Raw genomic sequence first — 72,089 nt, 5'->3', positions numbered from 1 at the left:
CATGACTTGAGCATTCATGGTCATATTGCTTTGCATGATCGTAAGATAGCTAGCATGATATTTCCATGGCTTGTCTGTTTTTTGATATCTTTGCCACGCTAGATCATTGCACATCCCGGTACACCGCCGGAGGCATCCATATAGAGTCATACTTTGTTCTAGACATTGAGTTGTAAGTAAATAAAAGTGTGATGATCATCATTATTAGAACATTGTCCCATGTGAGGTTATCAAAATAAAAGAGGCCAAAGAAGCCCAAATAAAAAAAAGAGGCCAAAGAAGCCCACCAAAAAAAAGGAAATTTTTTAAAAAAAATGAGAGAAAAAGAGAGAAGGGGCAATGTTACTATCCTTTTACCACACTTGTGCTCCAAAGTAGCACCATGTTCTTCATATAGAGAGTCTCTTGAGATATCACTTTCATATACTAGTGGGAATTTTCATTATAGAACTTGGCTTGTATATTCCAATGATGGGCTTCCTCAAATGCCCGAGGTCTTCATGAGCAAGCAAGTTGGATGCACACCCACTTAGTTTCAGTTTGAGCTTTCATACACTTATAGCTCTTAGTGCATCCGCTGCATGGCAATCCCTACTCCTCGCATTGACATCAATTGATGGGCATCTCCATACCCCATTGATTAGCCGCGTTGATCTGAGACTTTCTCCCTTTTTGTCTTCTCCACACAACCTCCACCATCATATTCTATTCCACCTATAGTGCTATGTCCATGGCTCACGCTCATGTATTGCGTGAAAGTTGAAAAAGTTTGAGAACATCAAAAGTATGAAACAATTGCTTGGCTTATCATCGGGGTTGTGCATGATTTGAATATTTTGTGTGGTGAAGATGGAGCATAGCCAGACTATATGATTTTGTAGGGATAACTTTCTTTGGCCATGTTATTTTGAAAAGACATGATTGCTTTATTAGTAGGCTTGAAGTATTATTGTTTTTATGTCAAATGATAGACTATTGCTTTGAATCACTCGTGTCTTAATATTCATGCCATGATTAGATTATGTGATCAAGATTATGCTAGGTAGCATTCCACATCAAAAATTATCTTTTTTATCATTTACCTACTCGAGGACGAGCAGGAATTAAGCTTAGGGATGCTGATACATCTCCATCGTATCTATAATTTTTTATTGTTCCATGCCAATATTATACAACTTTCATATACTTTTGGCAACTTTTTATATTATTTTTGGGACTAACATATTGATCCAGTGCCCAGTGCTAGTTCCTGTTTGTTGCATGTTTTATGTTTCGCAGAAAACCCATATCAAACGGAGTCCAAACGGGATAAAAACGGATGGAGAATATTTTAGGAATATTTGGAGAATATGGGAAGAAGAATCAACGCGAGACGGTGCCCGAGGGGGGCACAAGGCAGGGGGCGCGCCTGCCTCCCTCGTGGGCCCCCCGTAAGGTGGTTGCTACTCTCCTTTGGCTGCAAGAAAGCTAATTTTCGGAGAAAAATCTCGGCGAAGGTTTCAATCCAATCGGAGTTACGGATCTCCATATATATACAAAACGGTGAAAGGGCAGAACACCAGAGCGCAGAAACAGAGAGAGACAGAGAGACAGATCCAATCTCGGAGGGGCTCTCGCCCCTCCCATGCCATGGAGGCCAAGGAACAGAGGGGAAACCCTTCTCCCATCTAGGGAGGAGGTTCAAGGAAGAAGAAGAAGAAGAAGAAGGGGCCCCTCTCCCCCTCTCTTCCGGTGGCGCCGGAATGCTGCCGTGGCCACCATCATCATCACCGCGGTCTTCACCAACACCTCCGCCATCTTCACCAACATCTCCATCACCTTCCCCCTCTATCTACAGCGGTCCACTCTCCCGCAACCCGCTGTACCCTCTACTTGAACATGGTGCTTTATGCTTCATATTATTATCAAATGATGTGTTGCCATCCTATGATGTCTGAGTAGATTTTCGTTGTCCTATCGGTGGTTGATGAATTGCTATGATTGATTTAATTTGCTTGTGGTTATGTTGTTGTCCTTTGGTGCCCATCATATGAGCGCGTGCGTGGATCACACCATAGGGTTAGTTGTATGTTGATAGGACTATGTATTGGAGGGCAAGAGTGACAGAAGCTTCAACCTAGCATAGAAATTGATGCATACGGGATTGAAGGGGGGCCAATATATCTTAATGCTATGGTTGGGTTTTACCTTAATGAACGTTAGTAGTTGCGGATGTTTGCTAATAGTTCCAATCATAAGTGCATAGAATTCCAAGTCAGGGATGACATGCTAGCAATGGCCTCTCCCACATAATACTTGCTATCGGTCTAGTAAAGTAGTCAATTGCTTAGGGACAATTTCGCATCTCCTACCACCACTTTTCCACACTCGCTATATTTACTTTATTGCTTATTTATCTAAACAGCTCCTACTCTTTATTTACGTCCTCTTTATATTCTTGCAAACCTATCCAACAACACCTACAAAGTACTTCTAGTTTCATACTTGTTCTAGGTAAAGCAAACACTAAGCGTGCGTAGAGTTGTATTGGTGGTCGATAGAACTTGAGGGAATATTTGTTCTACCTTTAGCTCCTCGTTGGGTTCGACACTCCTACTTATCGAAAGAGGCTACAATTGATCCCCTATACTTGTGGGTTATCACGGGTGCAAGCCAGTTTTGCACACGCAGAATACTCGGGTTAAACTTGACGAGCCTAGCATATGCAGATATGGCCTCGGAACACTGAGACCGAAAGGTCGAGCGTGAATCATATAGTAGATATGATCAACATAGTGATGTTCACCATTGAAAACTACTCCATCTCACGTGATGATCGGACATGGTTTAGTTGATATGGATCACGTGATCACTTACATGATTAGAGGGATGTCTATCTAAATGGGAGTTCTTAAGTAATATGATTAATTGAACTTTAATTTATCATGAACTTAGTACCTTATAGTATTTTGCATGTCTATGTTGTTGTAGATAAATGGCCCGTGCTACTGTTCTGTTGAATTTTAATGCGTTCCTAGAGAAAGCTAAGTTGAAAGATAATGGTAGCAACTACACGGACTGGGTCCGTAACTTGAGGATTATCCTCATTGCTGCACAGAAGATTTACGTCCTGGAAGCACCGCTAGGTGCAAGACCCGCTGCAGGAGCAATGCCGGGCGTTATGAACGCCTGGCAGAGCAAAGCTGATGAATACTTGATAGTTCAGTGTGCCATGCGTTACGGCTTAGAACCGGGACTTCAACGATGTTTTGAACGTCATGGAGCATATGAGATGTTCTAGGAGTTGAAGTTAATATTTCAAGCAAATGCCCGGATTGAGAGATATGAAGTCTCCAATAAGTTCTACAGCTGCAAAATGGAGGAGAATAGTTCTATCAGTGAACATATACTCAAAATGTCTGGGTACCACAATCACTTGACTCAACTGGGAGTTAATCTTCGTGTTGATAGTGTCATTGACAGAGTTCTTCAATCACTACCACCAAGCTACAAAAGCTTCGTGATGAACTATAATATGCAAGGGATGGATAAGACAAGTCACGAGCTCTTCGCAATACTAAAGGCCGTGGAGGTAGAAATCAAGAAGGAGCGTCAAGTGTTGATGGTCCACAAGACCACTAGTTTCAAGAAGAAGGGCAAAGGGAAGAAGGGGAACTTCAAGAATAACAGCAAGCAAGTTGCTGCTCAAGTGAAGAAGCCCAAGTCTGGACCTAAAGCTGAGGCTGAGTGCTTCTACTGCAAAGGGACTAGTTACTGGAAGCGGAACTGCCCCAAGTATTTGGCGGATAAGAAGGATGGCAAAGTGAAAGGTATATTTGATATACATGTTATTGATGTGTACCTTACTAATGCTTGTAGTAGCGCCTGGGTATTTGATACTGGTTCTGTTGCTCATATTTGCAACTCAAAACAGGGGCTACGGATTAAGCGAAGATTGGCTAAGGACGAGGAGACGATGCGCGTGGGAAATGTTCCAAAGTCGATGTGATCGCCGTCGGCACGCTACCTCTACATCTACCTTCGGGATTAGTTTTAGACCTGAATAATTGTTATTTGGTGCCAGCGTTAAGCATGAACATTGTATCTAGATCTTGTTTGATGCGAGACGGTTATTCATTTAAATCAAAGAATAATGCTTGTTCTATTTATATGAGTAATATCTATTATGGTCATGCACCCTTGATGAGTGGTCTATTTTTATTGAATCTCGATAGTAGTGATACACATATTCATAGTATTGAAGCCAAAAGATATAAGTTTAATAATGATAGTGCAACTTATTTGTGGCACTGCCGTTTAGGTCATATTGGTGTAAAGCGCATGAAGAAACTCCATGCTGATGGGCTTTTGGAATCACTTGATGCTTGCGAACCATGCCTCATGGGCAAGATGACTACTCTGTTCTCCAGAACAATGGAGCGAGCAACAGACTTGTTGGAAATAATACATACTGATGTGTGCGGTCCGATGAGTGTTGAGGCTCGCGGTGGGTACCGTTATTTTCTGACCTTCACAGATGATTTGAGAAGATATGGGTATATCTGCTTGATGAAACATAAGTCCGAAACATTTGAAAAGTTCAAAGAATTTCATAGTGAAGTGGAAAATCATCGTAACAAGAAAATAAAGTTTCTACGATCTGCTCGTGGAGGTGAATATTTGAGTTACGAGTTTGGTCTTCATTTGAAACAATGCGGAATAGTTTAGCAACTCATGCCGCCCGGAACACCACAGCGTAATGGTGTGTCCGAACGTCATAACCACACTTTATTAGATATGGTGCGATCTATGAGGTCTCTTACTGATTCACCGCTATCGTTTTGGGGTTATGCTTCAGAGACAGCTGCATTCACGTTAAATAGGGCACCATCTAAACCCGTTGAGATGACACCATACGAACTGTGGTTTGGCAAGAAACCAAAGTTGTCATTTCTTAAAGTTTGGGGTTGCGATGCTTATGTGAAAAAGCTTCAACCCGATAAGCTCGAAACCAAATCGGAGAAATGTGTCTTCATAGGATACCCAAAGGAGACTGTTGGGTACACCTTCTATCAGAGATCCGAAGGCAAAATATTCATTGCTAAGAATGGATCCTTTCTAGAGAAGGAGTTTCTCTCAAAAGAAGTGAGTGGGAGGAAAGTAGAACTTGATAAGGTAATTGTACCTGCTCCCTTATTGGAAAGTAGTTCATCACAGAAATCAGTTCCAGTGATTCCTGAACCAATTAGTGAGGAAGCTAATGATGATGATCATGAAGCTTCTAATCAAGTTACTACCAAACCTCATAGGTCAACCAGAGTAAGATCCGCACCAGAGTGGTACAGTAATCCTGTTCTGGACGTCATGTTACTTGACCATGACGAACCTACGAACTATGAGGAAGCGATGATGAGCCCAGATTCCGCAAAAGGGCTTGAGGCCATGAAATCTGAGATGGGATCCATGTATGAGAACAAAGTGTGGACTTTGGTTGACTTGCCCGATGATCGGCAAGCCATAGAAATAAATGGATCTTCAAGAAGAAGACCGACGCTGACGGTAATGTTACTGTCTACATAGCTCAACTTGTTGCAAAAGGTTTTCGACAAGTTCAAGGAGTTGACTACAATGAGACTTTCTCACCCGTAGCGATGCTTAAGTCTGTCTGAATCATGTTAGCACTTGCCGCATTTTATGATTATGAAATTTGGCAAATGGACATCAAAACTGCATTCCTGAATGGATTTCTAGAAGAAGAGTTGTATATGATGCAACTAGAAGGTTTGGTCGATCCAAAGGGTGCTAATAAAGTGTGCAAGCTCCAGCGATCCATTTATGGACTGGTGCAAGCCTCTCGGAGTTGGAATAAATGTTTTGATAGTGTGATCAAAGCATATGGTTTTATACAGACTTTTGGAGAAGCCTGTATTTACAAGAAAGTGAGTGGGAGCTCTATAGAATTTCTAATATTATATGTGGATGACATATTGTTGATTGGAAATGATATATAATTTCTGGATAGCATAAAAGGATACTTGAATAAAAGTTTTTCTATGAAAGACCTCGGTGAAGCTGCTTACATATTGGGCATCAAGATCTATAGAGATAGATCAAGACGCTTAATTGGACTTTCATAAAGCACATACCTTGATAAGATTTTGAAGAAGTTCAAAATGGATCAGTCAAAGAAAGGGTTCTTTCCAATGTTACGAGGTGTGAAGTTGAGTGAGACTCAATGCCCGACCACTGAAGAAGATAGAGAGAAAATGAAAGTCATTCCCTATGCCTCAGCCATAGGTTCTATCATGTATGCAATGCTGTGTACCAGACCTGATGTGTGCCTTGCTATAAGTATAGTAGGAAGGTACCAAAGTAATCTAGGAGTGGATCACTGGACAGCGGTCAAGAACATCCTGAAATACCTGAAAAGGACTAAGGATATGTTTCTCGTTTATGGAGGTGACAAAGAGCTCGCCGTAAATGGTTACGTTGATGCAAGCTTTGACACTGATCCGGATGACTCTAAGTCACAAACCGGATACATATTTATATTGAATGGTGGAGCTGTCAGTTGGTGCAATTCCAAATAGAGCGTCGTGGCAGGATCTACGTGTGAAGCGGAGTACATAGCTGCTTCAGAAGCAGCAAATGAAGGAGTCTAGATGAAGGAGTTCATATCCGATCTAGGTGTCATACCTAGTGCATCAGGTCCAATGAAAATCTTTTGTGACAGTACTGGAGCAATTGCCTTGGCGAAGGAATCTAGATTTCACAGGAGAACCAAGCACATCAAGAGACGCTTCAATTCCATCCGTGATCTAGTCAAGGAGGGTGACATAGAAGTTTGCAAAACACATACAGATCTGAATGTTGCAGACCCGTTGACTAAGCCTCTCTCACGAGCAAAACATGATTAGCACCAAGACTCCATGGGTGCTAGAATCATTACTATGTAATCTAGATTATTGACTCTAGTGCAAGTGGGAGACTGAAGGAAATATGCCCTAGAGGCAATAATAAAGTTGTTATTTATATTTCCTTATATCATGATAAATGTTTATTATTCATGCTAGAATTGTATTAACCAAAAACTTAGTACATGTGTGGATACATAGACAAACAGAGTGTCCCTAGTATGCCTCTACTAGACTAGCTCGTTAATCAAAGATGGTTAAGTTTCCTAGCCATAGACATGTGTTGTCATTTGATGAACGGGATCACATCATTAGAGAATGATGTGATGGACAAGACCCATCCGTTAGCTTAGCACTATGAACGTTTAGTTTATTGCTATTGCTTTCTTCATGACTTATACATGTTCCTATGACTACGAGATTATGCAAGTCCCAAATATCGGAGGAGCACTTAGTGTGCTATCAAACGTCACAACGTAACTGGGTGATTATAAAGATGCTCTACAGGTGTCTCCGATGGTGTTTGTTGAGTTGGCATAGATCGAGATTAGGATTTGTCACTCCGATTGTCGGAGAGGTATCTCTAGGCACTCGATGATGCATATCACTATAAGCCTTGCAAGCAATGTGACTAATGAGTTAGTTGCGGGATGATGCATTACGGAATGAGTAAAGAGACTTGTCGGTAAAGAGATTGAACTAGGTATGGTGATACCGACGATAGAATCTCGGGCAAGTAACATACCAATGACAAAGGGAACAACGTGTGTTGTTATGCTGTTTGACCGATAAAGATCTTCCTAGAATATGTAGGAGCCAATATGAGTATCCAGGTTCCGCTATTGGTTATTGACCGAAGATGTGTCTCAGTCATGTCTACATAGTTCTCGAACCTGTAGGGTCCGCACGCTTAACGTTCGATGACGATTCGTGTTATGAGTTTATGTGATTTGATGTACCGAAGGTTGTTCGGAATCCCGGATGAGATCACGGACATGACGAGGAGTCTCTAAATGGTCGAGACATAAAGATTGATATATTGGAAGCTTATATTCGGACACCGGAATGGTTCCGAAGTGTATCGGGTATTTTCCGGAGTACCGGGGGCTTACCGGAACCCCCCGGGGGGTTAATGGACCTCATGGGCCTAGTGGTGGAAGAGAGGAGGCAGGCCAAGGAGTGGTGCGCACCCCCCTAGCCCAAACCGAATTGGACTAGGGTTGGGGGCGCGACCACCCCCCCCCCCTTTCCTTTCTCTCCTCCTCCTCTTTCCTCCTTCTCCTTGTAGGAATAGGGAAGGGGGGCGAATCCTACTTGGAGTAGGACTCCCCCCTTGGGCGCGCCACCCCTGGCTGGCCTCCTCCTCCCTCCCTCCTTTATATACGTGGGGAGGGGGCACCCTAGAACACACAAGTTGATCTTTTAGCCGTGTGTGGTGCCCCCCTCCACAGGAACACACCTCGGTCATATCGTCGTAGTGCTTAGGCGAAGACCTGCGCCGATAACTTCATCATCACCGTCACCACGCCGTCGTGCTGAGAAAACTCTCCCTCGGCTTCAACTGGATCAAGAGTTCGAGGGACGTCACCGAGTTGAACGTGTGTAGATCGCGGAGGTGCCGTGCGTTCGGTACTTGGATCGGTTGGATCGCAAGGACGTTTGACTACATCAACCGTGTTACTAAATGCTTCCGCTTTCAGTCTACGAGGGTACGTGGACACACTCTCCCCGCTCCTTGCTATGCTTCTCCTAGATAGATCTTGCGTGATCGTCGGCAAATTCTTTGAAATACTATGTTCCCCAACAAAAAGAATCACTCAATTAGGATTAAAAACCTAAAAGATATAAGAAATCTAAAACAGAACTATTTTTTAACTCTACATAAAACACAAAAAATAAAAAATGACTACTGACCGGTCAGGGTGCACTTGGCAGGCACCGAGTGGCCGAGGGGCTGTGTGCGCTAGAGGTTCCTGGAGGACGATCGAACCTTAACGAAAACGGTAGTTGCGGCTAAAAAATCCTGATGACGTGGCACGCAGTGTTTGGTTAGTGGGTGTTTGTTGCGGGGCTAGACGAGCGAACGGTCACAAAATAGAAGATAACGGTTCGAAATAAAAAAAACTAAACCTAGATCTAATCTCAGTGGTCTGTTCCATATCGGACGTATGAGAGGGAGCGACGGCTTACCACGGTGGTGGCATCAATGTCGCCAAAGAACGAGGTCGTGGCGGCTCGGGCGTGGTCGTGGCGGCTCGGGCGTGGTCGTGGCGCCTGCTCTGGTGGTCCTCCGGCGTGGGCGCAAGGTCGGGGAGAAGTGGCGCGAGGTGGCAAAGCCGATGGTGGTGGCGGAGCTCATCTTCAGCGTTGGAATGGCGCGGGGCGAGACGGCAGAGCTGCGGCGGCTCCGGCGAACTTTGGAAGATGTGGGGAGCTAAGTCCCTTGCAGTTCTGCGAGAGAGAAGAGGTCAGGGAGATGCGCTGCATCGAGGCGGAGCCAATAGAGAAGAGGAGGGACTCAGGGAACCTTCGGCGGTGACCAAATCGGTCGGTGACAGAAGCTTTCGGGCGAGAACTCCGGCGAGATCGATCGGGCGCTCTAGGGTATGGGAGCTGGCGGTTTTTTCGAAAATCGACAGAGGAGAGAGAGAGAGCATTATTTATAGGGAGGAGGGTGTGCGCAAGGGGGAAGGATCGGATCGGATCAGGCGAGATTCGATTCGAGGCACAGTTCATGAAGAACATGAAAGGGACAGGGGAGGGAGATGACAAGCGGGTCCCGCATATCGGTGACTGTGAGGGAGAGGCAGAGAGATCGGGCGCCCAAGGGCGAGGGGAGGCTGCTGGGCCAGCCTAGCGCGTAGGTGGGCTGAGAGAGAGAGAGAGAGAGAGAGAGAGAGAGAGAGAGAGAGAGAGAGAGAGAGAGAGAGTTGGGCCTCAGTGGCTTCTCTCCGAAAGGAAAAGAATAAACCAAATAAAATACAAATATCATATAGATATATAATGTATCAGAATGTTCAAAAAAGAAATCCTAAAACATGAACTATTTTACATAGTCAACTAAAATGTCCAAAAATTCAAATAAAGCAAACAGTGCTACTATTGCATTTAAAATTCAAATAAAATCATTTTTAAGATACAAAAATTATTTCAAAATTATTTTCTCCTAGTTTCCATTGAAGGGAATCATTTTACCCTTATTTCCATTTATTTATTTTTAGGAGATAACATATTTTCAATAAAAGCCAAACCACTTCCAAATCATTTCTGTTTTTTCCTCATTCAAAATATATTTCAAATGCCTCTGAATTTTTGAAGTGTCATATTACTTCTCTCGTTTTGATTAACTTTCAGAGAATTTGAATTTTGGAAATTCAAATAACTTCAAAATGACTTTCCAATGATTCTTTGAAACTTCCAACTCTATTTATTCAAATTGAAGAAGTCATTTTATATTTTCTCAGGAAAGTCCTTGAGTGGCATGAAGTTCCTACTTTGAAAATATTTCAAATCAGATTCAAATATTTTCAATCCCCTTTTTATTTCTTTAAATGGAAGAAGTCATATCATCTTCACTCTAGGGTTATATGATGAAACGAATTTGAATTCCATGCGGACCAAAATGCAAGAAAGGAAGTTTGGGAAAGTCCTTTTATTCCCTCTAATTCAACTTTCAAAAAGTTTCAAATTCTACTCAATTTCACATAATCATTCATACAACAAACAAACAAACAAACAATCATAGTTGTTTATTTAGTATAAATTCCAAAATTTAGAATTTTGGGATGTTACAGTGTGTGTTGCCCCTGAAGATCATACATACATGTTTATGCGGAGCATCCTTTGGTCATCCCCATGGACCTACCTACGTCTCCCACGACACCACTTGGACCAATGACAAGTGCTCGAGCAAAGGCTATCGAAGATAAGGTGAACTCGCTCCTCTCCGAACTACCACTTTCTTCATATGAGACATGGCTACTACCTCAAGCGGAAACCCTATGCATGATCAGATACTTAGAGGATAGCCATGGAACAACTACATCCAACGGACAAGATGGCACGGACACCAAGTACAAGGAACAAGAAGAAGAGCTACCAGAAATCTCCAGCCACCGGATAACCGAGACCTGTCGGATGTCCGACGCCTGAAGCTCCAGCCAGCCCAAGTCCAAGCCGGCGAAGTCTACAGCGGCCGCACGTCCGACGCTCACCGGACGATCAACAACCTACAGCGACCGAACGTCTGACCCACCACCGGAAATCCGACATCTGTGGGTCGGAGCCAAAACGTCAGAAGTCCGAGCTCCTCTAGACGACCAGCGCACTCGACGTCCGACCCCGACCGGAAATCTGATGCCCCTCATTAGAACCAAAACACCGGACATCTGACGCCCACTGGACAACCGGACCCTCGCGAGCCACCGGACGTCCGGTAGGTGTCGGACGTCCAACACCTGTGCGCACACCACGTGTTGGTCCGAGGCCCATGTACCCCTTCGTCCACTTAGACTATATATACTCCTCTTCCTCCCTCTTTTTAGGTTTAGCAAAGGATTAGCTCATTTGAGAGATAGAGCTTTGATCATCCACTTGATACCTTCTCCATCGGAGATGACGACCTCTACTGAGAAGATCCCCCAAGTGGATTCAAGACCCCTCACGGGAAGACCCCTCAAGACCTCCTCACGGAGAAGAACTACCACCTCTTGTATCGCCCTTTGTTGCGTTTGGATCTTGTATCGCCCTTTATGTTTATGGATCTAGCACATGTGTGATTGTTCTCGTTGATTTGAGTGTCTTTCTCTCGTGCTTTCCCATCATGTTCTTCGTGTTGTTCGTAGGATCCCCTCCATTTCGTGAAAGATCGGCCCGAGGGTTTCCACCCTACATCATCTTGGTATCATGAGCCTAGGTTGACCACGAATTTGGAGCCCCTACCCTTGTTTTCTAGCCTTGTTTTGTTGTGTTCTTCCCCAAATTCGAAAATTCCCCACCAAAAATAGCCCCAAATTTTTTTGTGATTTGTTGGATTTGATCTATGGATTTCGTGTGTAGCAGGTAGACCTAGCTTTCCCCAATCTTTTCCCCCCTTTCCATCCACAAATTCGCCCAATTTTGCCCAAATTTGACCCTCCACCACAAACCCTAGCAGTTCATCCCGTGCCCGAAATCGCCCAGGCACCTGACGTCCGACAACCACCGGTCGTCTGACCACCACCGGACGTCCGATGAACCCTGATGAAACTGAACTTCGTTCAGTCCAACCGGTCCATTTCCCCTTCCGCATTCGCAACCCTCGATTCCACTACCACTTCTACATACGCACTTCCATACCACCTCCGCTTTCCGCAACCACCACCACTTACCCACTACCAACTCCGACAAATTTTGCCACTTTTGGTCTCTGAGAATTTGAGTTGCAATTTTCATTTCCTAACGTGTTTCGGCTACTTAGGGACGATTCAACATCGACATCACTGCCACTCATCTTCATCATCGACATCGACCACTTCAGCATTTTGACACCTTCACCGTAAGCAAGAACGGTAACCTCTATATCATCTTGATATCGTGGTATCCCTTCATTGTACATTCACTCTTGTTGTTGCATTGATAACCCCATAGCCCATTTTGCGTACCTTTCCTATCGAGACAAGCCTTTGAGTATTGCCAGCAACGTTACTTGTGCACATTATTGATCATAGTTCCCATAACATATATACCATATCATCTTGGTACAAGCATCTTGATATCATATCTTGTGTCACAAGGTTCTCATCGCATATACATAATTGCTATCTTGGTTCGTGACGTTTTGCATAAGAGGCCAAAGAAAGAGCTCAAAAGAGAAAGAGACAAACAAGCTTTTAAGCAAAAGGAAAAGATAAGCAAAGAGCTTTTAAGCAAGAACCATAGCATCATACTACCTTAATATTGTCATACTCGATCATCATGGATCATATCACTGGAACACCATACATATAGCATACTTGGGATAGAAGTCGTTGCATTTTGCTTAGTAGGTTGTGCACAAGTCTCGTATCCGGCTATTGTGCAATTTAGCTAGCGTCACTCTAGCGTTGTGCAACAAGAGCATTTTTGTGGATTCCACATTTTGGCTCATTCCTTGGTTGCACGACCCCATCTATCTATCTGTGTGTGTGTTTCCGTGTGCCTTATTTTGCTATTGTTCTACTTGTTGCATTTGCGAATTTGCGAATCTTTTCCAACACTATTGAGTCTTGCTAAAATTTGCATCAAATTTTATGCCACCATCCTAACCAAGCTCCACCATAGGCTTTATTTGTGTAGGTGTGAGAGATCGACGAGATACAGTACCAATTGTGTTATTTCCTTGTTACATCATCGAGTGATCTTTGATCCATTCTCAACATCGGTCAAGGTACATTTTGTATTGTTCTTCTCTTTCTTCCACTCACACATTTACTCGCAATGATGGATAGACCAACTACTTCTACCAACCCACTCTTCATCTAGCACGACGAGGACCCGAACACCTACATCACCAAGAACCACCTCTTCGGCGCTCAAAGAGCATTGCATCAAGAACAACAAGCATTGAGCGACCGCATCGACAATCTAGCCACCGACTTGCGACATTTCGAGAAACGTACAAGAGACTACTTCGACAACAAGCTTGATGAACAAAAACAAGAGAACAACGCAAGAATGGACGAGATTCGTGCCTTGTTGGTCAACCGCTCTTCTACCTCTTCGTCATATTCAAGACGGAGCCGCTCGAGTCGACACTCCTCCGACACCATCTCCGGCTCAAGTACACCGACATCGAACACTCTTCGACGAGCTGCGCGCCAAGACCGTCAAGCAGACCGCAATACACTACATGGCAATCATACACAAGAGCAACTTGACCAGCAAGAACATAGGCATCGCCAAAATCAAGCTACCTTTGCGCAAGCACAAGAACGGCAACACCTACCCCAACAAGAGGAAGAGCGAGCATGCCAACACCAAGACGAGCAAGACGCTGAAGCTCTCGGTCAACAACAACAATGCCGTGAAACTCAAGCACTTGAGGTTCAACGTGCCCTCCGAGACACAAGTCGTGCCATTTCCGCACGCAACTGGCATACTCGTGAGCAAGAAGAAGCACTTCGCGATGGAGTTCAAGAGAGGAACTATCAGGCACGGTTGCACCGACAAGTTCCACAATATCCTCCACAAGCTAGAAAAGAACCACAAGTTCGTCAAGAGCAACAAGACAATGGGAATCCTCCACGTCAAGGATGTCATCACCCTCGACCCCAACACAATGAAGAGCAACACTACGGCAAACTCAAGTTCACCATGCCCAAGTCTTCCTAAAGCAATGATCCCGAAGAGTACCTTTCATGGGCATTGAAGGTTGACAAGATCTTTCGTTTGCACAACTATGAGGAAGATAATAAGATCGCCATGGAATCCCTTGAGTTCCAAGACTATGTCCTCATTTGCTGGGAGCAAGTCATTGAGTGTCGAGAAGCAAGAGGTGAACCACCAATAACAACTTGGGATCAAATGAAGGATGTCATGAGAGCGTGCTTTGTGCCAACATACTATAACCGCGACCTCTTCAAGCGACTACAACTCCTCAAGCAAGGAACAAAGACCGCTGAAGAGTACTACAAGGAAATGGAGATTGCCATGATATGAGCTAATGTCACGGAAGATGATGAGCAAACTATGGCACGCTTCTTGAATGGACTTAATCACCCTATCAAGAAGATCTCCGACTTCCAACCTTACTCCAACCTCATCGAGCTAGTGCATCAAGCTACAAAAGTAGAGCAACAAGTGCAAGATGACTTCAAATATGCCAAGTACTCTTCCAAGACATTTGGCTCATACAATCAAGCTCCAATGACTACAACACCTCTACCTCAACCAAACCTTCTACAAGCAACGACGACAAGTCAAGTTACAAGAAAACTTCGACAACTTCAAGTCGTCCTCCTACTACAAGCAACTTCAAGCCAAGAGCTTCATCATCTACAACTCCACCGGATGAGACCATCAAGACAAGTTCCATCAAATGCTTCACGTGCGGCGGCCGAGGCCACAAGTCCTTCGAGTGAACCAATAAGCGCACCATGATCGTCAACGATGACATGACTCCATGACTGAAGGAGAAATGGAAGCCCTTGAGCATGTGGCTATGCACCGGCAAGCGAATGAAGATGATCCAGTCTTTCGTGACGAAGATTCAAGCCCCGCTCTAGTTGTCTCCAAGGTCTTGACTCTTCAACATCAACAAGACAAAGACCAAAGATGTCATATCTTCCACACCAAGGCGGGCATCAATGGAAGGTCCGTGAAGGTCATCATCGACGGAGGAAGTTGCCATAACTTGGCAAGTGAAGAACTATGCTCCAAGCTCCAATTGGTCAAGATGAAGCATCCCCACCCCTACAAGGTCCAATGGCTTAGCGACTTCGGCACTATTCAAGTAGAACACATGGTTCAAGTCTCCTTCAAGATCAGAGCATATGAAGACACCTTGGAGTGTGATGTCGTTCCTATGTCCGTTTGCCACCTCCTACTTGGACGACCTTGGCAATTTGACCGCGTGTAGCGACCCGACCTCAGACGGTCAAGTCTCTGTTCTTAAGTGTCATCCCTGGATTGGTATGCTGACACACACAGTACTCGAGGATTTATAACATAGGTAAATCACATGTATAAAGTAACGTGAATACTATTACCTCAATCCATATAGCGGAAGTAACAACAAGGTTGTGGTTTCCCATCAACACCAACGGCAAAGTTGAGTGTAGAAATCATAACCCTAACGTATCACCTACTCGTCGTAAGATTCCTGCAACATGAGACGTTGCAGCCACAAAGGGTCAGTACATTGATTGTACTGGCAAATTCACACCATAGGATAATGATGAACAATAGCTATCACTACATACATATATGGCTGGTGGAGGCTCTAAGTTTAATTTTGCATAAAGCCAATTTTTCCCTACTGCAAAGGTATATATTTTATTTAACTACAAAGTGTGTTGAAAAATATTGAGAAGGTTCCTCCAACTCAATCCCAATTAAAAGTTAACATCCCAACAAATTAATTTAGTAGAGTGATGAGATCAACAGGATAATTCAAGAACCAGATACTCAAGATGTCCATAACCGGGGACACGACTAATCATGATTAGTTTGTAAACTCTATAGAGGTTTGCGCACTTTTCCCCACAAGACTCGATCTCCTCCATTGGATTTCTCGCACTACATGGTGTTTGAGAAACGGATGACCGAGACATAGTCTTTCAGAAGCAATAACTCTAACCTGGATAGACAGTACTAACCTACATCCCCTACATCTGCTAGCCAACCACAGGAAGAGGTCATGCAACATACTCAACTATGCCAGAGCCCATAATGGCTTGTGGCTGCACACGGAAGTTTCTAGCATGAATAGTCTTATGATCCCTTTGAGCCTGGGTGGCATTCCATAGGGTGATCACACGGGTCCTCCGGGATCCCCTTGGGCAAGCACTGGGTTCTCCAGGTGCCCGGGCAGACCACTGGGTGCTCCAGGGTGCCCCTACCATTCCACCCAGATGTGTATTAAAGTACCCACCTTAAGTTAACCATTAAATAATAACTCTCACATCTGTCATGAATCACTCAACCAATCCAAGTCTACGAGCTTAGCAGAGCAATATGACCATAACATAGAAGTAACTCACAGGGTTTGAATGCAGGACAATAGGTTCCTACCTCATCAACTACTTCCCAATACCCACATGTTATCAAGTCCTAACCATGCAGTGTTCGAGGGTTGAAACTAATGCATAAAAACTGGGTATAAAAGGGATATGATCAAAGTGTGAACTTGCCTCGTACTGTTGATGAAGATGATTCGCGCTCATAACTCCTGATAGTTCTACTCGTCACACTCCGGTCAATCTATCGTAAGCAAGCAATAGTAACCACACATAAGCAATCATGCAAAAGAATCGAAGAAAAGATCTCGGAAAACTTCGAAAACAAGCAATTAACTCTTGCAACAGAAAACAATTTCTAACAGTACCAAAATTAGGTGGATTTGGCCTTATCAGAAAAGTTTAGGTCAAGAGATTTAATTTGCAAAAAGAAACAACTCAAACGGAGTTATAAAACTCAAGTTACGATCAAACGAAGTTTAAATACAAATCTGTTTGAATTCAAATTTTAAAACTTTCAAAAATATGTTTAAGTTGTTTTAGTGGATAGAGGGAATCGTAACGAGAAAGTGACCGTTGGTTTCATCTAATTCCTACTAACGAGCAAAAGTAGTGATCGTTTTAAGACTAGGGACTAATCTATAAAAACTTTAATCGTGGATAGGTCCCTGACAAAAAAATAACAGAAAAAGAGGAAAAAAACTAAATACCGAACGTTCGTTACAGAACGCTAACGAACGAATCCGTTCGCTGCAAAGAGTTAAATAGTGAGCGTTTGCTAACTAACAAGATTAAATAAGAAAAACCGGTTTTAAAAAGAAAAACCGAATATGAAAATACACTGGATCGGGGTTATACCGGTTCGGCCGGCTCAGTGAGAAAAACCGACGGCGTCGAACGGCGACAACGGCGAGCTCTGGCGAGGCGACGGTGCGGCGGCGCGGCAGCGGCGTTGGGGCGGCGACGGCAGCGGCGGGGCGGCTACGCGGTGCGAGGCAGCGGCAGCGGCGTCGGCGGCAGATGGCGCGAGCGCGGCGGTGGCGCGGCAATCTGCTGCGGGAGGCGACGGCGGCGCGATCTGCGACGGGGCTACGGTTTCGAGGCGGCGGGGCTGGCGACTTGGGGAAACGGGCCCCGGTGTATGGTATTTATAGGAGCAAGGGCGGCTCGAGGGGGCGGAATCCGGCGGCTACACGGCGGTGGCCGGTGCCGTATGGGGCTCGGTCTCCTGCGGGAGGCGGCGGTGACGACACGGCTGGGATGGGCCTGGCTGGCTAGCTGGGCCGGCCCAGTCGGAGGAAGGTTTTTTTTTAAGCCCAGACAAACGAAAATAATAAACAAAAGAAAAATAAAATATTATATAGGCATATAATATATCAAAAATTTTAGAAAAAGATTTTCTACAACTTGAACTTTTTTCTAACGTCAAATAAAATCCACACAAATTTAAATAAAGCAAAGAGTGCTACTGTTGCAATAAAACCTCATAAAAATCATTTTAAAAATACCAAAATGGTTTCAAATTTATTTATCTCCAATTTTCTATTGTAGGGAATCATTTTACCCTATTTTCCATATATTTTATTTTTGGAGGAAAATACTTTGAATAAAACCCAAATAACTCCAAATTGAAAAATAATTTCAAAGGGACTTTAAATTTGATTTCTTTGAAACTTCCAACTCATATTTCATATGTTTTGAAGAAGTCATTTTATCTTCTCTCATGAAAATCATTGAGTTGCTTAAAGTTCCTGAATTTGAAATATTTTTCAAATGAAACTCAAATCTTTTCAAAAACCCCTTTTCATTTATTTAAATGGAAGAAGTCATGTTATCTTCTCTCTAGGGTTTTGTATTTGAAAAGAATTTGAATTCATGGAGATCATAAATGCAAAATGAAGTTTGGGAAAGTCCTTTTATTCCCTCTCATTTAACTTTCAAAAAGTTTCGAATTTCACTCAATTTCACACAAGCAACCACACCACAATCAAACAATTAATCAAATCATCTATTTAATATAACATTCCAAAATTTAGAATTTTGGGATGTTACAAACCTACCACCCTTAAAATGAATCTCGTCCTCGATATTCAGAGAGGCTAGCAAGAAATAGGTTAGGCTTGGGGGTCTTCTCGAAATCCATCGATCATCACAGGGGTCCGGGGTGCTACCACCCTTAGAAGCATTGTTACGGTTCCATCAAAACTCATATACTCCATCCTTATTGTTGACAGTGTGGGTCTTCTTAGATCTCGGGAAAATTCCTTCTCTGGGCTCTTCCGGTAGTGGCATAACCTTTACCGCAATTCTTCTGTCCTTTCATCTTGGTAAGGTTATTCCGAGACTGGGTCTTCTTATCTGACGGGTCTGGCGCCAGTACTAAACAACTAATCGATATCTCATGGTGGTCAACAATTTATGGTTTCTCCTGCAGGAAATGGGTTTGGGCTTCATTCTCACCGTATGACCTACGGTTGGCAACAGCTGCCTTGTACAAAGGAAAAAAATTGTAATACCATTCTAAGGCTTAAACAAGGTTTTAATCATCGTCTCTCTACTATGGGTAAGTCACTCAGATTTACCATCCCATATAGCAAGCCGAATAATAAGAGTAAGTCGGTATGGTGATCAATCCATCCCGCACCCAAATCATTACCTTGTCTACGGTTTAGCGAATCTCGCATTCTAACACTCGGTCATCCTCACAAGCATAGCAGAATTTCTCTTGTCGGCGAACCAAGTTCGGATAAATCCATTGATTCTGCAAGCCAAACAAACATCTATCGGTCCTTCACAACTCTCAGGTTTTGCGTTACTCCTATAAAATCGTCTGTCGATAAAATCGTAACTTCTTCCAGGGTTTTACCTTCAGCAAGAATGTGCTTGCTTCTTGGCAGGTCCTGGGGCCTGTGGGTTATGGCCCATCTCATCACTTGTAAACCTTGAACTCATCATCGGGGCAACTGATCATTAATCCAACATCCAACTTCCTAGTATTCTTAAATCCATCCAATTGTACTGTCTCTCTTCCTTCTATTTGCACCAAACTAAGACGTGATTACTCACACTCATCATGGAGTCACAATTGCTCCATATTACCAACACTCTACCTCCTTTATATCCAATAGTACTTCATCCCTTCATATTCTTGGGGTATCCAACATATCAAGATAAAACTCATACTTATTTTGTCTGAAATCCACTCCGTGGAATATTATTATCTTTACCAAGGGTCAAGTGTCCTTAGAGGGTACTACCACCCTTAAAATGCTCCAATTCTTCCATAGACCTTATTTCTCATATCCTCAAAAATGGTCAAAATCTTTCTTCATAAAATCCAAATCAGTGCCAACGATGCTAACTTTATTGATTCTCCAATTACTACATTCTCCTGCATTTCCATTACAGGCCTCAACTCAACACCTCAATATAAAAGAAATGTTTCCACTACTACTAATATATCTCTCACAGACACAACTAATTATCACATGTCTCCTTCTCCTTGGGACAATCTCTGGCAAAGTGCCCTGCTTCATTACAACAGAAACATATTACTTCTGACAAGTCTCGTGGTTTCCTTATGACTACATAGCCTCCTTGGGTCCTCGGCTTCCTTTTTGGGCAACTGCTGACGTAGTGCCCTGACTCCTTGCACCTGAAACAGGTGATATGACTCAGGTCCTTCCTGGTATCCAATCTACTTCTCTTCTTGGACTTTTCCGTTCCAATCAGGGCCTCTATTTCCTATGGGTCATACTCTACTTCCTCCGTCGGGAATTCTACTAGATCCCCATTCATACAATTCTGGGAGATGTGTCCTTCTTCTCCACATAAATAACAAGACTTGGTGCAGGGTTTAATTCTGCTTCCTTTGTGTGTGTCCTCGACATCTTCCTTCATCACCGGTTCTTCTAAAATTTCCATGAGGTTTCCTTTCTTTGTTTCTTTCTTCTGCTGGATGGTTCATTGTACTATGGGGTAAATGTGACACTGAGCAGGGTAGTGGGTAGTCCCTTCACATAAGAAACCAGTAATCTTCCTAGTTGGGCATTCTTCGGTTGGGTGACTTCCTTCACAATTAGGGCATTCATCCTTGTGTTCTTTGTGGTTGTGTCCTATTTCTCCACAAAGCTTGCATGCACAAGGTTTTCTTCATATCATTTCCATAAGACTTCAACTCCTGGGACACAAGCCGAGACATTAGTAAAGTCAACTTAAATTCCTTCCAAGTGATTACTCCTTGCCATCCATTGATGGTTTGGTACATCCTCCACCAAGTAGCAGCACCTCTTTCAAAGCACTGAAGAGCTTGCTGGGTCATATCCTTTCCAACTATAGGGTTATTCTTGATGTGATCCTCCATGTTCTGAATCCATCGGTCCGTCTCCAATTGACTTATCGGTCCAGGAAACATGAGTTCATCTCCATTCATCCTCTATTGGGTCCATGGATTTTGGGGTGGGTAAGAGAGATAGAGAGGGATACACACAATACAAACAATAGTTTTGAAGAGACTGATTTTATTTTGTGGCTGTCGAAAAAAAACATCAAACAAATGACAGCTCACAATCGTCGCATCTAACATAAGTGTATAACAGGGGTTTGGTCTTCTAAGGGTCAATAAATCTTCAAAATCACCAAACTCTTCAAGTCTTGTTCATGTCTCCGATGGCTACTTCCGATCGTGCTTGTCCTTCTCAAGTTATTTTACCATATCATCTCTGTTGTCGCGAAGTCTCTTGTGACGTCCTTCAATATTTCTGGAGTTGCATTCCAAACTTTTGAGTTTCAATATCCTTGGCATGAACCCTGGTCCTACTGTCCTTCAGTTCCTGACGAATCTCTGGTGTCTCGAGGTTTTACTCCTCCAGCTTGGCTACTTCCAGCTTCTGGGTCCTGAGTTCTTCACGAAATACTTCGTTGTCAAATATGGCTTCCTGCAGGTCCATCTTAAACTTCTTGATGTAATATTCCAGATCCTGGTGACACACCATCTAAGGTTAAAACTGCATCCTTTGTTGATAGATGCTCCATCAACTTTCTGCCATCTAATCCTTCCGAAGAAAAAAATGCATGCTTAACTTAGCATGGTGAGAATAGCATAAACGGGCGATAACATCATGGTTAGTCGTGGTTATGCCCATGTCTCTGCCATGAGCTACCAGTCCATAGTTGATATCTCCTGCCTTGGGGTTTTCTTGACAAAACTTTGAGTTCTAATGCTCCATGTTCCGGTCTTTCTCCGATACACCTTGATCTCGGGTATTGACAGCTTCCATAGTCTGCAAGTTCCATAAGGGTAGCCTTCCTAGGTCATGCAAATCTGGGAATTCTTCAGAGCCTTCAAATTCTCCTAGTCTTCGGAGTCTTCAACCTTTGTAGTTTCCATTATTATAATGCACGGTAAAATCCTCTTCATTTCGAAGTGTCTTAGTTGTCCGATATCTTGTACTTCTTGGAGTGGTCTCATAAGTCGAATCTTTGTGGTCGAAAGGGGAAAGGGGTATAGTCACACTAAAAGGGAATATTTTGATAAAGCTCAGAAAAGAAGAGAGGTAAAAGATATTTTTGAAAATAAAGTTGTAGAGAAAATCTTTCCTATGGGCTTGCCAGTTTCTAGGGTCACGTCCTATAGTCAACATGTGCTCTGATACCATCTTGTAGCGACCCGACCTCAGATGGTCAAGTCTCTGTGCTTAAGTGTCATCCCTAGATCGGTATGCTGACACACACAGTACTCGAGAATTTATAACAGAGGTAAATCACATGTATAAAGTAACGTGAATACTATTACCTCAATCCATATAGCGGAAGTAACAACAAGGTTGTGGTTTCCCATCAACACCAACGGCAAAGTTGAGTGTAGAAATCATAACCCTAACATATCACTTACTCGTCATAAGATTCCTGCAACATGAGACGTTGCAGCCACAAAGGGTCAGTACATTGATTGTACTGGCAAATTCAAACCATAGGATAATGATGAACAATAGCTATCACTACATGCATATATGGCTGGTGGAGGCTCTAAGTTTAATTTTGCATAAAGACAATTTTTCCCTACTGCAAAGGAAGATATTTTATTTAACTACAAAGTGTGTTGAAAAATATTGAGAAGGTTCCTCCAACTCAATCCCAATTAAAAGTTAACATCCCAACAGATTAATTTAGTAGAGTGATGAGATCAACAGGATAATTCAAGAATCAGATACTCAAGATGTCCATAACCGGGGACACGGCTAATCATGATTAGTTTGTACACTCTATAGAGGTTTGCGCACTTTTCCCCACAAGACTCGATCTCCTCCGTTGGATTTCTCACACTACATGGTGTTTGAGAAACGGATGACCGAGATACAGTCTTTCAGAAGCAATAACTCTAACCCTGGGTAGACAGTACCAACCTACATCCCCTACATCTGCTAGCCTACCACTGGAAGAGGTCATGCAACATACTCAACTATGCCAGAGCCCATAATGGCTTGTGGCTGCACACGGAAGTTTCTAGCATGAATAGTCTTATGATCCCTTTGAGCCTGGGTGGCATTCCATAGGGTGATCACACGGGTCCTCCGGGATCCCCTTGGGCAAGCACTGGGTTCTCCAGGTGCCCGGGCAGACCACTGGGTGCTCCAGGGTGCCCCTACCATTCCACCCAGATGTGTATTAAAGTACCCACCTTAAGTTAACCATTAAATAATAACTCTCACATCTGTCATGAATCACTTAACCAATCCAAGTCTACGAGCTTAGCAGAGCAGTATGACCATAACGTAGAAGTAACTCCCAGGGTTTGAATGCATGACAATAGGTTCCTACCTCATCAACTACTTCCCAATACCCACATGTTATCAAGTCCTAACCATGCAGTGCTCGAGGGTTGAAACTAATGCATAAAAACTGGGTATAAAAGGGATATGATCAAAGTGTGAACTTGCCTCGTACTGTTGATGAAGATGATTCGCACTCATAACTCCTGATAGTTCTACTCGTCACCCTCCGGTCAATCTATCGTAAGCAAGCAATAGTAACGACACATAAGCAATCATGCAAAAGAATCGAAGAAAAGATCTCGAAAAACTTCAAAAACAAGCAATTAACTCTTGCAACATAAAACAATTTCGAACAGTACCAAAATTAGGTGGACTTGGCCTTACCAGAAAGTTTAGGTCAAGAGCTTTAATTTGCAAAAAGAATCAACTCAAACGGAGTTATAAAACTCAAGTTACGATCAAATGAATTTCAAATACAAATCTGTTTGAATTCAAAATTTAAAACTTTCAAAAATATGTTTAAGTTGTTTTACTGGATAGAGGGAATCGTAATGAAAAAGTGAGCATTGGTTTTATCTAATTCCGACTAACGAGCAAAAAGTAGTGATCGTTTTAAGACTAGGGACTAATCTGTAAATACTTTAATCGCGGATAGGTCCCTGACGAAAAAAATAACAGAAAAAGAGGAAAAAAACTAAATACCAAACGTTCGTTACAGAATGCTAACGAACGAATCCGTTCGCTGCGAAGAGTTAAATAGTGTTCGTTTGCTAATTAACAAGATTAAATAAGAAAACCCGGTTTTAAAAAGAAAAACCGAATACGAAAATAAACCGGATCGGGGTTATACCGGTTCGGCCGGCTCGGTGAGAAAAACCGACGGCGTCGAACGGCGACAGCGGCGAGCTCCGGCGAGGCGACGGCGCGGCGGCGCGGCAGCGGCGTTGGGGCGGCGACGGCAGTGGCGTTGGGGCGGCTACGCGGCGCGAGGCAGCGGCGTCGGCGGCAGGTGGCGCGAGCGCGGCGGCGGCGACGCAAAGCAGCGGCGGCTGCGCGGCAATCTGCTGCGGGAGGCGGCGGCGCGATCTGCTGCGGGGCTGCGGTTTCGAGGCGGCGGGGCTGGCGACTTGGGGAAACGGGTCCCGGGGGTCTGGTATTTATAGGAGCAAGGGCGCCTCGAGGGGCGGAATCCGGCGGCTGCACGGCGGTGGTCGGCGTCGTACGGGGCTCGGTCTCCTGCGGGAGGCGGCGGTGATGACGCGGCTGGGATGGGCCTGGCTGGCTAGCTGGGCCGGCCCAGTCGGAGGAAGGTTTTTTTTTAACACAGACAAACAAAAATAATAAAACAAAATAAAAATAAAATATTATATAGGCATCTAATATATCAAAATTTTCAGAAAAAGATTTTCTACAACTTGAACATTTTTCTAACATCAAATAAAATCCACACAAATTTAAATATAGCAAAGAGTGCTGCTGTTGCAATAAAACCTCATAAAATCATTTTAAAAATACCAAAATGGTTTCAAATTTATTTATCTCCAATTTTATATTGTAGGGAATCATTTTACCCTATTTTCCATATATTTTATTTTTGGAGGAAAATACTATGAATAAAACCCAAATAACTCCAAATTGAAAAATAATTTCAAAGGGACTTTAAATTTGATTTCTTTGAAACTTCCAACTCATATTTCATATGTTTTGAAGAAGTCATTTTATCTTCTCTCATGAAAATCATTGAGTTGCTTAAAGTTTCTGAATTTGAAATATTTTTCAAATGAAACTCAAATCTTTTCAAACCCCCCTTTTCATTTATTTAAATGGAAGAAGTCATGTCATCTTCTCTCTAGGGTTTTGTATTTGAAAAGAATTTGAATTCATGGAGATCATAAATGCAAAATGAAAGTTTGGGAAAGTCCTTTTATTCCCTCTCATTTAACTTTCAAAAAGTTTCGAATTTCACTCAATTTCACACAAGCAACCACACCACAATCAAACAATCAATCAAATCTATCTATTTAATATAACATTCCAAAATTTAGAATTTTGGGATGTTACACCGCGGCGTCATCCGCAATGGGCGAACCAATCACTATAGCTTCAAGATGAAGGGGAAGGAGTACGTGCTACGACCTATGTCTCCAAGCCAAGTGATAGCCGACAAGCAAGCTACCAACCATCATGGAGAAAATAGTGAGAAAGCGAAGCACCAAAAAGAGAGTGAGCACCACAAGCCCAAATTGAGTGTCTCCACGATGAGTGACAAGAAAAACCTAATGCTATTCGCTAACAAAAGTGAGATGAGAGAAGTGTGCGAGAACCCATCAAGTGTTATGCACTATGTCCTATTGTGCAAGGACGAGGCACCTCAAAATAACACCTCTCACGATCTACCTTTAGTGTTGTCTTCTCTATTGCAGGAATTCCAAGATGTATTCCTCGACAAGCTACCTCCAGGACTACCTCCACTACGAGGCATTGAACACCGAATCGACCTCATCCACGGAGCACCTCTTCCTAAGAAAGCTCCCTACTGCGTCAACCCCGAGGAAACCAAGGAGATCCAACGGCAAGTACAGCAACCCATCGACAATGGGCATGTACGAGAAAGCTTGAGCCCATGTGTTGTACCGGTAATCCTTCTTCCCAAGAAAGATGGTACGTATCGCATGTGTTCCGATTGTCGTCCTATCAATGATATCACCATTTGTTATCGCTACCCCATCCCACGCTTAGACGCCATGCTAGCTAGATCAGCTTAGCGGAGCAACAATTTTCTCTAAAATTGATCTTAAAAGTGGCTACTATCAAATATGCACCCAAAAGGGTGACGAATGGAAAACCGCTTTCAAAACCAAGTTTGGCTTGTATGAATAGTTGGTCATGCCAATGGGTTTATCTGAAGCACCAGGCACCTTTATGCGCGTAATGCATTTTGTTCTTTGCCCATTCATTGGCGTATTTGTTGTGGTCTATTTTGACGATATTCTTGTCTTTAGCAAATCTCTCAAAGATCATGTCACCCACCTTAGAACCATTTTGCAAACTCTAAGAAAAGAACGCCTTTATGCTAATATGGACAAATGCCTTTTTGGCGTCGATAAGATCGTTTTCTCGGGTTTCGTCGTGTCTTCTAAGGGTGTTCACTTAGATGAATCTAAGATCAATGCTATTAAAACTTGGCCTCAACCAACCAACTTGCAACAAGTGCGAAGTTTCCTTGGTCTAGCAGGCTTCTACCGTAGATTCGTTAAGGACTTTAGCACTATTGCATCCCATTTGCATGCTTTGAGTAAGAAAAATGCACCATTTGTTCGGGGACCATCCCAAGATAACACATTTAATGAGCTTAAGAATTTGCTTACACATGCCCCTTTGCTTGTATTACCCAACTTTGATAAACCATTTGAGATACATTGCAATACTAGCAGTAATGGCATAGGAGGTGTGTTAATCCAAGAGAAGCGCCCCATAGCTTACTTTAGTGAAAAACTTTCTGGAGTGCAACTCAATTACCCCATCTATGATAAAGAACTATATGCTTTAGTTAGAGTCTTGCATGTTTGGGAGCATTATCTCCGCCCTCATGAGTTCATTCTCCACACCGATCATGAAACACTTAAGTATCTTAAGGGTCAAACTAAGTTGAACAAGCGTCATGCTAAGTGGAGTAAATTCATTGAGTCATTTCCTTATGTCATCAAGTACATCAAAGGTAAGGAAAACGTTGTGGCGGATGCTCTTTCCCGTAGATGCATGCTTGTTACCCAACTTGAACTGAATGTCATTGGCTTTGAGCACACTTGTATGCGCATGATCCTACTTTTGCTATTCCTTATGCCAAATGTTTGATGCATACATCTTGGGAACGCTATTACATCAAAGATGATTATCTTATGAGAGCTAACAAACTATGTATACCCGAGTCTTCTCTTCGTTTGTTACTTTTGCAAGAATCTCATGGAGGAGGACTTATGGGACACTTTGGACGCGACAAGACATTCGCTACGCTCTCCAAGAATTACTTTTAGCCCAAGATGTTCCGCGATGTCTCATTTTTCACCAACCGATGCTCTACATGTCCCAAAGCTAAGTCTAAAGCTCAATCTCATGGTCTCTATATGCCACTTCCTATTCCGTGTCACCCATGGGAAGATATTAGTATGGACTTTGTGCTTGGTTTGCCTAGAACTAGAAACAACAAAGATTCTGTGTTTGTTGTTGTGGACCGATTCTCTAAGATGGCTCATTTCATCCCATGCAACAAGATAGACGATGCTTCACATCTTGCAAATCTTTTTTGTAGGGAAATATTGTGCCTACATGGAGTGCCCAAGACTATCGTATCGGACCGCGACGTCAAGTTCCTAAGCTACTTATGGAAGACCTTATGCGCCAAGCTCGGAATCAAGCTTTTGTTCTCTTAGGCATACCATCCTCAAACCGACGGCCAAACGGAGGACACAAACCGGACGCTCTCCACTCTCCTCCGCGTGTTGATCAAGAAGAACATCAAGGAGTGGGGGGAGTGCTTACCCATCGCCGAGTATGCCTACAACCGCGCAAGACACTCTACTACCGGCAAGTCCCCCTTCGAGGTCGTCTACGGCTTCAACCCGTTGTCCCCATTGGAAATTCTACCTCTACCACTACAAGAGCGCATCAACATGGACGCAAGTGCATGAGTGAGCTACCTCAAGAAGATGCATGAAGATACAAGGCACACCATTGAGCACCAAGTACAACGACTCACGACCAAGCTCAACATCAACAAGCAACCCATGATATTCAAGATTGGAGATTTTTTGTGGCTACACCTTCGCAAGAAGGCTTCACCAATGAACGCAAGTCAAAGCTACGACCACGAGCCGACGGACCCTTCAGGGTGCTCGAGTGCTACAACAACAATGCGTACAAGATCAACTTACCACGCGACAAGTACTCCGTGAGCGATATCTTCAACGTCAAAGATCTCTCTCCCTACCATGGTAATGAGAATTTCGATCCGAGGTCGGATCTTTCCCAAGGGGGGGAGATGATGTGGAGCATCCTTTGGTCATCTCCATGGACCTACCTACCTCTCCTAAGACACCACCTGGACCAATGACAAGAACTCGAGCAAAGGCCATCGAAGATAAGGTGAACTCACTCCTCTCCGAACTACCACTTTCTTCATATGAGACATGGCTACTACCTCAAGCGGAAACCCTATGCATGATCAGGTACTTAGAGGAAAGCGAACAACTACATCCAACGGACAAGACAGCTAGGACACCAAGTACAAGGAACAAGAAGAAGAGCTGCCAGAAAATCTCCAGCCACCGGACGACCAAGACTTGTCGGACGTCCGACGCCTGAAGCTCCAGCCAGCCCAAGTCTGAGCCGGCGAAGTCTACAGCGGACGAACATCCGACGCTCACCAGACGACCGACGACCTACAGTGACCAGACGTCCGACCCACCACCGGAAATCTGACACCTGCGGGTCAGAGCCAAAACGTCAGAAGTCCGAGCTCCTCCGGACGACCGGCGCACCGGACGTCCAACCCCGACCGGAAATCCGACGCCCCTCATCAGAGCCAAAACACCGTACGTCTGACGCCCACCGGACGACCGGGCCCTCGCGAGCCACCGGACGTCCTGTAGTTGTCGGACGTCCGACACCTGTGCGCACACCACGTGTTGGGTCGAGGCCCATGTACCCCTTCGTCCACTTAGACTATATATACTCCTCCTCCTCCCTATTTTTAGGGTTAGCAAAGGATTAGCTCATTTGAGAGACAGAGCTTTGCTCATCCACTTGATACCTTCTCCATCGGAGACCACGACCTCTACGGAGAAGATCCCCCAAGTAGATTCAAGACCCCTCACGGAAAGACCCCTCACGGGAAGACCCCTCAAGGCCTCATCGCGGAGAAGAACTACCGCTTCTTGTATCGTCCTTTGTTTCATTTGGATCTTGCATCACCCTTTATGTTTATGGATCTAGCACATGTGCAATTGTTCTCGTTGATTTGTGTGTTTTTCTCTCGTGTTTTCCCCTCGTGCTCTTCGTGTTCTTCGTAGGATCCCCTCCATTTCGTGAAAGATCGGCCCGAGGGTTTCCACCCTACATCACATGTGTAGCAGCAACATGTTTGAGATCTATGGGCTGCTCGTCCACATATCATCTGTGTCATGGTGCACCCGAATGTGCAAACAATACCTGCGACTTACATGCTTCCAAGATGGTCTAAGAGAGCCACTGACCTTGCGCCTGGTCCGGGGGATGGGCATAGAGCTATGCACTTCGTCGTCCCCACAACAAACACCCTAAAGTTTAACTCTCTCTGTCGGAAGTTTGGGAAACTCGCTTCTGATGCATGCTTCAGTGATGAAGCTTATAATTTCGTCTCTGGCCTAATTGAGCAGGGCATTGTTGGGGTTGCTGCAATGAAAGCTAGAGCAACGGATGGGGTTGCAGGAGATGAAGAAGCCCAAGGTCATGTAGCAAATGAATAAGTCTCAGGGGGTCCAAGTACAGGGCGGCGGGATCCACACCCCGTAGGACTGCGGAACCCACCAAAGTCAGCAAAGAAAGGGATTCCAAAGGAAAAAACTGAAGCGAAGGAAGCCACTAATTGAGCTTCGAGAAGATGAAATGAAGAAGAAAGCAAAGAAGGACGCAACAAAAACGAAGAAAGCTCCAAAGCTAAAGGAAAGAAGACTCCATGCAAATATTGTGAAGATGAGGATCACAACATCAAGAACTGCCAACTCCTTGTTGTTGTGCTTGCTGTGAGTGCGAGCGCGAAAGCTCCAGGTGTCGAAAGAATCCTTACCCTTTAGGATGTTTCATGAGGAAAAAATGGTGAATTGCCTTGTAACATTTTATTAGCATAGTCGTAGCTGTTTGTTTTGTGGGATTGCAACATATTACTACATGTGTGGTTTGAAAAAGCAGAATGTTGCTTTTTACGAGAGCTGGTTTAAAAAGATTCTTATTGTTATATGTTTGTGAAAGCTTACTTTCTATAGCATGATGGTGGAAAATTTGTAGCATGTGCCTTGCATGGTTCCAAGGTTTTATTTCTTAATTTTAAAAAACTACTCAATGGTTGTTCCACAGCTTGCTTGTAACAAGGCTGAAGTTTTTTTTAAAACAAGGTTGAAGCTTTTTAACAGTATGTTTGAAGCAAAAAACATGCTGGAAGAAAGCCTTGATTGCTTTAAAAAATGTGTTGCTTTGGTTATGCAGCAAAATTTTAGAATGCATGTTTCCACTTTCTGTGAGCTTGCAGCAAATCAATTGGAAGAATGTAGCACTACAGTTGGATAAAAAAGTTCAAGAAATGTTTTGTAGCTTATTTTTCACATAACTTTTGAAGCTTTTTTACATTAAGCTTCTAGAAAAAAACTTGAAGGGATGTAGCCGTTTTGCAGTTAGAAAGTTTTTTTTGGCTCGCAACAAATCTGACACGAGGTTGTAGCTATTTTCTGTGAGCTTCTAGCAAATAAATAGTGTCATTGTAGCATTGACATATTATTTTTAGAAAGTTTGAGGGGGGAAATGCACAGAGCTTCCCTTGTAACTTCGATGGATGAAGTTTGAAACATTTTCATATTTCAGTTCCAGCAAAAAACTAAAAAATAAAAAGATTTATACTCCAGCAATTGTCCTTGCATAATCATGTTAGGAACGGAAAAATGCTTCATCCAAAGATCAAGTTATGAACCCAACAAAGTTTCATCGGTTTACATACCAAAAGAACACATCTGTTTACCGGAGGTATCATCGCTTTACGTACCAACGCACACTACTCTAGTCCTACCAAAATGCTACCACCTCAGGCATGAACTAGACCTAACAGGAAACGAGGTTGTTCGTCTTTAACCTTCCATAAAATCAAGCCGCCAACTCTTCCTTGAATGCACGCTCCTTTGGGGCATTGTTCATTGGGTGAATGAAGAGGTTGTACGCCAGACCCATGCGGTATCGTGGCATGTCTTCCTGTAAAAATGAATGCAAAAGAGAAGCGAGTATGTTACTAGTTATTCTTTTGCTGCATAAGTATTGAAAACAAAGAAAGTAGATTGTAACAAAATGATAAGACAAAAAAATGTTTACCTGCTTAAACTCTCTCACTGCCTTTCCATCATAGTTCTCCACATATTTGAGCCAGAAAAAGCCACAATCACACATGTGAGATAAAAAAATATTTCTCCATCATAGTTCCCATATATAGTTGCGACGCCCCCGATTCAATCGTACACTAATCATACACGCAAACGTGTACGATCAAGATCAGGGACTCACGGGAAGATATCACAACACAACTCTAAAAATAAAATAAGTCATACAAGCATCCTAATACAAGCCAGGGGCCTCGAGGGCTCGAATACAAGCGCTCGATCATAGACGAGTCAGCGGAAGCAACAATATCTGAGTACAGACATAAGTTAAACAAGTTGCCATAAGATGGCTAGCACAAACTGGGATACAGATCAAAAGAGGCGCATGCCTCCTGCCTAGGATCCTCCTAAACTACTCCTGGTCATCGTCAGTGGCCTGCACGTAGTAGTAGGCACCTCCAGTGTAGAAGGAGTCGTCGTCGACGGTGGCGTCTGGCTCCTGGGCTCCAGCATCTGGTTGCGACAACCAGGTAGAAGGGAAAGGGGGAAAAGAGGGAGAATAGCAACCGTGAGTACTCATCCAAAGTACTCGCAAGCAAGGATCTACACTACATATGCATGGGTATATGTGTAAAGGGCCATATCGGTGGACTGAACTGCAGAATGCCAGAATAAGAGGGGGATAGCTAATCTTGTCGAAGACTACGCTTCAGGCCACCTCCATCTTGCAGCATGTAGAAGAGAGTAGATGGTAAGTTCACCAAGTAGCATCGCATAGCATGATCCTACCCGGCGATCCTCCCCTCGTCGCCCTGTGTGAGAGCGATCACCGGGTTATATTTGGCACTTGGAAGGGTGTGTTTTATTAAGTATCCGGTTCTAGTTGTCATAAGGTCAAGGTACAACTTCGGGTCGTCCTTTTACCGAGGGACACGGCTATTCGAATAGATAAACTTCCCTGCAGGGGTGCACCACATAACCCAACACGCTCGATCCCATTTGGCCGGACACACTTTCCTGGGTCATGCCCGGCCTCGGAAGATCAACACGTCGCAGCCCCACCGAGGCACAACAGAGAGGTCAGCACGCCGGTCTAAATCCTATGGCGCAGGGGTCTGGGCCCATCGCCCATTGCACACCTGCACGTTGTGTACGCGGCCGGAAGCAGACCTAGCCCGCTTAATACAAGTGCGAGCTTACGGTCCAATGCGGCGCGCGGCGCTCAGTCACTGACGTCACGAAGGCTTCGGCTGATACCACGACGTCGAGTGCCCATAACTGTTCCCGCATAGTTGGTTAGTGCGTATAGGCCAGTGGCCAGACTCAGATCAAATACCAAGATCTCGTTAAGCGTGTTAAGTATCCGCGAAAGCCGACTAGGGCCAGGCCCACCTCTCTCCTAGGTGGTCTCAACCTGCCCTATCGCTCCGCCACAAAGTAACAGTCGGGGGCCGCCGGGAACCCAGGCCCACCTCTACCGGGATGCAGCCACCTGCCCCTTCAGCCTCCATCTCCGAACAGTATCATAAGTAATGAAACAGTATCAAGTATATAGCATATGCCCGTGATCACCTCCCGAAGTGATCACGGCCTAGTAGTATAGCAAGGTAGACGGACAAGAGTGTAGGGCCACTGATGGAATACTAGCATCCTGTACTAAGCATTTAGGATTGCAGGTAAGGGTAACAACTGTAGCAACAATGACAGGCTATGCAGCAGAATAGGATTAACGGAAAGCAGTAACATGCTACACTACTCTAATGCAAGCAGTATAGGAAAGAATAGGCGATATCTGGTGATCAAGGGGGGGCTTGCCTGGAAGCTCAGCCGAGAAGGAGGGGTCGTCAACACCGTAGTCGTACTGGGTAGCAGCGGCGTCGGTCTCGGTGTCTAGCGAGAGAAGAGGGGGAAGAAACAATAAATACAATGCAAACAAATGCATGACGATGCATGACATGACAAAGCGTGATGCTAGGTGTGCCCAATCACGGTAGTAGGTGATACTGGCGAAGGGGGAAAACATCCGGGAAAGTATCCCCGGTGTTTCGCATTTTCGGGCAGAGGTACCGGAGGGGGAAAGTTGCGTGTTCGATATGCTAGCGGTGTGTGACGGACGAACGGGCTGCATAACCGGATTCGTCTCGTCGTTCTGAGCAACTTTCATGTAGAAAGTATTTTCATCTGAGCTACGGTTTATTTTATATGATTCTCTAAAGTTTTAAATCATTTTTAGAATTTATTTAATTAATTTAATTCAACATTATCCAGAATAGTGTTTGCTGACGTCAGCATGACGTCAGCAGTCAACAGAGGTGTTGACTGGTCAAACTGACGTGTGGGCCCAGTGGGACCCACCTGTCATACACTGTTAGGTTAATTAGGGTTTAGGTTAAACTAATTACTGTTTAATTAAACTAACAGGTTAATTAGATTGATTAAATAGGATTAATTAATTTAGTTATTTAATTAATTAATTAAATTTATTATTATTATTTCTAAAAACGTTCTGGGCGTGGGGGCCCACTGTCATTGGCCTGGAGGGCCATAGTGGGTGTGGGCTAACGGGTGTGGGCGTAGCCCAAACGGGCGTTGCGGGCAGAGGGGCGCCGCCGACGCTAACGGGCGGAGCCGCCGGCGCGGCGTGCAACACCGGCGAGGACGAGCGAGCAGCGGCAGCGGGTGGCCAGGAGGGTGTAGATCGAGGCGCAGGCGTTGGGTGCACGCCCAGGGCCTGGGGGGCAACCATTGTGGCCAGTTGCGAAGACGAGCGACGCGAGCGGCGGGGCTGCGCCGCGGGCGTGGAAGAGGGCGTGGCGGCATGAGGGCGCGGGTTGGGCGTGGAGGCCAGGGAGCGTCGGGCGGGGCGCCCGTGGGATGCGCCGGGCGTGAACAGGGGGTGGTGCGCGAGCGCGTGCGCGCACATGGCCAGGGCTCGGCCGGGCCACGATGTCCAACGGGGCAGGGGGAGGAGGAAGAGAGGGAGCATGGGGAGGCGCTCACATCGGGGCCATAGGGTACATGGCAACGGGGTGCGAGGTGGGGGACGGGGACGACGTGCGTTGAGGAGGCAGGCCGGCGGGGAGGCGGCACGGCGTCGGGGTGGTCTTCGGGCGGCGCCGGCGAGAGGCTTCGGCACCGAGCGAAGGGCGAGCCCCCGGTCTCGATCCAGATCGAGGGGGAAGAGAGCGAGGAGTGGGGGGTTCGTGCGGGAGGAGTGGGGGGATCATGCGAGGCGACGGGATGGGCGCCGTCCAGATCCAGGGGCGATGGGGAGTGAGAGGGGATCGGGGAGGGGAGAGGCTAGGGTTTGAGCGTCGGCAGGCCAAATAGGCCAGGGGCGCAGTTGGGCCGGTGGGCCGGCCGGCTGGGTTGTGGCCCAGTTGGCCAGGGGGGTTTCTGTTTTTATTTCTCTTTTGTTTCTTTTTAGTTTTCTTTTATTTTTAGTTTTGGCAAAATACTAAAGTGGCACCCAAATAGATGTTACAAATTATGCCACAGCCACAAACAACTTAGCACTGAAATAAAATAGTTTTGAAATTGTTTATCATTTTAAAAGCATTTAAATAATTATTATTGCTACTATTTTATTCATTTTAGAGTGTTTAAACATTTTATAAAGGTGTGGTTTCTCCACCACAATTACCTATGCATTATTTGGCTCACTCCGAACATTTTAGTTTTAATATTTGAAAAGTTTTATTGTTTGCTTGATTTTGAATTTGAATTTGAATCGGTTTCGAACTGACGCGAGATTATCAACAGTAATCGAAGTGACATAGCATCATTAGCAGAGGGTTGCTGTAGCTTAATTACCCGGGTGTCACAATAGTGGAAACAAAAAGTTGTTGAAAAGGGACACGTGATTGAAGTAGAAGAAAAAAGAAAACTGACAGGTTATTCTGATTTGAGTAGTCCTCGAGGTCAACACGGGGAAGGGTGCAACATTGACATTGAATTCATCACACTTTTGTGTGAGAGTTGCAAAGTTTGTGATCTACCACCAAAAATACACACAAAGTTTGAAAAAAAATGAGATGTGAAAGATGACAGCAGGGAATTTACGTAGACGAATCGAGGGAAAACACAAATATAAAAGAGAGCATGAGAGCTAACCAGGTTATTGGCCTGCTTCTTCAAAGGAGATGCTTTCCCTTTTGCATTGATTGAGTCAAATACATTCCATTGCTTGTGAATCAAGTTTGCGCAAACGACTATCCAATGGCGCTCATGAACAATTGTGAAAAAGAGATGGAAAATACAAAAGAATGCAAAGGGACTTAGAACATAAAAAATGTTAGTCGCCTCGCATCATCGGATACATATTTGAAAGTATTTGTGGTATGAAACAAAAAAGGCTCATGCGAAACTTACGAGGTCAAATTTTTGAATCTTGTACTTTTTGACAGCCCTTTCAAGCTCAGGCATGAGAACTGATGGTTGGAAGGTTGATGGGTCTTATTTTAGTAGAACCTACTTGAAAGAAACAACAAAATGATTAGTGTGTGTTGCAACAAAAATGTGGAAAAAAGGGATGAACCATTGCTTGTTTTTACAAAACTTACCGCCTCGTAGACTAAGAACATTTATTTCTTCACAACCCTATTGCTTTTTGCATGAGATGCGAGGTTGTACATCTCGATACATAGTGACATAACCTCATCATTCGTATCCCCGCGGGGCTTGAAGCATATGAGGAATTTCTTGTATCCAATGAAAAATCCACCTATCTTGGCGAAAGGTGTCCTGTTACCATAGTTGCAGTCGAATGAATCATTTATTTCGAGCAGAAAATAAAGAATAAAAAGCAAAAAGAGATAGGGCTTAGGTAGCTCACAATTGTTCATTGGGAACTGTTCTCCTCAATGGTTTCCCATGCTTAATATACTTCTCATACATAGCTGCAACTTCATCTTGTTCATCGACCTTCTGCTTCTTTGCCTTGGTATTTTTTACAGCCGGGACTTTAGCCATCCTCTTCTTCCTAGTGTTCTTGTCATGTGTGCTTGGGCCGCTGCTTACATCAACAATTTGCCTTCTGTAGCGACCATCGTAGCAGCTGCAACAAAAAGAAATGGATGAGTTTACGAGGGATTATACAAACGAATTTGCCGCAATCACACAAACACAAAAAAATGACATGGAGAAAACAAAAAGAAATGATGCAGGAGTAAGGAAGCATACTTGGGTTGTCATCATCGTCTGATACAGGAAACACAGTGATGTTGGCATAGATGGGGCTAAATGTGCTCTTCTTGTTTGTAGGCTCATCCCTGCAATGCATCAACTCATAGTCTTCTGAACCCTTTGGGAACAGCTCACATGATGGCTCATCGACCCAAATCCCAGCTGTCGCACTTCTCGGTGCATCATGGAAGAGTGGGGGGCTATGAGGTGAGACATTGCCTTCCATCTCAAAACTCACTCTTTGTTTCTCATGAGTTTCAGCAGTCTCTGTTGCAACTTCTTGGTTCTTTTTCAGCTCCCCACTGACTTCATCCTTGTTCATGCTAGGTGTTGCAGCTTCAGCTTGAGCTTGAGCATCAATGCCGGCATTTGCAGCTTGAGCATCATGCTCTTTTCCACGACATTCATCCATGCTAGGTGCTGCAAAGGAAAAGTTGGGCTCATTGGTAGCTGTGATGGCGTATCCAACATCATGAAGGAGAGCGGCCATCCGATTGCACCGTAATCCCTTTAAACACTGTCCAAACTTGCCTACTACATCATCTACCTCCGCTGCAAAAATCCCCTTGTGCTTGTCGTACAACATTTAGAACTGAGTTGGTACCTACAGGAAGGCATGTGTAGAACAAATTTAGTCATCTGTATGTAACTTTTGAAAAGTATGGATGTCACAAAAACACAATGTGGTTGTATCACATTAGAGTATGGATGAAGCGGGAAACAAGTAGGTCTGTTGTTGTATCACTATGTATCAAAACACAATGTGATTGTAGCAATTTACTGTTGTGGATGAAGCAAAAATAAGGATACATGCCTCTATGTAGCAAATTACTGATATGGTTGTAGCAAAATTTTGATATAGATGAAGCAAAAACAGAATGTAGTTGTAGCACACTAGGCATATGGATGTAGCAAAAAACAAGTAGGTATGAAAATTAAACCCTATGTAGCAAAACATAACATGGCTGTACCACATCAGAGTAAAGGATGTAGCAAAAAAATGTATAAAGTTGCAACTGGGTACAAAAATAATGTAGAGGCAAAGGTAAAAAAGAGATATGAAAATGAATACAAATAAAAGAGAAAATGGAGATGGAAAATAAGTACCCTTAGATCTTGTATGCTAGGGAATGAATGTTGCAACCAATCATTGAGCGATGATGATAGGTGTGGTTCAACCTCAACATTTGGTTGAGCCTCGTTTTATTGAGAGTCCTTTGCTTGAATTTCATCACCTTGAATTTGGCTTCCTTAACCACTAGCTGCTTCAGGACCAACTCCCTGCCCACTGGCTGCTTCAGCACCAACTTCTTGTCCCACAAGTTATGCGGCATACAGTGTGTTGCATAGAAGCCGGGACTAGGAACCAAAAAGAAAAGAAAAAACAACATGAGTGGTAGATTAAAAGATAAGGTTACCATAAGCTGAAAAGAAAATTCAAATATTGCTACATGCAAAAATCAGTGAGCAAAGAACAGGGAATGTTAGACTGCATTGGAAAAAGAAAATATATAAGGGACGTAGCAAAATTACTTATGTATGTTTCTCGTAGAAAGGCTGGTAAGAGTAAGCTTGTTCTTGTCCACTTTATCCACCCAAACGAAATCCTTTTGACAGACAAGACGTATCCTCAGCACGGAATAATCAATGACATGCTTGTTTGGGAGGCCGGCCGGGATATCAAGGTTATCCATGTATATGATCTGCATAGAATGAGAAAAATACATTAGCCAACAAAAACATGAATGCGAGCTATAGAGATGTATGAACGGTTTCATGCAGCAAAGAAAAAAGATGGGGGTGTCCCGTCATGGAAACGTTGCATACCACTAACATGGGAAGGCATGATCGAATTTGAAACTCTGCTGGATTTTCCGTTGTTGCTTGCATCCTCTTCTTCTCTTGAAAGACCGCAACCTCCTCCATTGCTCGTTTCAACAAGTGCTCATCCCAAGCGAGGTCACGCACCAAAGACATGTCTTCAAGCGAAGCTAGATACTCAAGGTTAACCATATTGCCAGTGCCAGGGCACACAACTATTGCCAACACAATGAGTGCCCATGTCCTATTTATCATAACCCCATCCTCATCGTTGCAATCTTTGAGCAACTTGATAACATGGGTGATTGGTGCCATGTTCCCCTCTTTGTAGATGTTGTGAAGGTCATGTTCATCGCTCTTCTTTAGAAGCTTCATAGGTCTATCACCGGATGGCACGTTGAAAGTCCTTCTCACCATGAGTTTGCTGAAGTTGATGGATTTGTTCTTGTATTTAAACTCACGGAGTGTGTGATTCATGAACATCACAACAAACTCAATGAGCTCATGAGGCACCTTGAAAGGCTGGATGTCCAACAAGTCTCCAAATGGGCCATTCTTTATAATTCTCTGTTTCTCCGGTGATAATTGCTTCCCAAGCTGACCCACAGCGATTGCTTTTTTTCTTATTCTTCCTGTTAACCTTCTTACTCCCCTCATTCTCACCAGAGCTGCCTGCAACAACTAGAAAAGGAGAAAAAAACTCAATAAAAACTTAGGCCGAATCAAGCAGTAGCTAGAGAAAAATATATACATGCACACATTAAAAACTTAGGACAAAATCGAACTCAATAAGAGTCGCGACTATGGCGCTAGCTGGGCATGTCCATGTTGGACTAGCTAGGAGACAAAAATGATTTCCAATCGCTTCCTTCTCTGGTAGGTTGAAGCATTTGCTTTGTCCAGAAGCGAGCCCCCACGCGACCTTCTTTCCTCTCCCCGGACGGATTCCTAGGGTTGCCACCGCCACCTCGCCTCTCCCCCGCGCTCGTGCCTCTCCTTCTCTCGCCTGGACTCCACCTCCTCCGGGCCCCTGCCTGCACTCTGCCCCTTCCTCTTCTTGTTGTGGCAGACATCACCGTTGAGCATGCCTGCGTTGCCGCTGCTGCGAAGGGCTCCTCGACGCCGCCGCATCTGAGGAGGGTTCCCTACAGGGGGCCCTAAATGTGGCAGGTGACTCCATCCCCTGTCGCATGCGGCGGAGGCCAGCCCAGATCCGCCTCCTCCAGCCCATCCTCTTTTTCACGCAAAACGGAAAAGGTTGGCCCTGGTTCGAGCTCCGCCACCCCATCCCAGGCAGTTGTTCATCAGTGGCAGGCCAAGCTCCGCCTCCTCAGCACCCATTGTGTCTGCGACCGGACCTTGACGGGATTTTCCCTGGACAGGACCTCAACGACGACCTCCAGGTCAGGCCTCTCTCTCTTTTGAATCCCTTCTTTTTGTAGTACGCTAGGAACACTAGGCATGCCATACACCCACTGGTTCGTGCCCTATCCCCACTGAGATGCATGGATACTTATCAAAATATAAGGTGCCTGACATTATTGATTCCTTTGGATGATTCATAAGCTGGTTATTAGAAGGTGTAAGTGCTGATGATACAAGGAGCACCACTCAACCAAATGGTTTCATTTTTTGAGTCTAATGCAACACTTTTAGTTTATTTTCATAGACTTGTTTATAAATGGTCAGTTTCTTGAGTTTCAGGAGTTCAAATTATCACACATATTAGAACAGAAGTCATCACTTTTCAGTTGTTTTCCCTAAATCTAATGTGTTTCTGTACTAATCCCTAGGAAAAAATCAACACCATATTAGTAATTTGAGAATCGCTGAGAGTGTTCTTCATTCTCTGATCCAGAAAGTTAATGTTGTAAATTTTGCACTAGGACTATACAGCTAATGATATATGGATGGTGAGGTGCCATTATAACCGTGATTTTACTTTTATTTGTACTGCTTTGACATCCGTAAATGTGTAGATTACTAATTGTTATAATGAAAGAAAACATATATTTAGCTCAAATGTGAGAGCTATTTAGTGGTATGATCTTTGGATTTTTGCATTCAAATGTTAGAGCTCCGGTGGTACTCAGATATCGATGCATCATGGGGCTAGAGAAGGTCCTTTTATGGGTGATGTTAGATATGTCATTTTAATACCGGTTTCAAATTACTTCGTCTTGTTTTCCTTCATTCATTAAATTATAGGATGCTATTGTTGCATGACTGAATGCAGATATGAAATTGTCCTTGATGGATGATTGTAACTAAGCTCATGTTCTAGATATAAAAGAGGATCGACCGGATAATGCTCTTGCAATCACTGGTTTCGCTATCAAGTCTACAATCCAATGTTCGTCAACACGGGAAGCAGCGGCCAGCGGAGCGATTCGGACGAGATGCTTGCTGTCAGTTTCCTCGCCATGCTGCGACCAGCGCCTCTGCCGGTCAATGTTGTTGCTGTCTTCTTTGACAACGGCGAGATCCGTAGCACATGCGAGTGGAAGACCGCGCTACCAGTTTAGGTGTTGTTTCTCCAAGTAATATGATTCTCCGTCATGTTTGCCCGGGCACTAACAAATTCCATCATTTGTTTGGCTTGCATGTGAATGGCTCGACAGGAATTTTCTGGCTGTGGCTCTAAGCTAAATCAGCACTTGATCAACCTCAAGCCATTGTGATGGCTCCAGTAGCAGGCACAAGATGGATACTACTGGTTTGAGAAGGGGCTAGCCGAAATGAACGAGTGTCATCTGCAACAATAGCCGCTTTTGTAAGTATGTTTGAATGTAGTTACAGTTTTTCATGTGACATGTGTTAGAGTTATAATATAGGTCATGTACCCCTTTGTATTTATCCCGTTGTATAAGGGGTTTCCTGCATATGTTCCACACCTGTACATGTATATATATCGGCCTATGGCATCATGGGAATACAAGTTGCTTATTCCTAACATGGTATTAGAGCTCTAGGGTTTCTTTTTCGCACGCCGCAACTCGTGCTCGATCCCGTCGTGACGGCCGCCGCTGCTCCGATCCGCTGCCCCGGCCGAAGCGTCCCCGCCCGAAGGCCTCCTCATCACGCGTCGGGCGCTCTTCCGCTTCCGCCAGCCCCGCACAGGTCGCCGGGTGCTGCGCTGCTCCCTCCGCACGTCACAGCCGCCAGCCCCGGTCTCCCGCCTGCTCGTGGTCCCCGGCCGAAGCGTCCCCGCCCGAAGGCCTCCTCATCACGCGTCGGGCGCTCTTCTGCTTCCGCCAGCCCCGCACAGGTCGCCGGGCGCTGCTCCCTCCGCACGTCACAGCCGCCAGCCCCGGTCTCCCGCCTGCTCGTGGTTTCCCGCCTGCTCGATCTCGCCAGTCCGGTGCTCTGCTGATTTCGGGTCTCGGATTCTGCTGATTTCGGGTCTCTCCTAAAAAAAAAAATGTCTGCTGCATCGGGCTATGTTGTTGTCCCTCGCTGTCCAGTGATCTTCGATGGTACTAACTACACCGAGTTCGCTGGCTTCATGCGCATTCACATGCGTGGCATCCGTCTCTGGGGTGTTCTTTCTGGCGAGGTCTGCTGTCCGCCACGTCCGGTTCCTTCGATGGCCCCTACTCCGCCGACTCCACTGGTTCTTCCTACGGATGCTAATCAGGCCGCCAAGGATGCGGCTAAGATTGCTGATGAGGCTGCTGATCGTGCCTATGATGAGAGGGTTTTGGCTTATGAGGAGGCTCTTCAGACGTATCATGGTGCTTTGTCTGTTTACACCCAGTGGCTTGATGATGATGCTCGTGCTGCAGCTGTTCTCACTGCTAGTGTTCTGCCTCAGTTTGCTTCTGAGTTTCTGGGTCTTCCTACTGTCTTCCAGATGTGGACCTGTCTTCGTCAGCGCTATGAGCCCTCTGGTGATGCCTTATACCTTTCTGTGGTTCGTCAGGACCATGCTCTTCAGCAGGGTGACTCTACTGTTGATGACTTTTATGCACAGAGTTCTGCTATCTGGCGCCAGCTTGATTCTCTCCGCAGTGCTGGTTGTCGTACTTGCCCCTGCTGCCAGGCTGTCCAGGCCGATTTGGAGTTTCATCGCGTCTACGAGTTCCTGTCTCGGCTCCGTAAGGAGTTTGAGCCCCGGCGTGCTCAGTTGTTTGCTCGTGGCCGTATTTCTCTCATGGAGACGCTTTCAGAGATTCGTGCTGAGGAGACTCGCCTACGTGGTGCTGGTTTGCTGGAGGTTCCCTCTGTGCTCGCTACTCGGGCTTCTTCCACTCCACCTGCTGCACCGCCCCATTCTCGCTCGAGTGCTCCGCCGCTCTTGCCCACTCCTTCTGGAGGCTCAGGTCGCCCCCGTCCACACTGTGACTACTGCAACAATGATGGTCATATTGAGTCCCAGTGCTACACAAAGCGGAAACACCTGCGCAAGGCGCGATCATCCTCCTAAGGGACTTCGTCATCTCCCTCGCCAGCTTCAGCCATTGCTTTGACTGAGCGGGATATTCTGAGACTTAAGCGTCTGCTCGCGGCTTCAGGTTCTTCCTCGACGGGTACTGCTAGTTCTGTGACTGATGCTTCCCGCACTGAGCACCCACCCTCTACACAGTCAGGTACATCCCCATGGGTTCTGGACTCTGGAGCTTCTTTTCATATGTCTTCTCATTCTTCCGCTTTGTCCTCTCTTCGATCGCTGGATTCTCCTGTTCATGTCTTCACTGCTGATGGTACTCCACTTTCTATTGCTAGTAGAGGCCATCTTTCCACTCCTTCTTATTCTGTTCCTGATGTTGCTCCTGTTCCTCGACTTACCATGAATCTGTTTTCTGCTGGTCAACTTACTGATTCTGGTTGTCGTGTCATCCTTGATGTTGACTCTTGTTCTGTCCAGGATCGTCGCACGCACACTCTGGTTGGGGCTGGCCCTCGCCGCCGTGATTCTCAGGGTCTTTGGGAGTTGGACTGGCTTCATGTTCCTTCTGCTGCCACCACCATCGCCAGTCCCTCCGCTGCTGTCGCCTCTGTTACTGGTTCCTTCAAGCAGTGGCATCATCGACTTGGTCATCTGTGTGGTTCTCGGTTATCGTCTTTAGTTCGTCGAGGTCTTCTGGGGTCTGTCTCAGGAGATGTCTCTTTAGAGTGTCAGGGTTGTCGTCTTGGCAAGCAGATTCAGTTACCATATTCACATAGTGAGTCAGTGTCTAAGTGTCCTTTCGATTTAGTCCATTCTGATGTATGGGGTCCGGCTCCTTTCGCTTCGAAAGGTGGTCATAAATACTATATTATTTTCATCGATGATTTTTCTCGTTACACATGGCTTTATTTCATGACTTCACGTAGTGAGGTGTTGTCTATTTATAAGCGTTTTGCTGCCATGGTTCATACTCAGTTCTCTTCACCCATTCGTGTTTTTCGTGCTGACTCCGCTGGCGAGTATATCTCTAAGATGTTGCGTGGTGTTCTTGCTGAGCAGGGTACTCTTGCCCAGTTCTCTTGTCCTGGTGCTCATGCTCAGAATGGCGTGTCTGAGCGCAAGCATCGTCACCTTCTTGAGACGGCTCATGCTATGATGATCGCCGCCTCTCTTCCGCCTCATTTTTGGGCCGAGCCTATCTCCACTTCCGCCTATCTCATTAACCTTCAGCCGTCCGCTGCTTTGCAGGGTGGTGTTCCTTTTGAGCGTCTTTTTGATCGTTCTCCTGATTATTCGATGCTTCGCTTGTTTGGTTGTGTTTGCTATGTTCTTCTTGCCCCTCGCGAACGCACCAAACTGACCGCTCAGTCTGTTGAGTGTGTCTTCTTAGGCTACAGTGATGAGCATAAGGGCTATCCTTGTTGGGATCCTATCGGTCGTCGGATGCGTATCTCTCGAGACGTGACTTTTGATGAGTCTCGTCCTTTCTACCCACGCCCATCTTCTTCGTTGTTTTTAGTGGAGGATATCTCTTTCCTCACTTTTCCTGACTCACCTATCACCCCCGTCGCGCCTGTGCCTATTCGTTCCACTCCCTCTGCTTCTTCACCCCTCGTCGATTCGCCGCCACCATCTTCCCCGGTCTCCTCACCTCGCATCTCACTGGATTCTACACCTTCATCTCCGGTGACTTCTTCCTCGCCACCCCCCGATTCTACCTTGGCGATTCCTCCTTCTCTTGTTCCCTCTTTGCCTCAGCATTACACTCGTCGTTCACGACATGTGGATGCTTCCTTCGATGAGTCGTCCTCTTCCTCTCAGCCTACTTATGGCTTGCGTTCTCGTCCTCGTCCGCCTATTGATCGCTTTGGATTTCCCACTGCTGGTGCTGCTGTTCTTGAGCCGACTTCTTACCGTCAGGCTGTTGTTCATCCTGAATGGCAGTTTGCGATGGCAGAGGAGATTGCTGCTCTTGAACGCACTGGTACCTGGGATCTTGTTTCTCTTCCTCCCGGAGTCCGTCCCATCACTTGTAAGTGGGTCTACAAGGTTAAGACTCGCTCCGATGATTCTCTTGAGCGTCACAAAGCTCGTCTAGTGGCTCGTGGTTTTCAGCAGGAGCATGGTCGTGATTATGACGAGACTTTTGCTCCTGTGGTCCATATGACCACTATTCATACACTTCTTGCTGTTGCCTCTGCACGCCACTGGTCTATATCTCAGCTTGATGTTAAGAATGCCTTTCTTAATGGTGAGCTGCGTGAGGAGGTGTACATGCAGCCACCACCTGGGTATTCTGTTCCTGCTGGCATGGTGTGTCGTCTTCGTCGCTCTCTCTATGGCCTTAAGCAAGCCCCTCGCGCCTGGTTTGAGCGTTTTGCCTCTGTGGTCACTACTGCTGGTTTTTCAGCAAGTGCTCATGATCCAGCATTGTTTATTCATCTTTCTCCTCGTGGCCGGACTCTTCTTCTTCTCTATGTTGATGATATGGTCATCACTGGGGATGACCCTGAGTATATTGCCTTTGTAAAGGCCCGTCTTAGTGTGCAGTTTCTTATGTCTGATCTTGGACCTCTTCGCTACTTTCTTGGGATTGAAGTCTCTTCTACCTCTGATGGCTTTTTTATATCCCAGGAAAAGTATATCTAGGATCTTCTTGCTCGTGCTGCTCTTACTGACGAGCGCATTGTTGAGACTCCTATGGAGCTCAATGTTCACCTCCGTGCTACTGATGGTGATCCTCTCCCTGACCCGACGCGTTATCGTCATCTTGTTGGCAGTCTTGTCTATCTAGCTGTCACTCGTCCGGACATCTCTTATCCGGTTCATATTCTGAGTCAGTTTGTCTCTGCTCCCACATCGGTTCACTATAGTCATCTCCTTCGTGTTCTCCGATATCTCCGGGGCACGATCTCTCATCGTCTATTCTTTCCTAGCTCCAGTTCTTTACAGCTTCAGGCCTATGCGGATGCTACGTGGGCTAGTGATCCTTCTGATCGCCGTTCACTTTCTGCTTACTGTGTTTTTCTTGGCGGTTCTCTCATTGCCTGGAAGACGAAGAAACAGATTGCAGTTTCCCGTTCGAGTGCTGAGGCTGAGTTGCGAGCCATGGCTCTTTTGACGGCAGAGGTGACTTGGTTACGGTGGTTACTTCAGGATTTTGGTGTTTCTGTCACTACACCGACTCTGCTCTTATCTGACAGTACAGGTGCTATTAGCATTGCGCGCGATCCTGTGAAGCATGAGCTCACCAAGCATATTGGTGTTGATGCTTTCTATGTGCGCGCTGCTGTGCAGGATCAGGTTATTGCTCTTCAGTATGTGCCTTCCGAGTTACAGTTGGCGGATTTCCTGACAAAGGCCCAGACTAGAGCACAACATGGCTTTTATCTCTCCAAACTCAGTGTTGTTCCTCCACCATGAGTTTGAGGGGGGGTGTTAGAGTTATAATATAGGTCATGTACCCCTTTGTATTTATCCCGTTGTATAAGGGGTTTCCTGCATATGTTCCACACCTGTACATGTATATATATCGGCCTATGGCATCATGGGAATACAAGTTGCTTATTCCTAACAACATGATCTGTATCTATTACTTTCTTAGTAGGTTTTCTTATTTTCTGAGCATAATCTAATAGAGTAAATTTTATGGTTGCCTATTTAGTATTTACTCTCTTTACGGAATTATTCTTCAATAATAAGGCAAGGATTAGACGATAAATGAACTGTCCATTTATTTTAACAGCCATCTCAGTAAAGAACCAAGTAGAATAGAAAATTAAATACAAACATAATCTTGTCAGAATCTGGGGATGTGGAAGGTCAAGCGTGGGTGATTATTCTGAATCCAGGTACATTGTCATTATTTTTGTTGCCTGAAGTGATGTTCTGTTGGTGATGATGTAGGATGGAAGTACACTTCAGAGCATTGCGCACCTATGAAGCGATTATCGATGATGTCATGGACAAGGGACTTGCCAATGCTACATGAAAGCTGAATAAAACTGTTGCTTATTGATGATTTGGTGCGGCATACAAGAGTATATAAGAGGGTACAAACCGACTTGGGGTAGGGGTACAAAACTGACTTGGACTAGAAGTCGTATACCATAATGACTACTCTAACATCCCCCCGCAGTATCAACGGCAGGCTCGACGACGTTGAGACTGAAACAGATATCTTGAAACGGCTTAGTAGGCAGTGCCTTGGTGAAAATGTCAGCAAACTGAGCCGTAGAGGGAACATGAAGCACCCGAACCTGACCAAGAGCAACCTTTTCACGAACAAAATGACTATCAATCTCAATATGCTTTGTGCGTCGGTGTTGAACTGGATTGCTGGTCATGTAGACTGCTGATATGTTGTCACAGTAGACAACAGTGGCCTGCTCAATAGGCCTGTGTAGCTCGGAGAGTAACTGCCGAATCCAGATGGTATCTGCAACGGCATGTGCCACAGCGCGATACTCAGCATCGGCCGACGAACGTGAGACTGTAACCTGTCTTTTCGAAGACCAAGAAATCAAATTGTTACCAAGAAAAACACAAAAACCGGAAGTGGACCTTCGAGTGTCAGGACAACCAGCCCAGTCTGCATCAGAGTATGCGGTAAGCGAGTTTGGAGAAGAATTATTGAGGTGGAGACCATGATTGAGAGTTCCTTTTAAATACCGAAGAATGCGTTTAATATGATTATAGTGAGGAACCCGGGGATCATGCATATAGAGACATGCTTGTTGAACAGCAAAAGAGATTTCAGGACGAGTAATGGTGAGATATTGGAGAGCACCTGTTAGGCTACGATAGAGAGTAGGATCGGAAAAGGGTTCACCGGTAGCCCAAAGTTTAAAACTAGTATCGACAGGAGTGCGAGATGATTGACAGTCAAGCATACCAGCACGATTAAGAAGATCAAGAATATACTGGCGTTGGGAAAGAAAAAGGCTGGAGGAATCTCGAACAACAGCAATGCCTAAGAAATGATGAAGGAGTCCTAAGTCAGTCATAGAAAATTCAGATCTAAGAAGAGAGACAATATGATCTAAGAACTTTTGAGAGGAGGCGGTAAGAATGATATCATCTACATAGAGAAGTAAATAGGCAGTGTCAGAAGTTTGATGATACACAAAAAGAGAGGTGTCGGAGAGAGATGGAGTGAAGCCTATTGTTTGAATGAAGGAGGAGAAGCGTTGAAACCAAGCTCGTGGGGCCTGTTTAAGACCGTAGAGAGATTTCTGAAGAAGACATACATGAGTTGGAAAGGATGGATTTTCAAAACCCAGAGGTTGCTGGCAGTAGACAGTTTCTTGAAGGGAACCATGGAGGAAAGCATTTTTAACATCAAGTTGGTGAATGGGCCATGAAGAGGAGACAGCAACACTAAGAACGGTGCGAATGGTGCTAGGTTTAACAACAGGAGAGAAGGTTTCTTCGTAGTCAATTCCTTGTTGCTGAGAAAAGCCACGACAAACCCACCTGGCTTTATATCGTGAGAGGCTCCCATCAGAGTGGAACTTTTGGCGAAAAATCCATTTGCCAGAAACAATATTTGTATTGGGAGGACGAGGAACAAGTTGCCAGGTGTTGTTTTGAAGTAAAGCATTATATTCTTCTTGCATGGCAGCGGCCCAATTGGGATCAAGTAGAGCAGTTTTGTAATTCTTTGGAAGAGAAGTGAGAGATACGGAGGTATGAAGGTTTAGGCGGTCTTGGGGTTGATGAAATCCTGATTTGGCCCTAGTACGCATGCGATGATCATTAATCGGGGCTGCTGTAGGAATAGCACGAGGGGGTAAGGTGGGTACTGGTGAGTCCGGCGCAGCGGAAGAGTCGGACGAAGGAGTAGGGCTGGGTGGTGGAGTGGGAGCAGGGCTGGGTGGTGGAGTGGGAGTAGGGGCCGGGGGTGTTGGGGAGGAAGCAGGGGTCGGGGGTGTTGGAGACGGCTCGGGTGGGGTGAGTGTATGGTTGGGATTGGCTATGGTGGGTGTTAATGGTGGTGGTGATAAGTTGTGTTCGGCAGGTAGGGGAGTATATAGTTGGAAAGGACGGGGAGAGGGGGTGTTTGCGGTGCTAGGGGTGTTGGATGGTGTAGTAGTGCGTTGTGCGAAAGGAAAAAATGTGCTCAGCAAACGTGACATGACGAGAGACATGAACGTGTCCGGTGTGAAGGTCGAGACAGCGATAGCCTTTGTGCTCGTCAGAGAAGCCGAGAAAAGCACGTGGGATAGAGCGTGGTGACAATTTATTTGCAGAAGTGGCGTAGGCATTGGGAAAACAGAGACAGCCGAAAACACGAACTGCGGAGTAGTCGGGGTGGGAAAGAAAGAGGGAATAATAGGGAGTAGTGTTGGGTTTAGTTTTAGAAGGTCGAATATTTAGAAGGAAGGTGGCCATGTGTAGGGCTTCAGCCCAAAACTTGGGAGGCATAGATGATTGAATGAGGAGAGTGCGAACTATATCATTGAGGGTGCGAAGAGAGCGTTCTGCTTTACCATTTTGAGGGAAGGTGTAGGGACATGAGAACCTAAGCAGGATGCCATGTTGTAAGAAGAAAGTACGATTTTTAATGTTATCAAACTCGCGACCATTGTCACATTGGATAAAGCGAATTGGGAGGAAGAAGTGAACAGACACATAGCGTTGAAAATTAAGGAAAAGAGAATGGACCTCGGATTTGTTGCGTAGAGGAAAAGTCTAGACAAAGTGGGTGAAATCATCTAGGATAACAAGGTAGTATTTAAAACCCGAAACACTTGCAATGGGAGAGGTCCATAAATCACAATGTATTAATTCAAAGGGATAAGTGCTACAAGAACTAGAGGAACTAAAGGGAAGACGCACATGTTTGCCTAATTGACAAGACTCGCAAAACACAGAATTATGAGAGTCCCTATTACATGGTATGGTAAATTCACTAAGCATAGAAGCTAAGACGGCGGGGTTGGGATGGCCCAAGCGACGATGCCAGAGATCGACGGAGGCCAGCATGGATGTTGGAGGGGTGGCGGCAGGAACTCCATTAAGAGAATAAAGATCACCGGAGCTATTGAAGCGAGCGATCTCGGCCTTGGTCAGGTAATCCTTCACAGATAAACCAAAAGGGTCAAATTCAGCCGAAACTAGATTGTCGCAAGTAAATTGGCGAACAGAGATAAGATTTTTAATAAGGGCGGGTGCAACTAGAACATCGCGAAGTAAAAGAGGTTTGGTGGAAGAGGGAAGTTGAGCCTGACCAACACAATATATAGGAATAGATGATCCATCTCCAAGGATAATGGAAGGGAAAGGAGATTTAGTGCAAGAAGATAACCAATTACTAGATGCAGACATATGACTGGAGGCCCCTGAATCAAAGATCCAATCCGTACCTGAGTTTCCTTGTGCAGCAAAGTTATTCATGGCCTGGAGAAAGGCAGCTTGATCCCAGCTCGGCGTCGCAGGTGAGGGTGGCGTCGGAAGCGGTGCCGGCGGATACGATGGTGAAGGCAGTAGGGCCGGCTGGGGAGTGTAGTAGGCATTGGCCGGCTGTGGTGGGGGTGGCGTCGGGAGCAGGGCCGGCTGAGGTGTGTAGTAAGCGCCGCCGTCGGTGCTGTAATGACCATAAGGAGCATACGTCGGGGCGGCGTGATAGGCATTGGCCGGCTGTCGGGGGTTGAGAACCCCGGGAGCACCAGTAGGCGGCCGAAGGCCGGGTTGCCAGGCACCTGAGTATGCCGGCGGAGCACCGAGGGTGGACGGAGCGGACCAGGGCATGGGCCATGCTTGAACAAGCCCCGTCCAAGGATCATGAGGAGGCCGCCATGCAACCGCAGATGGAGCACTGGTGGGTGGTGCAAGACTCGGCGTTGGTGATGTCGTAGGCGGAACCGAACGAGTCGACGGCGGCCTGTAGATAGGGTTTTTGCCGCGGTAGTTCGGACTAGGATGCCAGCCTGGGGGCGGTTCAACAGATGACGATGCGGACGGCCCGGCGGCAGGAGCCGGCCTGGAAGGCGGCGCTTGTGTAGACGACAGAGGAGGACGAGCCGCAGCATGAAAGACCTTGGGGCGAGAGTCCTTGCGAGCTTGTGTTTCCGCCGCGAGTTGTAGCAAGGAACGAACTTCAGCGAAGGTAGGAGGGGGCTGTATCATCGGTATGAACGAGGCTTGCTTGTCAAAGTCTTCGCTGAGGCCAACGACGACGATATTGATTAGCTGTGAGTCGCTAACTGTATCGCCGAGTTCGCGGAGCTCATCACCAATGGTCTTAACGCGCTGGCAGAACAGGTTCACCGGGGCGTCTCCTTGCACCATATTGCGAAGCTCGGTGTGGAGAGCGTTTTTCCGAGCGTCGGTGTTGCTTTGGAAGAGCTGACGGAGGGAGTGCCAGATGTTGGCAGCAGTGGCGCCGTCGTGATCGAGCATATTGAAGATCTCGGTGGTGATGCGGGTGTAGAACCACTGGACGATCGCGAGATCGTCTTTCAACCATTGCGGATCGTCGGGGCGGGGAAGACAGTTGGCGGCGACATGCGAGCGCAGGTTGCAGCGGCCGAGGTGGAGATCGAAGAGATGTCTCCAATGGTAGTAGTTGTGGGCGGCGAGGTCAAGAACTATGGGGATGTAGGGGCTGACGTCGGAGATTGTGTCAGTAAGAGATATTGGTGCGGCGAGGATGGGTGCAGGGTAGTTTTGTGGAGCTATGGTGAGGGCCGAGAGAGAAGCGGCCGCGGCGTTGGTAGCCTTGGCGATGAGCGCGGCCCGGCGCTCGAAGTAGCCGGGCGGCGGCGGCGGCGGTGGCGTTGGCGGAGCCATACCCTAAACCCTGGGACCGGTATCTGATACCATGAAAGCTGAATAAAACTGTTGCTTATTGATGATTTGGTGCGGCATACAAGAGTATATAAGAGGGTACAAACCGACTTGGGGTAGGGGTACAAAACTGACTTGGACTAGAAGTCATATACCATAATGACTACTCTAACACTACACAGTCGTGAAATCCTTATCTGCTTCATTCTTCTTCCATACATGATATACAAGGTTATCATTAGTCCAAATTAAAGCAGTTCTTGTGATGCTCGATACTGTTGGCAGGAGGTACGAAATTGTTTGATCTATCAAGCATGGATGTAGGTTCACTTGTATGTTGCACCTACTGTTAGATCTAGAGTATCACTAGCTGAACCTTCTATTCGTGTTCAGTGTTGACGGCAACCACGGGAGGGGGTCGGGGCGATCGAAGAGTAAGGCGTGGGTGACTCCGGCGAGATGTGGCTAGAGCGGATGTCGATGATGCGGCAATGAGAAGACCCTCTTTGTGAGCCCTATCCCTCTCATTTAGCGTCTCAATTTTTGGTTCTCGTGCTCGTGTTTCTCTGTTCTTCATTTGCGATGATGGATCAGAAAGCCCCAGATAGTACTGTTTTAGTGTTCTATGATTGAAATAAATTTATATACTGCGAACGAGCACATAAGAAATATAGGAAAAATCTTTAAAAAAATTGATCACTATTTGCAAATTTCAGCTTCACAATTCATAGATCCTGGCGTCTCGCACTAAGAAAGCACAACAATAAAAGGCGCATTCTACCGCCATTGCAGAGTGCAGGCATGGAAGGGGTGGTAAGCCAAGAGATAGTCGGGACTCAAAAAACTGTTGAATGTGTGGATGGGGTAGCTCAAGTATAGATTCTGAAAAGAGGAAAAGGCGCTAAAGTTGTCCTAGAAGAAATTATTTTTCATACATATTTTGATACTGATAAGGAACTACTCAAAAGAGAAGTTTCAAGGAACTAATCAACAGAGTGCAGTACGTTGAAATACCTAATTCAACATGTTGGTGATACACTGATCGTGGATGGGGTATGATTTTCTGGTTATATACTGCAACATTTTGAATTAGGTAAAATGAAGCTAAGGTGAACAAACTCAAACCACGATCAGTGTATCACCACCTGCCAGTGAAGCTCCATTTTTCTATAGTTAAGCCACGACAATGGTTTAGAAAACGAATCGACTCTACCATACTTGATTACTGCATTCCAAAGTCCAAACACTACAGAAAAAGGTTTTTCATTTACGGTAAACAGTACTCTTGTACTGCATATATTCATAAATCTATAGAAAAGGTTTTGACTTTCAGTACAAAAAAATATAATCTTAATATTCTATAATCCCGAGTTATCCAAGTTCGACCACCATGAATGATTAACGAGATTCAAGCTGATTTGGTCAGAGTTGCAAAAACTTGTACATCTCCTGGATAACAGTTTTGGTGATACTCTGAAATGAGTTTTCCTGCAAAGATAGGCGTGAAAAGTCTGACCAAAAAGCAGAGAGGTGTTACTAAGGAGTGCTCAAGCATGGAAACGAAAAAAGGAATTATTTTAGTCAAAAATGGAATTTGGTGTTTTTTTCCTGCATAGACACGATTCCTGATAAATACATGAAGCACTGAGGCACCATTGTGCTAGCAAACTGCATATCCGTATTTAATCGAACCAGCTATTGTCCTATTTTTTACACCCATAATGCACTTCTAAGATAAGTGTATCTATATTCTGGCAATTTTTATTTGTTCAACACTGTCTTGTGGCAGCAACTTGTCATCACATTCAGAAGAGAGACCCGACCAACTATAGGCCACGGATAAACAAACTAGACTCTACAAAAGACAAAAAACAAAATTCTATAGGGTCCTACTACTACCTCTGATACAGGCACCACGGATGATACTTTGGTACCATTGCAGTGCCTTCTTTGCTTGTTGGGTTGCTTGTTGTTTGATAAGAAAATGAATTGGATTGTCCGAGGGGAGGAGAGAACTCAACGTGTGATTATAGGGTACTGAACTTCTAAATTAGAACCTGGCCTAAATTTGAGATTTCCCAAATGTATACTTTTGTTTTCATTCATTCTTTGGAGGTGATCCGTTGGTTACTTAATGCTCTTTACTGTATGAGTAAATTTCTTTTTCTTTATTTCTATACTCAGTTTTCTTTCTCCATGAAGATTCCTATACACCCACCCAACGATGGTTCTGTTTTCAAGAACCTTACAAAATTTTCTCCTTTAGACATGGATATTAAGAAGGTGCCGCACATGTATGGATGCAGAGACAACATCCATTCTTTACTTCTAATTTGAACTCATGCCGATGCTGATTCAATAGAATACGCCTAAAATTACTTTTGTTTTGGTATATAATGCATACTTGCAGACATCTAAGTAGCAATATGTTATATAATATATGCTGTTGTTTATCCTTTTTTTATTTTAACCGACAAATAATTTGAGAGCTTAAAACTCCTACTACATTATGATAAATAAGAAGGAACAGAATGGCAATATATTGGCCTCTCTTTTTTTACCAGAAACAAGTTATATAGTTCGCGTCCATGGAGAGTTGATGCATTGTCTAGCATTTGGAACTTTAATCTTGGTTGTGTAGGCACTTCTGAATGTTTGGAAGTTACGTGTCCAATATGCTCTCGGTTTGTATTTAGCTCGTGGATCTCTCTAAGATTCCAATTAAGGCATGACTTTATTATACAACAATTACAGAGGAGAAGGGCGTCTCATTTCCTTTAGTAGATACAATGGATGACACAACAGAGGTAACTAGCATTTCTTTCGATCATCTAGGTGCCTCGAAAATGCTTCCGAAATTTCAATGCTTTGGAGCAAACTCATGTTCCTTCATTTTGCTTGCAGGGTTGAGGACTTGAAGTAGATCTTCACCAATCATTTTATCATATGCTTTGACAATCACTGGGGAAGTTGCATTGCAAAACTGCAGGCTTTTCTGTTGACGGTATGGCATCTTAATCCTTCCTTTTTGTTACTAATAATTGTTGTTTAGGTTTACAAGATCTACATAGGCTACCAGAGATTAATTAAGTAGGATGTTGGAGGTTAGTTAGGGTGATGTTGTATGTGTTTTGCACGTCCTCCCTACGAACCTAGGAATAGTCATACCTGTTTGTTAGGAATGCAGGTTCTGGTTTTCATTAGAATCGCATATTGTTTGTTTAGCAGTATTGTCGGTGGTGACACAGGGTTTGCTTTTTGAGATGTAGGTTTTGCTTCCGGTGACACCCTAGGAATTTGCTTTTAAATTTGAATTTAAAATCAAACACTTGTTAATTTTACACTCATTTACATATTTATGTTAGTATAGTTGTCTCACCCATTGATGCAGAGCTCCCGGCCTTCTCAGCCTGGCATTGGCACATCAATAAGGGCTTCAAAGAGGAGGTACAACCTACTATCTGCTGAATTGATCTTGATCAAGTGGATGTCGGCGTGGCACTGGACCTATGCTTCGCAGTGGCGGCGACGACACCGTTCTGGAAGCAGTGGGGGCGGTGGGCCACGCCCGTGCCGTCGCTGACACTCCAGCTGCACGGTGCCGGCTGGGAGTCGCTGACACTCCACCTGAACAGCACCGGCTGGCAGTTGCCGTGTGATAACTACATGTTCGAAACACGATGGCCGGCGCAATGTGACAAGCTCACAACGTCGTTATAGTGTTTTTTTTTTACAAAGGTAGACCTTGTATTATGGATCAGGTGAAACACACCGATGTGTTAGTGGTATTGAACTGAAGCAATGATTTTTCAATGAAATGTGATCTGGATTGTAAAGCTGATGAAAAGGGCTACTGGATGGGCGTACCCTACCTGACACTGCTTAGTCAGACAGAAATCGATGCATACATTGGTATAAAAAATAGGAAAGAGAAAGGGCGCGTCCCACCCGGCACCGCCGAGTTTCCACTCAGGCGGCGCGCCATGGGCGTGCCCCAACTGCTAGTCAGTATATATGAGGCTATGGATTTAGTTAGCTTACTCCATAACAACTGATAGAAGACATGTTAATGAAATGAATGTGACTAATTTTCATGTCAAAAACATTAAATGACTAGAGCTAACTGTTGAAAAGAAACAAGCAGGGCAGTTTTTTTCTATGCCAAGTCTTTACCTAGAGGTACTACTATAAATCTCAGTTAAAAATCTAAGGCCGAATGTAGCATTCTGAACTTATCATAGACCATAACATTTTGCATCTAAAAACTGGTTTGGGCATACAGCTGCAACCATCGAATAGGCAAGCTGCAAACCACTTGTGAAAAAAGCTACATACCAACTAAACAGAAAAGGCTACGACCTGCGGACATTTCAGCTACATGTGGCCCGGCGATCGCTACAACCGACGAGTGGGGAAAGATACAACCCACAGATCAAAATGTTACAACCGGCAAACGGAAAAGCTCCGATGGTCACGGAGCAAAATCTGCAGTGTACACCATGGCGTCTGAAACCAAGGTCACGGCAAGCTGCCGTCGTCACAACCTAGCATATGTACGAGAACAAAAATCCCGTAGTTCATGGAGGAACAAAAATCCCTAAACCCAATCCCAAATCCCTAGCCACCATAAGAACCAAATCCACCACCCTCCCTTGACCCGCGGGAACACCATCCCGTCCCCGGTCCGCGTCGGCGCCGGCCCGCAGGAACACCAACGATCACCCCACACCATAACCCTAACGCCAATGGGGAGGGGGAGACAAACAACAAAAGGGAGAGCATGAGGGGAGAGTACCATCGGGAGGGCCATAGGTCGCCGGAGAACCGAGATCCGTCTTGGGCCGCAGCCGCCGCTCCTGATCTCCGGGTGCCAACAACCCTGTCGCCCGCCGATCGCCAAACACAGCCGCCCTGTCTCCTCGCACCGAAATGCCCCATGCAAGTTGCAGCAAAAACTAGTGAAGGAATAGCCTGTGCGCGCTTCAAAAAAAGCATGGGTCTGATAACACGTGGCACAGGCAGCGTCCTTGGATCTCAAGAGATCCAACGTGCGGAGCAACGGATCGGCAGCCCGGCCACAAACATTTCCCAAGAGATCCAACGCGCGGAGGAACGGTTCGGCCGGCACCCCGGCCACAAACATTTCCCATTTTAAACAGACCAGATACGGAGCGAAGCGGGGCACATGGTCTTTTTTTAGAAAACGGTTGGTCCATGACAAGGACAAGGTGAAGATGCATTGAGGGCCAGGGGGCTCGTGGCAACCACTAGTGGCGACTGATGCCAGCGTCGCTTCAGCAGGCACAGGCAAATCGTTTTCCAAAATTAAACCAGCAGCACCTAGGACAAACAGCAATCCACTAATATATCATTTTTCAATCTCAATATTTAAACAAATATAAAGAGTACAATATGTTGAAATCCACAGTTAAAATCTATTTGAGTAAAACTAGACACTTCCAGGTCTGCAGCACCAAGCACATACAGAAACCAGAAACAAGCAGCATTCCAACTAAGAAGCAACAAAGCCATCGCTCAGCGAAAGAGCAGCCAGCTGATCAGCTGGAACATTGGTCTGCTGCTGCTGAGCACTGCGGAGAACCTCCATAGCTTCAGCGACCTTAGACTTCAGAGCATCAGGTGACTCGATTAGATGAAGAACCTCAGTCTGGTCCATCTCCAGAAGCATACCGGTAACCTTGGCAGCCTGGTCATGCTCCAGCTGATCAACGAGTGGATACAAGCTTTCACCAAGCATCTGCACAAATTACAAGTTATTGTCCGAGTCCATAATGCCTCATCACTTGATGCGGAGAAGGCAATAAAAAAAACTAACCAGTCGTTGCTGCTCCGGCGGAGAGTTAACAAGTGCAGATGCTAATGCTCCACTAGAAACTTGCTGCGGTGCTCCAGTGTCACCAGGAGTCGTCCTTCCCATCTCATACAGCGATGGCACCATAGCTCCAACACCACGGAATGCAGCATCAGGCATGCCACGGCCAGACGCATAACGGTAACCACCACGGCCGCCCCTTGGAACCATCTGCGGCGAAAAATGTTTAACTCAGCTGTTCAAGCATGGAGGCAGAAAATAAAGGCCACATTCCTTTGCAAGGAAAGGAAGAACTATTACCTGCTGATGACCCATTGGCATTGGCTGCTGCATTCCACCAGCACCTGCGCGCCTTCCCGATGGGCGTTGTGGTTGCTGACCTTGCTGCACCATTGGCATGACGAAATTTGGCATTGGAGCAACACCAGGTCTCATTCCAGGAATCATATGTTGCTGGAAACCAAATCCAGGCTACAGAAAGAGAGCATATTAAAAATTATCCTCCAAGTGAGAATGAATGAAATAACAGAATATTTGCAACATGAATGAAATTTTCTTAAGCATAAGTTAATTCATTATATCCATTTGGTCAACGTTCAACCGTATGGCACATCAACCTCCTATGAATCCAATCGTGAGAACTAATTGGACTTGAGGAAAAAAACAGGCAACTTGCGATAATAAAAGATCATCGGCTGCCTAAAGTGTATCTACAAAATGATAAGTCTGGATTCATAGGAGAGCGCCTCGAGCCTAGATGTCAACCCTGGGAACTTTGGGCTGGTGGATTAGATATTATGTTGTAGGTAAGTGATAAGGTTTGAATTCCCGTCGACCCGCACTAAAGGCGCACTAACAATTGGGGAATAGAAAGAGATCAGGGAGAAAGATAGATTAATCTGAATAACTAGTTAGTATTATAAATAGCGGTTAAGAAACAAAACTCATAACAGATTTGGTAGTAGGAAAACATTCTACAGGACAAAAGTTTTCCATAACTAAATCTTATATATTTACTAACGACTAGATAGTATTAGAATGGATTCCTTGTATTCCGCGCCCTGATGAAGCACCTTCCTTCGGTGGTGCAGCTACTATGGGCCTCCTCCGGCGCAGGTTAGCGGTGCCCCACATGAAATCACACCACAAAAATAAAGTAGGCTTTTGGTGGATTATTATCACTTTATATCTGATGATACGACATATGCTGTTTTCGTCATTTATAGGAACCAAGGGGCTAGTAACATCACATTCCATGCTGTGAGCAAAAGGACAAGTCCACAGTAAAATTACCTCAACACTGATCAGTGAACCTATGAAGCAACCAGAAACCAAAAAGTATGTTGCCAATAATATGAAGGAGGTGTCTACAGACTGAAGCATCACTTGGCTGGGACAAGGTTTTATTGTCGAGCCTTGCAAAAAAGTTCCGGATGATGTTCGAAAAAATATCCTCAAAAATCTGGGGATCCAAGCAGAAAAAAAAATGATGCAAAGAAGAGGAAGGTTAACGTAGAAATGGAAGAATGATGTTCGAAGGAATACTCCTGCTGAGAACAATGAAGATGAAGCTGGGACAAATCATTTCACTAACAAGCACAAGAGCTCAAACAAAAGTGAATCGATTTTACAAAAAAGAAGAGTGAGAAGAGGTTTGTGCTAAAATTTGTCGGGTCTTCAATAACAATCCCATCTCATTTAATGTTGTCAAGGAACCAGAATGGATAAAGATGACTGGAATGATTGGAAACTTCGGCAAAGGTTTTAAATCTCCATCATATCATGAAGTGAGGATAAAATCTCTCAAGCTGGAGGTTGAGAGAACAATGAATTTGCTCTCTGAATTCAAAGAAGAGTGGAAGAGGACAGGATGTACAATTATGTCTGATGGCTGGACAGATAAAAAGAAAAAGTCCATATGCAACTTTTTAGTGAACAGCCCAAAAGGTGCAGTCTTTCTTGCCTCGGTCGATAATACTAACATTTCTAAGACAGCCAACCAAATATTTGAAATTTTCGATGATAGTGGGTGTGTTTGGTTCAAGGGACAATTTAGGGTGGCTATGGGTATCCCCAACCAGCTGGCTATGGATAGCCGTTTTTTTGTTTGGTTGGGTGGGTATGGTCAGCCCATATTTTGTTTGGTTTGAAGGATAAAATTTGATTGTGGATAGCCAATGAAGCGTTAGGTTTTGAAGAGAAATCAAGAATAGAAGGTGCTGCGTCAATTTTGTACTCCCTGTCACCATGAAATCTTCTGCAGCAGAATGCCAAAAGGGGGATTACTGCACAAGAACTTGCAACAGAACACACCCAACTAATCAGTACACAGCAGCACGCACACCATGCGTCGGTACAGTACACAGCAGCATGCACACCACGCATCCATTCATATCAAGGTACACACAACACAGACGCCGCCCTCGTCAAGCTTCGGCCGTGCACGCCCGCCTTTGTCTACAGCCGCCTTCTCCTCAGCAATAGCAGCGCTGCCTACTCAAACGCCATCTAGCGTCGCCAATGCTCGCCGTCCTCAAGCCCGGGTCTACGTCATCTGAGCTCGCCGGCCTGCCTCATCAGGCTCTCGCTCCGGCCACCGTGTGCCAATCCTCAGTCAACACAACGTCGTCGCACAGCTGCAGTCAATGCGCTCCACTCGGGCGGCCGGCCTCGTGCACCTTCAGGCTACTGGAGGCGCCGCCGGGCATTCGCTGCTCTAGGCTGTAAGGCGGCGGCGGCCTCGTCGCTTGGGGCACAGATCGGACCGAGTTGAAGAGGCACGCGAGGGGCTCGAGGAGCTTCTATTTTAGGGAAAGGGTGAGATGCAGCGGAGAAAACGATTCGCGAGCTCGGTGGATGCCCATATCCGCGAGATTCGCGCGTACGTGCGGAGCCGGATTTTCAGCGAATATTCCAGGAATCTGGCTGTCCATATCCCTTCTCGCCCACGAACCAAACACCTGGCATCCCTCAAAAACTGGGCTATCCCTGTCCTCGCAGGGCTATCCCGGGAACCAAACGCATCCACTGTTTTGGAAGTAGGATAAGATAATGTTGTTCAAGATGTAACAGATAATGGCGCTAACCATATGGCAGCTGGTGAATTGTTGATGTAAAGAAGAGAAGAAAAAATGGACTCCATGTGCAGCTCATTGTATTGATTTAATTCTTAGGATTTTGAGAAGATTAAGATGCATCAGACAACAATTACAAAGGGCCAAAAAATTACTACTTATATTTATTCTAGAACAATGGTTCTTACTTGGTTGAGAGAATTCATTGGAGGGCAGGATTTAATTAGGCCAGCAGTGACAAGATTTGCTACTGCCTTTTTAACTTTGGGTTGTTTGCATGAGCACGAGGGCGCAGTGATCAATATGTTCACTTCAACAAAGTGGAGTAGTAGCAGATTTATTTCTGCATAAGGAAGATTTTTTAAGAAATTGTTCTGGATAGCCATGGGTTTTGGCCTAATGTTGCCTCATGTCTCAAGGCTGCACTCCCAATTACGAAAGTTAGTTCTTCGATTGGTGGGTTCGGACAAGAAGCCAGTAATGCCACTCATGTACGATGAGATGGATCATGCAAAAGATAAATAAAACAAAATTTTAACAATGTCAAGAAAAGGTATGTTACTATACTGACTCCGTAACTCATAATTGTGGCTTCAAGATATGCTATATTAAACTTGTTTTAGTTAACTTTGACCATTTGAAATTTTATTTTGATCAGCTACACACCAATACTTAATACTCCCTCCGTTCCATATTAGTTGTCGCTGATTCTGCGTACGCAGCTCCATATATCTCTGCATGCTTGAAAAGATGGTTCCTGATTTAGATGAAAGAGTTAAGACAGAACTGCAGATTGGGCGCCTATTTGGAATGTAATGGCTATTATGACAATTACTAAAAAAAAACCAGCTTATTGGTGGGACTCGTCTGGAGATGATTGCCCGGAGTTGCAGAGGTTTGCAATTAGAGTTCTTAGCTTAACTTGTAGTTCGTCAGGTTGTGAGCGGAACTGGAGTGCATTTGAGCAAGTAAGAATCAATGTCATGTGTTCTCTAGGCAATATTATATAACACGTGTAGTAATGCTAACTTCTCAAACTTGTGTAGGTTCACTCAAAGAGAAGAAATCGTCTGCACCAAGATAAGATGGTTGATTTAGTCCTTGTCATGTACAACTAATGAGCAGACAGTGCAGAAGACAGAGACAAGTTGTGGAATATGACATTGACAATGTCTCTTCTGATGATGAATGCATAACTGAAAAAGAAGAATGACCTTCCTCCACAAAAGGAATGGATGCATTCTTTTAATAGCATTGCTCGTAGTGAAGCTGCTATGGACAAAGAAGATGAAAGTGACATTGAAAATGATGTAGAAAATATTGTTAGTAGCCTAGCTGAAGCATGTATGAGAAGTTCTTTTGATGAAGCAAGTTAATTATTCTTTCTTGTTTCTTTTACATCGTTACTGACTATATTTTGGAATTTTTGTAGGAGATGGTGATCTTGGGTTAGATCAAGATCTTGATGCATGTAATTATGACAATGCTGACCGTGAACACAACAATGTCAACGACGACGTGGTCTTGGCGGCAACAATTCAGGACCTTCCTCGTACTGTGTTGGGAGTTCTAGTACTACAGTACCACCCATGAACGAGTACAAGGATATCAATAGACGACTCGTACTAATTAAGTTGTCTTCTATTTCTAGAACGTTAAACAGTTGTTGCTCAAAAACTTGGATTGGATGCCCTTTGTTAGCTTTTGGACATGTCAGTATGCCACTTTTAATTTGATGTTCAGAATATGTTGGTACATATTTTTCCTTAACGTGTATGTCAATCTTATATAGACAACATGTTCATGTAGAAGGACTGACACTAATGAATCAAAATAGGTTCTAACTGGTCACAGAAACACTCATGCAACCATTTAAACAAATGGGAAATTACAAAAAAGTAACTTTTTAAAAAAGCAGCTAGAATCTTAGGACCTATGCCGATTCTATGATTTGCGATTCTATGGGTTACCTACGATCCGTTTGAGGATCACAATTTTGACAACCTTGGTTGAAACTTTAAATCTCAAACATAAAAACACTATCATGAATAATAAATAATTACAATCCAACAGTAAGTATAGCTAAAAAGTTAATTAATCACTACTGACCAACCTAGGGCCTCTTTGATTCAGAGGATTTTCATAGTATTTTTGGAGGATTAAAGTCCTTAAAAAAATTCCTTCATTGGTCGTTCCATTCGTACGATTTTTTTCCGAAGGAATCATTTGTACTACATTCAATAGGAAATCTAGCATCCGCTCTTAACATCTTGGAAAAAAACTTCTGTTTCTCCCATGATGCAATAAAGAAAATAAAATCATGTAGGATTCGAATGGGCACGACATTCCAATGCTATGGTTTCCCTATTCCTTTACAACCCTGAGAATAGGCCCTAAAATAATGTAGTTTAGGATTTGCTGCACCACAGCCACATTATGTAAAAATGTGAGAACTCCTCCAGCAAGTTAGTCCTGGAGGAAACTAACTGATTTTCCTTGTACAACATTATTCCCTTTGGAAATCAAAAATAGCCAACAGTTGATAACCAACAATCTGGCATCATTTTCCAAGTATGCAGTTGTCCATTATAACATATCTACTTACTTCGCTCCGTAATTTCATTTAAGAGATCCTGAGGAAAAGAATTGGGTTTCCACCAAGCTGAAACAATATGCGGATGGTTCTAGTAAACCAAAACTGTAGTTTTTAGCTATTTAGCATCACACAATAAAGTGTTTCAAAACAAAAACAATGCTTCAATAGTACAAAATTCAAAATGACAAGGAACCAGCATCACCAATTAAAAATCCTAGAAGTGAAAAAGAGATTTCTGAATCAGAATAACTCATGTTATTAGCATCATTTACAAGTTCAAGTCTTTGAGGTGACCGCACAAAATTGTGTCACTGCCAATTTCAGAAAACATTAAATCCCTACTTTGTAGGAAATCTGGAATAGCCCCTAACGTTAAAATCAGACTTCAAATTTGCCAAAGATAGCATTGTTGTATCCCTGGTGAATCTCAAATCATACCATAGAAGAAACAAAAAATTAAATACGATGAGATAGACAAACTAGATGTCCTGTTAAATTGTCATGGTGCATACTATGTAAGATGCTAGCTAAGCCACTCATATGCATACGGAAAAAAGATTGCTCTACTGACATACCTGTGGGTTAACAAAAGCTGGAGGTGGTTGGCCATAGAATAGCTGTTGGCCCATTCCAGGAACACCAGGGGGGTACATGGGCATGCGCGGAGCAACAGGCGGTGGCATCACAGGACGCATTTGCGAAAACTGCGCCTGAAACATCAATGAGAAAATGACAGGACATTTTAGAGCAAAAATAACATCCAGCGTGCATATGTTCAATTAGACAGTAGAACAGACTAGATATTATGATTCTTGACAATTGATACATTCCATGACACATGTCACATAACTTTGGAAGTAATTCATATACAAGACCATTACCTGCAGCCTGGCTCTTCTTTCTTCCTTGCGTTGCGCAAGCGCTACATAAAGAGGCTTACCGCCAACCATTTTACCATTCATTGCCACAAGCTACAAGTACAACAAGATATATTAGTAGAACTTTTCTCTAGGCAATCTTTAAATTGGAGTTTTCAGATGTGAACTTACAGCTCGTGAAGCATCTTCGGAAGATTTAAATGCAACAAAACCAGATCCTTTGTTGACCCCATTTGAATCCCGCATAACCTATGGCATGATTTCAATTAGTAGCAGCAAAGTATATGCATAAAAATAATGTGCAGAACAAATTAGGGACAAGAAGTGAACCTTGCAAGAAGTTATAGTGCCAAATTCGGCAAAAAGTTCTTTTAACTTCTCATCGTCATCAACACTACCATCCAAGTTTTTCAAATACAAGTTAGTGCCTTGGTTCCTGTCAGCTGTCTCTTTATTGCTTTTCTCAAAATTTTCCTTCAATTGCATCTCCCTTTCAGACTTCTTCTGAGCTCTACCAACATATAATTCCTTATCATCAAATTTCTTGCCATTCAAATCCTCAACAGCACGTGCAGCATCATCCGGATTTTCAAAGTTCACGAATCCAAAACATCTGGATTTACCATCATCGGCTCGAACTACAATAACACTAGTTATAGGTCCAAAATTACCAAACAATTCTCTCAGATTATCTTCGGTGGTAGATTCTGATAGATTCTTTACATAGACATTATTGAACTTGGGACTGCCAAAAACATTTTCCCTTTCCTGTTTACGAACAAAAGGCCCAACATAAACCTTTTTGTCATTCAAAAGCATCCCATTGAGCTCATTGATAGCATTCTGTGCTGATTCGTCCTGCTCATACTGAACAAAACCATAACCCTTGGATTCTCCAGACATTTCTGTAGCAACTTTGCATGAAAGAATGTTTCCAAAGGCAGAAAATGTGTCATAGAGCGCTTTGTTATCTATTGACTTGTCAAGATTCTGTGAACAATGAAAGAAGCATTGGTAAGCAAAATAGTTTGTTGTGGAAATCAAAGAAGAAAAGCATTGACAACTAGTAATACCTTGATAAATATATTTGCAGCACCACTTTTACGTGAGCTGGGGTCACGGTTAGAATACATTATCCTTATAGGCTTCCCATTAACAGGAGTGAAGTTCAGCATTTCCAATGCCCTTGCAGCTGCAAGCAATTATAGTTAAGGAACAAATAGACAGCGTCTATAAAATAGAAATATTCATTACACAAGAAATTAAAATCAGTTTATAAGCAGTAAGTTTGACATGATAAAGCAATTAGAGCATCATATATCTACAATCATGTTTAGGACTTGCTAAACCATGTTATGCCAAATCAGAAAACTATAAAACCATGTATGTTTCTGCATAAATGTCTGTTCAAAACAGCACTACTAGTTTGCCCAACACACAATGAATTGCAAATACTGTTCGGTGCAAACGAAAAATCTAAATGTATATCACAGAAATTTGCCCGGATTCTGCATGTTACTGCGAACGAAATAGATTTGAATAGTTTGAACTTACTAGGGCTACTAGCTAACTGCTTAGCACTAGCACCTATATCAAAATAACTGACTTATCCTCATTTAGTCACTACTGAATCTACATTCTCTTAAAAATTTAAGGGAGAGGCTCCACTGTCACTGTATATCCCCGATGCATAAAGGGGTCAAGCATGAAGCCATGACCATAAGCATATAAACACTATTTGTACTAAATCAACTTCAAAGACATTACAAGCAGGCCAATCACGGGATTTGACCAACAGATGATAGGCAGGAACAGACATACCATCGGCAGGGATGCTGAAGTTGACGTACGCGTAGCCTAGGGACATCCTGGTGTTGACGTCCCGGCACACGCGCACAGACACCACCGAGCCGACCTGGCTGAAGACGTCAAAGAGCTGCGCGTCCTGCACACTCACGTCCAGATCCCCCACGTACAGGGACGTCGCCGGGAAAGCCGCAGCCCCAGCCGCCGGAGACGCGCCGCCCTCCATCGCGCCAGCCGCTGGAGCTGCCGACGCCTGAACCTGCGCCGCCATCATCAACCGGGTAGGAGAGATAATAGATAAGCGGATCCGACCGAAGGATAGGTTCCTGATGATTTTTTTCAAGATTTTTGGGGGTAATTTTGCGGATTTTTTTGGGTTTTCTAGGGTTTGGTAGGAAGGGGAGGGAGAGGGTTTCGCTCCCAACTACGGCGCTCAAGGGCCCAGGCGGCGGCTGGGGGGACGGCAATAGGAAGGGGCCGGGGGGGGGGGGGGGGGGGGGGGGGGGGTGGATCGAAGATGCCATGATGACGGTTGGATTCGTGAGGTGGCGCTCGGAGTGGGATTGACGGGTCGGATGATGAGGAGGTCAGAGTCAAAAGCAGATGGCGTAAAGTTCTCTACTCAGCAGTCGCCCTGTAGACCCTAAAAAAACAATGGCCCTTTTTTTTAGAAAAAAAAACAATCGCCTTGTTTGGGCTTTTGCTTCTGCTTCTGCAGCTTTTTCATTTTGGCCAAAAAAGTCATTCTCAGATAAGTCATGCTCCGAGTTATTTTGCATCAGTTAGACTGCTTTTATTTAAGGGTAACATCAGTTAGGCCCTGTTTATTTAGGCTTTTGTAGCTTTTCCACTTTGGCCAAAAAGTCATTCTCAGATAGGCCATGCTCCGGGTTATTTTGCATCAGTTAGACTGCTTCTATTTAAGGATAACATCAGCTAGGCCCTGTTTGTTTGGGCTTTTACTTCTATTTTTACAACTTTTTTACTTTGGCCAAAAAGTCATAAAAACTTCTAAATAGGAGCCATAAAAGCACCCGAAGCATGGCTCACGACGAACAAGTTTTTTTAAGGGGGAAATGGACGAACAAGTGTTCGCTGCTTAGCATGGTTCATCCCAATGTCAAGCCCGTTCTTTCCCCGATCCACCAGAGTCCGATGGACCTCACTTTACACCCAAAGAGATCTAACTAGCTGCCACCCCTTACCCCACTTTCCTCTCGCAACCATGGCGACCATGGTGGCCGGACGACGCACCAAAAAAAAATCCCTAACCTAGCTGCTACCCTTACCCTTCTTTCCTCTCGCAACCATGGCGACACATGGTGGGCGGACAATGCATGTATGTTCGTGTGTTGCCTAGGCCCTAGCACATGGCCACCGCCCCTACTAGCCTACTACTCCTTCGTCTGCCACCATCTCTTTGTAACGCCCACGATGCGGCTATATCTCCCACGTGTCGAGGCACGACTTAGAGGCATAACCGCATTGTAGGTATTGTCGTAAGAAGGGTCATCTTCACACAATCCCATGTGATGAATAAGAATGGGATAACGAGAGTTGGCTTACAATCGCCACTTCACACAATACATAAATTAATTCATACATCATCCAAAATCCATACATAGACCGACTACGGTCAAATCCAAATGAAAATAAGATAACCCCAAATGCTAGATCCCCGATCGTCCCAACTGGGCGCCACTACTGATCATCAGGAAACGAAACATAGTAACGACCACATTCCTCGTCGAACTCCCACTTGAGCTCGGTTGCGTCATCTGCACTGGTATCGTCGGCACCTGCAACTGTTTTGGTAGAATCTGTGAGTCACGAGGACTCAGCAATCTCACACCCGCGAGATCAAGACTATTTAAGCTTATAGGAAAGGATGGTGTAATGAGGTGGAGCTGCAGCAAGCACTAAGCATATATGGTGGCTAACATACGCAAATGAGAGCGAGAAGAGAAGCAACGCAACGGTCGCGAAGCTAAAAATGATCAAGAAGTGATCCTGAAACTACTTACGTTCATGCATAACTCAAACCGTGTTCACTTCCCGGACTCCGTCGAGAAGAGACCATCACGGCTACACACACGGTTGATGTATTTTAATTAAGTCAAGTGACAAGTTCTCTACAACCGGACATTAACAAATTCCCATCTGCCACATAACTGCGGGCACGGCTTTCGAAAGATAATACCCTGCAGGGGTGTCCCAACTTAGCCCATTATAAGCTCTCACGGTCAACGAAGGATAAACCTTCTCCCGAGAAGATCCGATCAGTCTCGGAATCCCGGTTTACAAGACATTTCGACAATGGTAAAACAAGACCAGCAAAGCCGCCCGATGTGCCGACAAATCCCGATAGGAGCTGCACATATATCGTTCTCAGGGCAACACCGGATGAGACTAGCTACGAGTAAAACCAGTTCTCAAGTTTCCCCAAGGTGGCCCCGTAGGCAGCTCGATTCGAACCAACACTCGAAGGAGCACTGGCCCGTGGGGGTCTAAAATAAAGATGACCCTCGGGCTCGCGAAAACCCAAGGGAAGTGTAGGTGGTAGGTGGTCAAATGGTAAAACCAAGGTTGGGCCTTGCTGGAGGAGTTTTATTCAAAGCGAACTGTCAAGGGGGTCCCATAAATCACCCAACCCCGTAAGGAACGCAAACTCAAGGAACATAACACCAGTATGACGGAAAACTAGGGCGGCAAGAGTGGAACAAAACACCAGGCATAAGGCCGAGCCTTCCACCCTTTACCAAATATATAGATGCATTAATTAAATAAGAGATATTGTGATATTCCAAAATATCCATGTTCCAACATGGAACCAACTTCAACTTCACCTGCAACTAGCAACGCTATAAGAAGGGCTGAGCAAAAGCAGTAAATTAGCCAAACAACGGTTTGCTAGGCAAGGATGGTTAGAGGCTTGACATGGCAATATGGGAGGCATGATATAGCAAGTGGTAGGTAGCGCAGCATAGCAATAGAACGAACAACTAGCAAAGCAAAGATAGAAGTGATTTCGAGGGTATGGTCATCTTGCCTGCAAGGTTCTCAGAGTTGTCGAAAGCTTGATCCTCGTAAGCGTATTCAACAGGTTCCTCGTTCACGAACTCGTCTCCCGGCTCTACCCACAGCAAGAACACAAGCAACGGAACCACAATCAATCACGGGAAATGCACAAGCAACATGATGCAAAACATGCATGATATGCGGGATATGATAGGCGATGCATATGCGTGCTCCGGAAGAAAACGAATGAACAAGGCAGTAACTTGGCAAACCAAGTGTGCCACTGGAAAGATGAGATGATTTCGGTCGAAATCGATATAAAGATCACCGGAAACGGATGCACGGTTTGCAAATGGCAAGCAAAACAAGAATGACACGATTCTGCGATTAACAGCATGATAGCACTTAGAATACAAGTAACTATGATACAGCACTCCAACATGGCAACAAAGCATATTACAGTGATCTACAGGAGATGCTTGACAAAAGATGAACATTGAGCTACGGCTAGATCACACCATAACAGGTTCAAACAAGCATGGCAAAAGTGCAAAAGATATCAGGTTCACAGACTTAGTGAAATTACTGCACATGGCAGAAACAACATCAGGTAGCAATGTTCAGAGTAAGCAAGCAACAAGCTACAGGAACTTAACATAGCAAAACAATGCATGGAATGAATCTACTAAATGCAAAGAACAAAAGTCCCTTACTGACCATGAACCAAAAAGGATCAGAAGATATGATAGCACCCATGTAAACATAGCAAGTTTCGTTAACAGTTTTCAGACTTAGCAGAAAACAGAGCATGGCATTAACAGAATTATGAAGGCATTTTTGTGAGCTCGATTCACTCATCACAAAGCAATGCATGACAAAACAAGCATACCTACAGCAAGATGGCATGTTCAAGAAGCTACCCATGGCAAGAGAAAGTTCATAGCATGTATGGATCAACTACAACAACCTTGGCAAAATTGAATATCATGTTAACATTCTGCCAGAAATATTTTATAGCAAAGGTAGAGCAAGATTGAGACATGCTATGGCACTCCATAATTGCAAACAGGGGCATGCATGGATAGAGCATAACCATATCTACAAAACATCCTTACTGAACATACTCAAAAGAATCATGGATCTCACATTGAGACATGCTATGGCACTCCATAATTGCAAACAGGGGCATGCATGGATAGAGCATAACCATATCTACAAAACATCCTTACTGAACATACTCAAAAGAATCATGGATCTCACTGTAGACACATGGATACATGGCAAAAAAAATCACAGCAGTAACAGACTGAGAATCCTAAGTCCCTGGAAACAGAAACATCACGAAGCCTAGTTTGCATGCTTGTGCTAGTCACCACATAGATCAAAAAAATACATGGAATACACCTTTGTAAAGATGGCATGCATTAGATCAAAACACCTGTAGAGCTCATGCTCATAAGATGCACACATCAATTGAAACAAAAATAACAAATCACCAAGTTCTGACAAGTAACAGCAGTAAACATCATATAGCATTCTTGCACTAGAGATTTGGGCATCAAGATGGACTCAAACGAGCATGGCACAATGGAACAAAATGAAGAGCATCTCGAGACGAACATTTCGATATATCACACGCACGAAACGGAGCAGTATGCGATGAGTTATTATGCGACAAAGTATGCACCAGAATGCAAATATCACGGGACTTGGCAGAACTCGGGGGAGGAGGAAAGTCAACCTCTCGTCCCGATTGGATCTGGATCGGCTCGGGCGCTCGCCGGAGCTGTTCACCGGAGGCAGAGGGGACGGCGGCCGGAGGAGCTCGAGGGAGGAGGCGGGCGGCGGCGCGGGACGGCGGGCGGCGACCGGCGGGGAGGCGGCGACGTGCGGCGAGGCGCGGGACCGCACGGGCGACGGCGGGCGGCGGCTCGCCGGCGACGACGCGCGGTGGGGCGGCGGAGGACGGGCGGCGGGGCCGCAGCGGGAGGAGACGGGCGGCGGCGCCGGGCGACCGGGCCGCGGGGGCCGACCGTGGGCCTCGCGGGCTTCGGCGGCGGGGACGGCGGCGCGCCACGTGGCGGCTCCCGGTTGGACGGGCGCGGCGGCGAGTTTTCGTCCGGCGCCGGGCGGACGTGTCCGGCGCGCGGAGGGAGCGGGGCTAGGGTTTGGACCCGGATTTTGGAGGAGGGGTGCACGTATTTATAGGTAGAGGAGCTAGGAGGCTCCAAATGGAGTGTGGTTTTCGCCCACACGATCGTGATCGAACGACCGAGAGCATGGAGGTGACTTAGATGGGTTATTGGGCTGTTAGGAGGGGTTTTTTGCTGCAACACATAAAAGGACTTTGCGGTTACCCGGTTAACCGTTGGAGCATCAAACGACCTCCAAATGGAACGAAACTTGACAGGTGGTCTACCGGTGGTGTACCAAGGCCACTTGGCAAACCTCGGTCCATTCCGAGAACGTTTAACACCCGCTCACGAAAAGAAACAAGAGGGACGCGCCGGTGCGCGTGGGAGTGCCGGATTGCAAAACGGACAATGGGGAAAATGCTCGGATGCATGAGACGAACACGTATGCAAATGAGATGCACATGATGACATGATATGAGATGCATGACTTGAACAAAATGCAAAACGAAAAACAAAACCCGACCACGAAGGGAATATCATAACACATAGCCAAAAATGGCAAGAGTTGGGGTTACAAATATGGAAAGTTACATCCGGGGTGTTACGCTCTTCTCCATGCATTCTCCTCCCTTCTGATGTGGAGCATCACACGTTCGTCCCCATGGACCTACCATCGTCACTACAAGCACCAAGTGGACCGATGACAACAGCACGTGCGAGAGTGATCGAGACCGAGGTGACATCTCTCCTTAACGAACTTCCATCGGAACCACGTGAGACATGGCTACTACCTCAAGCGGGAATACTATGTGTGCTTAGGTATCAAGAAATCATCCTCGGAGGCACTCGGGATGAAGGCCAAGCCACCACGGATGCGGACGAAGAAACACGGTGAGAGGAGACGCAGAAATGCTACAACAGTCAGATATCCGGCCCCTGCACGGATATGCGGCGTCCCCAAGATGGAGACGATCGCCTTAGAACAGCGAAGGACGAGGCTATAGCGGTAGAACATCCGACCATGCCCTAGACATCCGGCCAAAGACCGGACATCCGGTGCCTCCTAAACGGCCGGACATCCGGCGCCTA

General features: G+C 45.0%; 2 protein-coding genes and 1 long non-coding RNA gene across 5 annotated transcripts; 1 reads left to right on the top strand and 2 right to left on the bottom strand.

The window, feature by feature from the left end:
* Positions 1-30,958: 30,958 nt before the first annotated feature.
* Positions 30,959-56,868, bottom strand: LOC109770372 (uncharacterized). Its single transcript, XM_073503199.1, has 11 exons — positions 56,456-56,868; positions 38,487-39,161; positions 38,193-38,362; positions 37,767-38,018; positions 36,657-37,263; positions 36,310-36,531; positions 36,038-36,218; positions 35,589-35,945; positions 35,367-35,469; positions 33,291-33,365; positions 30,959-31,988 (listed from the first exon to the last, which is right to left on the bottom strand). The coding sequence occupies exons 1-4, from the start codon at positions 56,801-56,803 to the stop codon at positions 37,769-37,771; spliced, it is 1,443 nt and encodes a 480-aa protein (XP_073359300.1). The 5' UTR covers positions 56,804-56,868; the 3' UTR covers positions 30,959-31,988; positions 33,291-33,365; positions 35,367-35,469; positions 35,589-35,945; positions 36,038-36,218; positions 36,310-36,531; positions 36,657-37,263; positions 37,767-37,768.
* On the top strand, positions 51,802-55,507 carry LOC109770374 (uncharacterized). 3 transcript variants are annotated; one of them, XR_005763832.3, is made up of 4 exons: positions 51,815-51,948; positions 52,054-52,168; positions 54,415-54,467; positions 54,565-55,507. It is a non-coding gene; the product is annotated as an uncharacterized lncRNA (long non-coding RNA). The 3 variants fall into 3 exon arrangements; XR_006667114.2 differs by having other exon boundaries at positions 51,802-51,980; positions 52,054-54,467; XR_002234567.4 differs by having other exon boundaries at positions 51,803-51,948; positions 52,054-54,467.
* A 133-nt stretch (positions 56,869-57,001) lies between the features above and the next one.
* Positions 57,002-66,330, bottom strand: LOC109770371 (polyadenylate-binding protein 2). Its single transcript, XM_020329074.4, has 9 exons — positions 65,863-66,330; positions 65,115-65,233; positions 64,372-65,031; positions 64,213-64,290; positions 64,045-64,134; positions 63,739-63,873; positions 57,794-57,964; positions 57,497-57,703; positions 57,002-57,418 (listed from the first exon to the last, which is right to left on the bottom strand). Exons 1-9 carry the CDS (start codon positions 66,119-66,121, stop codon positions 57,173-57,175), a joined length of 1,965 nt encoding a protein of 654 aa, XP_020184663.1. The 5' UTR covers positions 66,122-66,330; the 3' UTR covers positions 57,002-57,172.
* Positions 66,331-72,089: the final 5,759 nt, after the last annotated feature.

This window comes from Aegilops tauschii, chromosome 7, assembly GCF_002575655.3.
Source record: "Aegilops tauschii subsp. strangulata cultivar AL8/78 chromosome 7, Aet v6.0, whole genome shotgun sequence".
Classification (NCBI taxonomy): Eukaryota; Viridiplantae; Streptophyta; class Magnoliopsida; order Poales; family Poaceae; genus Aegilops; species Aegilops tauschii.
This window is presented reverse-complemented; position numbering and strand designations above follow the sequence as displayed.

Bases quoted from the DNA above. Each gene is read 5' to 3' on its own strand.
- LOC109770372 (XM_073503199.1), bottom strand. From the start codon at position 56,803: ATGTTTGTGGCCGGGGTGCCGGCCGAACCGTTCCTCCGCGCGTTGGAT. The intron at 39,162-56,455 runs GTACTCTCCCCT...CTCCTTTTCTAG, and splicing joins GACCTATGGCCCTCCCGATG to TTGTTGCAGGCAGCTCTGGT. The intron at 38,363-38,486 runs GTATGCAACGTT...CATTCTATGCAG, and splicing joins CATGCCTTCCCATGTTAGTG to ATCATATACATGGATAACCT.
- LOC109770371 (XM_020329074.4), bottom strand. From the start codon at position 66,121: ATGATGGCGGCGCAGGTTCAGGCGTCGGCAGCTCCAGCGGCTGGCGCG. The intron at 65,032-65,114 runs GTATTACTAGTT...CATTGTTCACAG, and splicing joins CTGCAAATATATTTATCAAG to AATCTTGACAAGTCAATAGA. The intron at 57,965-63,738 runs GTATGTCAGTAG...CTCTTTCTGTAG, and splicing joins CAGCTTTTGTTAACCCACAG to CCTGGATTTGGTTTCCAGCA.